Here is a 72,089-nt window from a genome sequence, read left to right on the forward strand (position 1 = left end):
GCACCACGACCACCACTACTCCAAGCACAACTACAACGTGCACAACAACTACCAGTATTCCAAGCACAACTACTCCAAATACAACAGCAACCACTACTCCAAGGACAACAACAACGACTACTCCAACGACAACAACGACTACTCCAAGCATAACCACCACAACAACTACAACGTGTACAACAAGGACTACTACCCTAACGACAACAACAACAACTACTCCAAGGACAACAACAACCACAAATACTCCAAGCACCACAACGACCACTACTCCAAGGACGACAACTACTCCAAGTACAACTACAACGTGCACAACAACTACCAGTACTCCAAGCACAACTACTCCAATTATAACAACAACCACTACACCAAGGACAACAACAACGACTACTCTAACGACAACAACCACTACTGTAAGCAAAACCACCACAACAACTACTCCGTGTACCACAACTACCACTACTCCAACGACAACAACAACCACAACTACTCCAACAACCACAACGAGCACAACAACTACCACTACTCCAACGACAACAACAACCACAACTACTCCAAGAACTACAACAACCACAACGTGCACAACAACTACTTCTGCTCCAACGACAACAACAACAACAACCACCACACCAAGGATAACAACAACTGCTACCCCAAGCACAACCACCACAACAACTACTACACCGTGCACAGAACAACAAACGACTCCTCCACCAACAACACCTTGTATAACAACTCCAGCAACAACACCATGCCCAAACTCATTGTCAGTTACTTCTAACAGTAAACCAATGTCTTCCCCACAGGGTATGGTATCGAACATGGATAACTATTTGGAGAACATTTGCTTAGATAAGAGGAACGGCTTTTTGTTGCCTTCGTTGAGAAATTGCAATGATTACTACGTCTGCCGCAATGGAGTTGCTGTCGAACTCAGCTGTGCTAAACTCCATTTCAATCCATTGAAGGGAGTCTGTGATCGACCTGAATATGCTGGTTGTCTCCTTGCTTAAAATTTTCAAGCAGAGTAATTATTGACAGGGAAATTTGCGATTAAAAACCCTCATTATACATACACACACATATACTTATTCCTCCAAATAAATGTAAAATGTGTTGCTAGAAATGCATAAATGATTTTGCTACTATGTATTATCATGTTAGATGGAATTTCAAATTGTGATAAGCGCAAAGTAAGGGTAGTTATAGTCTAATTTTGGTCACTCTGCGGGTAATGACCTATATTCCAAATTAGTAGTCCGTAAGATATATTTTTTTTACCTAAAGATGAGACATTGTTAATTTTTGACATCAGCTGCTTTAAAACTCTTAGGAACAATCTTGTCTGTCTTTTAATTGTTGTGATTAATTTATTTAATCAAACCTACACCCAATACTAAAATACACTTTTGTATCATATAACTTGTTGCTTAGTTATAGCCATTTATAGATTTTCGATTAATAACAATTAGAGCAATGCCAACCTTCGTGTGGTGCCATGAAAAAAGTGTTCCAAGTTTTATGAAGATGTCTTCAATTTTCCTCAGGTAATCGAGCCAATAGGAATTTGTTAAATGACCAAAACTATGACAGCATGCGAGAGTATAAAATAAATAGTTGCTTGGATTTGGTAGCCGTCCGATCGCCAGGAGTACATCCGGAATTGGTGTTTGGTGAAGCATTTGATTTTTCAACTTAAAGCAAGTAAAGAAGGGCTAAGCTCAGGTGTATCCGAATATTTTATACTCTTGCAACTTGCAAAGATCAAAAACCGAAAGACTCACAAAATGCTAACAGGGTTTCATTGTGGTACAGTCACCAATCATATGGGGCAAAGCCAGCTGGATGTTCGAAAACCATAATATTAGTTACATGGGGCAAGGTTAAGTTTTCACCCAATTGTATCTATTTTAGGCATAAAAGTATACTGTTGTGAGTAAAATATGGAACACTTTCTCATTTTTATTGAGATAATTCATATATTGACCGAGATATGCGGCATAAAGTCATCCTGAAGTTCGAAAATTTATATTAGCTATATGAGGACTCAGGGAAGTATTGACCCGTGTTAACCCATTTTTAACACACAGACATACTATTATCAGGAAAGGATTCTCTAAGAAATTCAATTATATACATATCTCTTACATTAAACGATATTTTCGGTCAAAAATCAACTAAAGGTACTGGGCTCCACTTATTTGGTACCTAGGGGCTTGAATAGCGTTGTTCCAATTTGGAAAATTTCTAGTCATAACATGACATACTTCATTTCTTGCAAGGTTTTATCTCGTTATATTAATTTCTTCTTGATTTGTGTAGTACTGTAACACCCTATACCAAATCACAGGTTTATATCTTCATTTGGCGCTTAGTTATGGCATATTATAAATTTTCGTTTAATGGCGTTTTGTAAGCGTGTTTACGCCTATCTACGAATTCGTCCTACACCTTTTCCGTAGGAACACGTGTATCAAGTTTCCGATATCTCGATTTTTTACTCAAGTTACAGCTTGCACAGGAGTGCGGATTGACATACATACGGATTTCAACTCATCTCGCCATCCTGATCATTAATAATAACATTATATCTATGTATCTCGATTTTAGTTTTGTAATGATACAAACAACCGTTAAGTGAACTAAACTATTATATTCTGTAGCAACATTTAGCAATAGTATAATAATCTTAAGCCCAACAATTTATTAATACTCTAATTTAAATCAAGTAATGATAGAAGGAGTTTTCCAAATTTTTATTCTTGACAAAATGGCGGATTCTCAAAGTTGGTTGTTGTGAAAAAATCTATATTTCACTTGGCTTACGTTAGGTAGGTCGTTGGGTTGATTCAAAATCAATGGATCTCACATGGACAAATATTTGTCCTTTGTGTTACACACAAACTGCTTAAACTGCAGCACTTAAGGATCGACAATGCTCACGATAAATTTATTAAGTCAATCAACATTAGTCCCAGCAAATTCGCGAGGTTCTCAAAAAATGTGTCTGATTTCAGTATCAGTTTAACAAAAGCCGGGCAATAGAGACGAAAGTGGCTTCCTTCAAACACGACGAAGAGCATCCGAAAAAATATATAAGCCGTACTGCGGATGTACCTATTGAAAACTGTCCAGTCAGAATCTCTACAATAGCTTGACTTTATTAAAAGCAAGTAGTTCGGAGGACCTCGCACCAGCTCTAGTTTTTAAACACTGCTTGTCAAGCTCGCATTGGACCATCGACTTGCTTCCAATCGGATGAAATTGAGGTATGGATGCCCTAGAAAGCTCACCGGCTTAGCAGTTTTCAGCGATTTCTCTGTGACCGAGCACCCCCACAAGTTTAATATGGAAAAACTTCAAGCTTTTCCTAATGAGGTCATGTACTCCTTAACAAGTTTTGAGCCGTTAATATTCATATTATAATTATACTGAAATATTGCTTCATTAAAGTTCAAAGGATAATCAACTGAATAAACGATACGCGGCAAACCCATTACAAAGCAAATTTTATCGACTGTCTCAAAAGGGAATGTTGGAACATTCGAAGAAGGAAATTTGGAAAATCGAACTCGTTGAAAAACAGCCATACGGCAATGCACCTTACAAAAAGTCAATGAAAACAGTGGCAAAATGTCATGAACCGAGTTTTTTCTGCATTCTCCATACAATTAAGACCCCCATCTAGGTCTCTTGTTCTCGCCTCAAGAGAATGGTCGCTGTAAAAAAATTTAACGGCAATAAAATGATATTCTAATTTAAATTTTCTAATAGCGGTCGTTCCACTGTCAGTAAACATTTAATCAAACTTGCTAGTGTGTTTCTGATTTGAAGATTTTTAACTTTGTAAATATTGCCCCTGAAAATTCATTCCCATCATACATACTTACCACTTGTAATTTATATTCATATAGTGTGAGTCGTCGTTTTCACTATATTAGGAACTCCCTAAAGGCAGTTACTAATAAATCTTTTAGGACATTAGAATAGCAAAACGGAGAACTTTGTGTTTTTTAATATTTCTGAAGTTTTTATTTTGATTATTTCAGATTAGACGTTATTTTTGATTTGTATAGCTTATTTGCTTTGTAGCTAGTAGCATCTGTTGAGTAGCATTGGCAAAATAGTTATTATATACAGAGATTGGATCTAAATCGTAAAATTTATGAAACGAGATAGGTGGATCAAGAGCCAACAATTCGGTTGGATAGTCCTGTGGACGGAGCTAAAAAATAGAAGGTAAAAGTTTTTAAAAATCGAATACAAATATATGCAGAAAATTACATATTTTGTTTGCTTTGGGCAACGAACCTGATGAAACTGCTGCGAGTGTATGATTGGCACTTCCAGATTGGTGAAGCACATGCCCAGCAACATATCATCGGCATCTTGTGGATGTGTACAGTGGCAATGAGCGAGTAATTTACGTACAGCGGGTAAACTCATAGCAACACCACCGCCGCTGGTTATGTAATTGAAGCCGTTGTTTATGTTGTGATGGAACCCGTAACGTTCGCCGAGATAAATATCGTTTGTGTAGTTGAAACATCCGAGCAAAGCGCATAGGTTTGGAATGCTAAATTTGTCCATAAAGTTAAAAATGGTTAATGTAGATACAAGTATATAGTATAATATTTGTACGAACCTTAGTAACGTATCATCATCGGCTAAAACCAGCCAATGTATACGAGTGTTTTCATCTTGCTCAGGTACCAAATTTTCCAATTTCCTATTGATGTCATCGATCTCTCGCAAAGCTAATTTCAATATTGTCAGTGTTTTATTGCAATGACCGATTTCAGTGTTGGGTATACCGGTAGACTTTGTAGGAATTTGTGGATCTAACGATAAGAAGAAGAAAAATATGAACATTTGCAATTTTTGTTTGTTACAAAATACGTATGTGTGTATGTATATATTGCTTTGGATTCACCTGCTACATCGCTGTAATAACGAATATGTGATGCTATGGGAGCCCAGGTTGCTTTAATAATCGGTATTCGATCAAAATGAAAGCGTTTACATGTTTTGACAGCAAAGAAAATGTTTTTCGGCCTCACAGTATTCTAGAAGTTGAAATTGAGTAAATGTAGTGAAAATTAAAAAATACATACTAAAGTAATAACTGCATCTCTTCCATTTAATTTAGACAGAATCGGTGATATACAAGGTGCGTTCCAAAGTAAACAGGATTTAAAAAAACAGAACAAATGGTTTTTTCGGCAAAATCAATTTATTTTTTTTCAAAATAGTCTCCTTTTGTTTCAATACAGTTTTTTTCACGGTTCAAAAGCATGTCGAACGAGTGTTTTAGCTCGTTGGCCGGTATGGCCACCAGTAGGCCGGTGCAAGTCTTTTGAATGGCCTCTACGTCTGCATAACACTTTCCTTTCACGGGAAAATGCATTTTTCGGAAAAGGAAGAAGTCGCACGGTGCCATATCAGGTGAATACGGGGAGCGGTTAATGGTTAAAATGTGATTTTTGGTCAAATAATCGTCCTTCGAATGTTGGATTCTGAGCAATTTTTGCTTTTTGGTCGTCAGTCAATTTTGCGGAACAAACCGTGCACACACCTTTCGTAAGCCCAAATGTGCGGTTAAAATGCGATAAATCGATGTTTTGGAGATGTTCAATTCCATTTCCATGAATTTCAATGATGATTTCGGCTGATTTTTGATAAATTCACGCACAGTTTCGATGGAATTTCCGGTGATCACGGATTTTGATTGGCCTCATGTTGATCGTCATTTATGTCCTCACGACCACTTTGAAAACGTTGCTACGGGATAGGCAATCATCGCCATAAACTTGTTTCATCAATTGAAACGTTTCGGTAAAAGTTTTACCATTTTAAAACAAAATTTAATGTTGGCTCTTTGTTCGAAGCACATTTTCGCACCGATAACACAAACATACTGACACTTAAAACGCAATAACTTCACTTCCAATTGATGAAATGTCATGAAATTCTCACTGGACAATCGCAAGATAGCAGATTCTAACGCACCAGTCGAAATATAGAAGGCGCCACTAGGGCGCTAGATTCAATAAGTCCTGCTCACTTTGGAACGCACCTCGTATTCAGTTTCGCTTATTGCGCGCATCAGTCTTTCGATTATGCATTATACGTATAAGGATTATAGATGATTTCAATAATGTTGACTTACAAAGAGAAATTGATGATTGTTATTGGAACTATTTGGTGATTAATACCGAATTGAATTATCTAGTTGTTATACAAATATTTTTAATTTTGAATACAAATGTTTTCTGGTATAACCACTGATTTAAAAGTAAATTACAATAGAAGTGCTCAAAACTTTCTGCATATTTGGAATATTCTTCATGTTTTTACGGAAGAAATTAATGAACTTTTTTCCAAAATATCTCTCATTACGAAACATATTTTCAGATTTTTTGTAAAATTTATGCATTTTCCGCTGTGGGATATTTGCCGGTATATTTGTAGTATATCAGAATAGGTATTTATTTTATGTAACTGTAACTTTTCTGCTGCTATACTTCTGATTAGGTGATCTCTCCGATTTATTTCAAAATTTCTACAAAGGTTTCGCATGTAAAGAAAAATAATTTCCCAAATGGCGAAGATTTCATTTAAAACAAGTAAGGAAGAGTTAAGTTCGTTTGTAATTGAACTTTTCATACTTTTGCAACTTGCAAAAGACGGAAAATTTATTAAAAAATGCTGTGAAAGATTTTAACACTCATTATACGACAAAATCGTGAATGAATTACAATCAACCACAGTATTTTCTTAAATTATTTTATAGGTTATAGACTCAATTAATTTTCAGCGTCAGCGTAATCTATATTAAAATCATCCTCAAATGAGATAACCGAAGAGGCTAAATTTAATATATCGAGTTGATGTGTAAAGCGTCAACCAGAAGACCGCAATTAATGATATTAGGAATATGAAGGTGTAGATAAACTTCATTCATGTTCAGCGCTAAACCATTATACTATGTAATAAGGTTTGTTAGAATAATATAATATATACATATGTATGTATTAAAATATAATTTCATATATCTTCGGCATTAAACTAAAGTGTATCCAACATGATACGCTCAGTTAATTTTGCTAAGATAACTTACATATTAGCCGATATAATCAGTATAAGGCAAACCGGAAGTTTGAAAATCTTTTATTCGTTATGTGGAAGATAGGTGTACTATTGACCCTATTGTATCTCCTTTTGGTATTATTACATATTATAAACAGAAGCAGATGCCCTCTGAGTTTCATTAAGGCTAACGATATGGGGCCAGGGCAAGTCTTCATCCGATTTTATCCACTTTAGGCACGGAGTCTCGTTAGGAGAAAATACTTCCACTAAATTTAATGAAGTAAATTCACATATCGGCAGATATATGCTATATGGGGGCTGAAGGTATCCGATTTAAGCTATTTTTGACATACAGACATACTATTACCAGGAAAGGATATAGGCTCTGGGTTCCACATTTCCGGTATCTAAGGCTATGACTTTTGACATTTTTTGGAGCAGATATTGCCTTCTATTAGTCACTAGTCGTGAATGTATAGCGGGATTTTCAATAGGGACGCTGCAAAAGTAGACCGTTAGGAACAGCAAACGACGTCATATTTTTCTTTCCAGTTAGGTTTGCCATTTCATCATGGTAAGATATTCGATCCAACAACGAGTCAAAATTATTAAAATTTACTATCGAAATTCGGAGTCAGTGGCCTCAATTTTAAAAGCGCTACGTCCAATTTATGAACGTCTTGTCAGATCAACAATTGAGCGTCTAGTGGGAAAACTTGAGTCCACAGGCACAGTATAAAATGTAGTGTCGAAAATATTGCAGCGCATCAATTGTGGAAATCAGTCTCTCACACGCCGTTCTCAAGCGTGACATCATTGTGGCGAATTTTGCGAAAAGATCTTGCCCTATATCCTTACAAGATCAAATTGGCGCATGAAGTGAAGCTGCTTGACCACCAGAATAGTCGTATGTTCGTGAATTGGGCTGAGCAACAACTTGAAAATGATACGGATTTTCATCGAAAAAACATCTTCAGTGATGAATTCTGGCGGAATGGTTTCGTCAATAAGCAAGATATGCGTTATTAGTGAGGCGGCAAAAAATTACGATTTGGTGCGGTTTATGGGCCGATGGCGTCATTGGGCCGTACTTCTTCTGTGATGATCAAGACCGCCACGTTACTGGGAATTGTAATCGCTACCGCTCAATGATTTGGTGAACGTTTTATCTCACGAAATGGCTCAGTCAATTGGCCAACTTGGTCCTGCGATTTGAGCGCTTTTATAGCGTTCTTATTGAAAACACCGTTATATTAAATGGTGCTTGACTGGAAAGTGGAAAAATTCCCTTGAATTTAAAGTTCAACTATATGAGTTATATCGCTCATTTTCGCACTGTAACTTAAAAATATAAAGTTAATATTACCTACCAAATTTGGTCGATATCGATTGAGTAGATCCTGAGATATGGGTTTCTACCTATGTGTGGGTGGTGCCACGCCCATCGTCTCTGACGTAATTAGTTATAGATTTATCGCATTTTTACTATTTTTAACAAAACCGTTATATGGTAAATGGGAGAAACGATGGGTTCTGTGTAAAGGTAAGTAATACAGCTTGAATGGTTTGGGATATATAGGTATATACAATAAACCTATTAGTGGGCGGGTCCACGCTCACATTTGGAAATTTTCATACTACAGGTGCCCCTTGTTATTACGATTCGTATACAGTTTGTATCTTAATTTGCGGCTTAGTTATGGCAATTTATAGGTTTTCCTTTAATGGCGTTTTTGGGCAAGGTAGTGGTCGGATTACGCCCATCTACGAACTCCTCCACACATTTTTGCCAATGAAGACGTGTATCAAGTTTCATTACGATATCTCAATTTTTATTTCTTTTTGATTGTTTGAATAATGAATATTCTTGTACACACAAAACAGTCGGAAAATTTCATCGACCCAAGGAATCTTCAGATTTTGAAGCGTCTTGCCGGCATTTAAAACATTCATAGTGATTAAGTAGTCATTAAATGTGAACATACCTAGGTTTGGATATTTAAATGAATATCTTTTTTGGCGCCGAGAACGTCGAAAATCCGGCAAAGATCCATTGTAAATTATTGTTGTTCCTTATTAAATAATATTGTGTCAGTTATGTTTATGTTATAATGTTGTTAATTGACAAAGGTGTTTTATTATTATTATTTAAGTGTTGTTAATTAATGGATTGTTACATTTTTGTTCAACATTCTTTAATTGAGGCTATTCTTAGCATTGTCGTTTTAACAGTTTAAACAAACTTTATGACAGTTTATTGTTTTAGTGTTAAGAAAAGAACGAATGAGAAATTAATGATATATATTTTATAGACTTTTTTTAAGGCATACGGGAGGGTGACCTAATCGAAAGTATAGTATTTTCTAGAAACTTTTTCGGTGGAATTTACTCACACAGTGGTTCCTTTCCATTGGCTTTGCATACATTGCACACTTGTTGTCAGCATTGCCCTGTACATACTCGTCCGATCGCGAACAAATGTAGTGCGCTTTGCGCATCAGCACCTTTTGCATAGCATTTGACTTCGTGGCACCGGTGAGCTCTTCTTCGCTGAGTTGAGTTTCAAGAGCAACTGATTTTACTTCGTTATAAATGAATAGCGCCAGTTCGTGTTCCATATCAATGATAAAAGGTGAACTATAAATATTTGCTGTTTCTAAAGCTTCTGCGGTCTTGCTAGTTTGGGTGGTTAGAAGAAAAGTAAAGATGCATAATGTATTTGAATTTGTATGTGTTTATAGTATATTCCTTATTGCTGTTTTCAGTGTTGTAATCAAAAATGCATTATGAATACAGCGGCAAGATTTAATAGATAAAAAGTTCTTTGAAATAAAACTTCTTTAATTGAATAAACATGTTTTTATTCAATCAAAGAAACTTTTCGCGAGCAACAATTTGGCAAACATTTTAAAACAACACAATTTTCAGTGTCATAAAGTACTATTTTAATAAAAAATTGTGTGGTCGATTGTACAATTTGAAACCTTTACACTAAAAAAAAACAAGTGTGATTTCCATACAGACAAATTATATTTTTATTTGGATTAGATTTATATTTTTTAGAAAGTGAAAATATAAACTTTATAGGCGAAAATTGTTTATTTTAAATATTATTGAAACAAGGTTGCCATTTAAACCATAATGGTATGCTTATGAAATTTCATTGAGATATGGTATATGAAGTATAAAGTCGATTTAAAGTATGATATCGATTATATTTTTTTAGCAACATACGATCCGTCAGGATCAGGATAAAAAGCTTACTTAATTGTATTAAAATATCTCACTTATTTACTGATGTATTCGGTATGAGGTCAGCCATAGGAGTATAGAGGAAATACTATTTCGATATAAATTCGGCTGAAAAAACCTTTTTATGATAAAGTGTTGCTAAAAAAAATCAGTAGTGAGTATTAAAATTGCACAACCGATGGACAAATTGAACATTCAAAAACGTTTGTTAAACCGAAAACCATAAAATTTTAAGGATCTGGCTCTAGGCGAGGCTCAAGCTTGCTAGAAATAAATCCTATTTATTTTTTTCAAAATTTATACAGAGGATTAGCATGTAATGAAAGAATTTTCTATTTGCTGCAAAATTTTGTTTAAAACAAGTAAGGAAGAGCTAAGTTCGGGTGTCACCGAACATTTTATACTCTCGCATGATAAAGTGATAATCGAGATTTCATTATCCGTCATTTACATATTTTTTTATTTTGCTGTAAAATTAATTAAATTAGTAGTGCCTGAGATATGGTTTTTGGTCCATAAGTGGGCGACGCCACGCCCATTTTCAATTTTTAAAAAAAGCCTGGGGGCAGCTTCCTTCTGCCATTTCTTCCGTAAAATTTAGTGTTTCTGACTTTTTTGTTAGTCGGTTAACGCTCTTTTAGTGATTTTCAAAATAACCTTGTATGGGCGGTGGGCGTGGTTATTATCCGATTTCTTCCATTTTTAAACTGTATATGGAAATACCTGAGGGAAACGACTCTATAGAGTTTGGTTGGCATAGCTATAGTAGTTTCCGAGATATGTAGTAGGGGGCTGGGCCACGCCCACTTTTCCAAAAAAATTACGTCCAAATATGCCCTGCTTAATGCGATCCTTTGTTCCAAATTTCACTTTAATATCTTTATTTATGGCTTAGTTATAACACTTTATAAGTTTTCGGTTTTCGCCATTTTGTGGGCGTGGCAGTGGGCCGATTTTGCCCATCTTCGAACTTAACTTTCTTATGGAGCCAAAAAATACGTGTACCAAGTTTCATCATGATATCTCAATTTTTACTCAAGTTACAGCTTGCACGGACGGACGGACGGACGGACAGACGGACGGACGGACAGACGGACGGACGGACAGACAGACATCCGGATTTCAACTCTACTCGTTACCCTGATCACTTTGGTATATATAACCCTATATCTGACTCTTTTAGTTTCTCTTTTAGGACTTACAAACAACCGTTATGTGAACAAAACTTTAATACTCTCCTTAGCAACTTTGTTGCGAGAGAATAAAAACATCTTCAAATGAGATTTGTTTGTTATGTGTGTGTGTGTGAGAGGGTCGATTTTAATATATTGAGTTAATGTGGAAAACGTCAACCAAAATATCGGAATTCATTATACATATTAAGGATATGAATCTTAGATCATGGTACCGTTATATGGAATGTGGGCGCGGTTATTTCACATTGTCGGTTGGAGTTCCAATAGTATTTACTTTGGGCGAATTTGGCTGTTACAGCTTTAGTGATTTAAAGGATATGCACATTGAACCATATTACATTTTTGAAAAATTTTTAGCCCATATGTATATATAACCCCTTAACTTTCTCGATTAGTGTTAGGTGATTCAAACAACCGTTAGGTGAACAAAACTATTATACTATGTAGCAAGATGTTGCAAGAGCATAAAAACAAAAGCATGCGCCTGGAATGTCCGATCCCTTAATTGGGAAGGTACCGCTGCCCAGTTGGTTGATGTACTTGTAAGAGTAAAAGGTAACATCACTGTCGTCCAATAAGTGCGATGGACGGCGCAAGGACTGAGGCAAGTACGTCCGCAAATTCGGTGTGGCGCAGATTCGTGGTGGGAGAGAGACTCCGTCGCTGAGTCCTGGTATTCATCCCGGTGGATGAATGTCTAGCCACAATCCGCATCTAAGCGAAGTTCTTCAACATATCGCTGATTGAAAAGAACGACGATGCGACCAAAGATGTTTTCTATGAACGCTTGGGGCGACTTTAACGCCAGGGTGGGCAAAGAAGGTATCTTCGGCACAACGGACGGTAAATTCAGCTTCCTTAATGAAACATCCCCAAATGGGTTGAGGCTGATCGACTTCGCCGGGGTTCGAAATTTGGTTATCTGGAGTACTAGATTTTAGCATAGGAAAATTCATTCATTCATATACATGGCTGTTTCCGGATGGACCACGTTATGACAGACACAATGCACAGCTGGTACGATGAGGAGTGTCGTGTCGTAATAGAGAGAAAAAAGACTGCCTAACCCGCAACGTTACAATCGATCACAACACGGGAAGAAGGGGGTAGATACTGAGAGTTGAAAAGTTAAGTAACACGCATTATAAATACGGGCGCGAAGAACTGATAAGGAGCATGCATCAGCTATTTGTAAAATATGGTCGGACGAAAGCATGTAAGACGATTGGAATTTAAGTGTGCTTTGCCCAATCCGCAAGGTAGGAGACACCACAATCTGCGTCAATTACCGTGTTATAAGTCTCCTCAACATCGCATATAAGGTTCTATCGAACGTATTTTGTGAAAGATTAAAGCCCACCGTCAATAAACCAATTGGACCTTATTAGCGTGGCTTCAGGCCTGGAAAATAAACAACTGAGCTGCTTTTGAGAGCACGAAAAGGATCCGCCTTAATGCCGCTATGTCTGAATGGATCTCCGCAAAACTAATACGGTTGTGTAAACTGACGTTAAACAATAGCAAAAGCACTGTCCGGATCGGGAAGGACCTCTCCGATCCGTTCGATCCCAAACGAGGTTTCTGATAAGGCGATTCTCTATCGTGCGACTTCTTTAATCTACTAGGTAAAATTTTTTTCCCCCAAACCGGAAGCCTTCTTAACCGATGGACATTGACATTGACAGTTCATACCGATTTAGATGGCCTATACAGCAAACAAATAGAAATTTCTCTCCTTATATTCGACCTTAGTGTCAGGTCATTAAAAGGCCAAAGAGTGGTACTGCATGGTAAACGGAAGAAGATGAATAAGAAACGGAAAAGAATTAAAATTCTACATCTGCGGAATGGCATGAATGAACAAATATTTTTTTGCATATTATTAAAGGTGAACATTTTCCGCGTAGTGTCACATAGTTTGCAATTGTTTTTAGTGTGAAGAAGGCACAACAATTTTTAATTGTTTAACAAAAATGTATGTAAAATATTATTACTTTAACAAATTGACCGCGAAAAAATATGTATAATATAGCACGAACATTTTTCTTTGAGTCATTAATCTGCAATGGTTTATGAAAAAATGATATTACAATTTTATTGTGCTCTAAACTTGTGCTGCCGTTTGTAGATCGAACAATAGCAGGTAAACCCATAAAGTTACTTATTAACACAAGAGCTTTAAAACATTACGTTTAACTATCAACTGAGCTAAAAAAGGCTACTGCAGTAAAAAATTCTTTCTTAGTTAAGTAACTTCATTTCATTCAACTTTTCAACACCACAAGTGCATTTTTACACTTCCAAATCTGCCAACATTTGAAGAAATAATGGAGTGCTTAATGAAGTAGCAATATTGGATTTCAAAAATAAAATTTTACAAACTGTATACGGTTCTGAACAATTTAGGTTTTAAAATGTGCTGACGTCAATTCAGTCAATCATAGAAGTTCACCATAAGCCAGAGTAAGAAAATGTTGTTCCTGACGGTTTACCAAGGCAAAATTTACATATGTTTGTACCTTGGAAGAAGATCCACCTCCCAATTTATTTAAATGAAAACAAATAGAGAGGCCTATGCACGAAGTAGCTACAATAGAAGTTGACTTGGGAACGGCGGTTCTCATAAAAGGGAGAGAAGTCCATAAGGAAAATTTAAGATAAGTTTTATTCCGATTGCTATTCTAAACAATGTTTTTTATTTCAGCTATCGACTGTGCTGATTTTTGATTATTCATACTCGGATTACATACCACTGAAGGATGGAAATGCAGTTATCTGGCAAAACCTTAAGTATCTCAGAACACTGATCCAATTTAACCATGTTTTCAAAAATAGCTGGTGAACCAAGATTACTTATGAACCACTTCCCCCAGTCTCGAATGAAAAATATTTTAGAATCGGACAATTATTGTAGAAACAGGGTCAAACCACGTCAAGTGGGCCATGAAAAATTCGAAAAATCTCCTATCTTGAAAGTTAGCAGTTCATTAGGAAGGGGACCAGATGCATACCCCGTGATATAAATATTTCGTCAAAATTAATTTTTTTGTTAAAGTTATTGAAGGTTGAAATTTAGAAAAATTGATAAAATGGTAAAATTGTAAAAATATTTTCTCATAAACTACTGAAGATAGTTGCGTTGCGCAGTGCGCTCGTAAGCTCCCGACATCTGTGCCGCAAGAAAAGCATTAGCGCATTGCGCAATTGACTACTTTTACGAAACATTGTACGAAAGGGAGAGAATCCTAATTTCAGAGCTTGAAACACTAATATTGCATTAGCAATGTTTCAAATAATTAACACTGTTATTCTCGATTTAAAAGATTTTGAAAAATTATTGAATGAACATTCTACAAGTATGACAATAACCGATTTAATGAAAGTAGCACATGTCAAAGAACTAATATATGTATAATAATTTTCTGCATTTCATAACTTATTATCTTGAACCTAACTTAGTTTGTAAAGAAACTCGTTTTTCTGTGCAACACAACGACGCGATAATTAATTTCGGTGAAGGCAATAAAATCGCAGACTACGTTGATAAGATCATACCAATTGGGAACTGTACTGACACTCACAGAGATTCCCTTCAAGAAATTACCCTTCACAACATGCGCACAACAACTATACTCCGGCGGCATGGCGATTTGAAGTAATAGACGATGGTATCATTATATTAAATTATATAACGACTACATGACACATACTTGTATTTATAATTTATAATATTTTATACAATAAAGCAATATTGTAAGCCAAAGACTTATAATTTACTCAAAATCTTGCAAATAATTGACAGGAGAAGCGCTTCCAAAATAGAACTGTGCAGCTATAAATGGAATCAATGAGTGCCTTAATTTCTCACAAATATTATGGAGCACGGTGAAAGTAATATGATTTGCTAAGGAAGTTAACGCACTTACTTAGATAACAGAACTGATAAGGTATGTGTTTCTTGTTTTTGAGAAACAGACAGATGAGATTCTTATGTTTTATAAGAACGTTCATATGTTTTGGAATACAAATATGCTCTAAGGTAAAAGTTCTAATTTCAAGGGCAGATGTTCAAGTGGGAATACATTATGCACACAATTAATTAAAATGAAATAATTAAATCCAAATAAAATTAGTTTCTTAAATATTTCTAGAAACTGAATTTTGATTATTACTTACATGATTAGAGCTCTTGAAAAAACAATGCCGGCTCGTTGCAATGGAAATGGAAACCACTCGGAATCTTTGTGAAAGGCAAAGTGATGCCTAATATTAGCCTGATCATCATATAGCGCATGACCCAAATAAAGGCACTGAAAGTAAAATAAAATTCATAAAGGGTTCACATAATTGCTTAAAGAAAATTTTGCTTAAAAGCCGATGTTGATGTAAAGCTACGAACAAATCTCAGATTGAAAGGTTGCGGTGTAACAAAAATTTGCTCAATACAACTTAGAACAGCAAATAATCACAGGCGTGTAACGAGGCGAATTGACATTTGGAATATCACAGTACAGTTCGAACTAGGAAACACATATCCAAGCGAAAAATCGTTGTCATTTACAAAACTTGTTTCAAGAATAGCTTTCAAAACCTTTCTGAGAAGAGTTGTGATAAAAGAACACTGTTTCCTTACAGGTGAGGACAATTTCAGAACGATACGAGTACCTCGTAAATTGAGGCACTACTTCGCAGACAGATGAACATGGCTAAATCGACTCAGCTCGGCTTGCTGATCACACTGGTAAACAAAAATCCACTTGTTTTTTGTGACGTGAACAGAACAAAATGCTTATTATGTAAAAGTTCGCACAAATGCAGAAATATATTTGTAGCTACATACATATTTCTTCTATCACCTATAGTTTTTTTGCTAAGAGGATGTTTGTTCAATAAAAAACAGCGATATACATATGTATATATGTATTTTTTACTAACCAAAGAGCACCTTAAAATGTTATTGTCGATGTTTTCCGGCGATATTTTGTTTTTGGAGTATCCATTAACAATGCCTAGCAGTAATCGGCAAGCAAACTGGCACTCCACTTGCCTTGGTAACGTTTCTCCATAGCAGAAGTGTCTTGGTGGAACCGTTCCCCATGTTCGTCACTTAGGGCCCCTAATTATTCGGGGAAAATCTAGATGGAAGTCCAGAAAGTGAATTTTAAGTGTCATGTTGCAACCCATTTTTTTATAGGCAGTAAGTAGTTCAGTCACAAGATCTTTGTAATTGTCAGCTTTCGTATTTCCAAGAAAGTTTTTAACAACGCTTTTAAGGGCACTCCAGGTTCGTATTTCAGTTTCATTGAGCATTATCTCAAATATTTTATCTTTCATTAGTTCTCTTATTTGCGGACCCTCCTTAATTTTTGCTTCACTGACTCTTGGAAATTTATGTTTCAGATACAAGAATCCTCTTCCATTTCTGTCCATTGCCTTAATAAAATTCTTCATTAAACAAACTTGTTACAAACTTCTTGGGAAACTTAATATGGTACACCCTGTTCAGAGCATAAATATTGAAATTGTTGGATTAGGATGGACAAAAATGCACCAAAACTAGTTGTTGGAGGAATGAAAATAGTTATCTTGTTGGATGAAAGTTTACTTTGATCATATTCCGGATTTCCGAGCAAATAAACAGATGTTTTAAGTTCACCGAAACACAAACTTGATATTGATGGGTTGTCAAAAAAGTCTTGCGGCATTTTTATTGAATTTTTTTTTTATTGAAATTGAAATGAATTTTTGATGACTCATGCCCAGCTCTTTTCCGATGCTGCGGCTGCTACTAAATATTCCGGTCTCTTTCGACCAATTCTGCGATTTTATAGCAATTTTCGACGACAAGCTCTACACCAGAACGAAAACGTTGAAACCATCGTTGTGCGGTGGAAATGGAAACTGTATCGGGTCCATAAACTGCACAAATTTTATTGGCGGCTTGAGATGCATTTTTGCCTTTATCGTAGTAGTACTGTAAAATATGCCGTATTTTCTCTTTATTTTGCTCCATGTTTGCGATGCTATAACTCACAAACGACTTAAAAGAAACGACAATCAATCAAACACGTGTTAGCGCGTGAAATGAGCTTTCCAAAAAGGTATAGCATGATCCGATGCGACGAAAACTAGAACTACGCGCTTTCAGCGCCAACTAGCGAAAATACCGCAAGACTTTTTTGACAACCTAATATTATACATATCGTCACCTGAAATGCAAAATAACGTATCATCAAAAAATTCTAAATTGAGTGTCCTATTGATTACGCTTCACTACTTCAAATTACATACATAATATTACATATGTTCAACATTTTCAGATTCTGCACTCAGATATAAACCAATATTAACCCACATTAAAATTTTTTTTCACTCATGTTCCATTTTATTTCGTGTTTCATTCATGCCATTGTAAATTACAGAAAATGTTGTTACGTTATTTTGCATTTCAGGTGACGATATACATATTATTACAAAAGATAGTATTTTAGCAGTGATATGTCCTAATTTGTTTGTATAACAAGTAAGGAAGAATAAGTTCGGGTGTACCCAAACTTTAAATACAATTACAACTTGCAAGGATTAAAGCTGGGGTAATACCTTTAGTTACATAAGGCTTGTTAGTTTTTATCCAATTTCATCCATTTTTACAATGTTGGTAGGAGTTCTGATACTATGTACAGGGTGGCACACGAATTGCGCTACAAAAGCAAATCGTAATAATTTTTTTTAATCAATGCATTCGATTTTTTTTTATTGTATTTTATATGATCAATTATTTTTAAAAATCATAAATCGTAAATGACCTACATGCCCAGCCACTCATTGTGGATTGGAGGGTTGAAGCCAGGATTGCCTCAATTATCGATTTAATGGACTGCTTCAATACAGTTAGATTTCTGAATTTTGTTTTGTACGCCTCTTGTCTGACAAAACCAAATAAAAAGATCTGATACAGTCAGATCAGGTGACCTTGTGCCAGCGGGAAGTAGAGTTTCTTAATATTAATTTGTTTAAAAATTTTCGTTGGAGCATTGCAATAACCGGTCTGGCTATGTGTGAAGCTGTTTCATCTTGCTGGAGCCAAACGCTATTGAAAAGGATACGTCTTCGGTGCAGTTCTAGGTAAAAAACCTCATTCAACGTCTTTAAATAACGGTGCCCATTGACAGTTGATTATTACACCGTTTTCTTCAAATTAATATGACCCGATAATACACCTTGATGAAATTGCGCACCACATAGTGACTCGTTCTTGATGAAGTTCCGTCTCGTGGATTATTTCTGAATTTGATTTGCGAATCGAAACTCTTGAATTTGTTTGAATAGACGGTGCAACAGTCGCGATTGTTTCTCGAATACGAACATACGATTCTCGATGGTACGGTATTCTTGCGATACTTCCAGATTTGGCGAATATGTTTACTCACACAGAAAAGGAGTTGTTCCACTATTGTTTGTTATGTCTCTGATACATTTATTTATAGATATATCGCACCATAAGTAGTTTTTAACAAAACCGTTATATTGTGAGTGGATTCATCCGATTTGGGCCACGTTCGAACGCGTTCCTCCTTTTTTGCCAAGGAACTCACCAAGTTTCATTACTAAAATTTTATCATTTATATATGTTTATATAATCCTATATCTATCTCGATTAGTTTTAGGTGATACAACCGTAAGGTGAACGAAACTCTTATACTTAGCAACATGTTGTAAGAGTTTAAAAAATGTCGCATATTTCAGTTATTTTCGTTTACTTAAGCTCCTCACTTACCCGAGTAGCATCCTCCAGCGCTAACTGCTCCAAAAGGGTTTGCAGTAAGACATGTGTACTCTCCTCCAACCAAACCACCCATTTGACATGCTCGCCAAGTAGCTTGGAACGCACCAAGGGTATTGCATTCTTTATCGCCCAATAGCTTGGAAAATTGAATATTTCATGTAACATATGAACTGTGATGATGTAGTCTGTATTGGGCAATTGGCTTTCGGCTTGGTTAATAATGTCATCGCGTAGACGTGCTGCTAATGGACGATGGTACGTGGTATCCTGACTGGAGATGAGGAACAATACCCCTGTGGGTTCTACACCGCAACGAATATACAAGTTGTATGAAATATTAGATATGTAAAATTTTCGCTTGAAAATGAGGTAATGTTTATAGCAAAATATAATATATTTTTACTCTCGCAACATATTGATACAGTATATTATAGTTTGGTTCACCTAACGGTTGTTTGTATCAGCTAAATGTAATCGAGATATATATGATATATGTACATAAAAATAATCAAGATGACTAGACGAATTGAGTTCCGAGTGCCTGTCTGCTGTTTGTCCGTCCATTTGTCCGCCTGTGTTAGCGATAACATCAGTAGAAATTGCGATATCTTGATGAAACTTGGAACACATAATCCTTGGCACCTAAGTAGGGTTGGCATTGCAGATGGACGGACTCAGATCGTTGCCATGCCCACAAAACGCCATTCATGAAAACCAATAAAGTGAAATAACTAAGATTCACAATAAGGTATAAAGGTGTTACTTAGTATAAAGAATTGCATTAGGGAGGGGTAGAACTTTTTTAAAAGTGGGCGTGACCTCGTTCCCTAATAAGTTCAATTTACACTCGGCGAAAAAAAACACGCACTTTGCAGAGTGGCGATATATAGTCCAAAACTAAGTTTCATTTAATCTCAAGTTAGACAGTTTTTTTAAGAGTCCACCACTTTCATTTCTTCTTCTTCCTAATTGGCGTACACAACACTTACGCGATTATAGCCGAGTTAACAACAGCGCGCCAGTCGTTTCTTCTTCTCGCTACGTGGCGCCAATTGGATATTCCAAGCGAAGCCAGGTCCTTCTCCACTTGGTCCTTCCAACGGAGTGGAGGTCTTCCTCTTCCTCTGCTTCCCCCGGCGGGTACTGCGTCGAATATTTTCAGAGCTGGAGTGTTTTCGTCCATTCGGACAACATGACCTAGCCAGCGTAGCCGCTGTCTTTTAATTCGCTGAACTATGTCGATGTCGTCGTATATCTCGTACAGCTCATCGTTCCATCGAATGCAGTATTCGCCGTGGCTAACGCGCAAAGGACCATAAATCTTTCGCAGAACTTTTCTCTCGAAAACTCGCAACGTCGACTCATCCGTTGTTGACATCGTCCAAGACTCTGCACCATACAGCAGGACGGGAATTATGAGTGACTTATAGAGTTTGGTTTTTGTTTGTCGAGAGAGGACTTTGCTTCTCAATTGCCTACTCAGTCCGAAGTAGCACCTGTTGGCAAGAGTTATCCTGCGTTGGATTTCTAGGCTGACATTGTTGGTGGTGTTTACGCTGGTTCCAAGATAGACGAAATTATCTACGACTTCAAAGTTATGACTGTCAACAGTGACGTGAGAGCCAAGTCGCGAATGCGACGACTGTTTGTTTGATGACAGGAGATATTTCGTCTTGCCCTCGTTCACTGTCAGACCCGTTTGCATTGCTTCCTTGCCCAGTCTGGAGAAAGCAGAACTAACGGCGCGGGTGTTGAGGCTGATGATATCAATATCATCGGCATACGCCAGCAGCTGTACACTCTTATAAAAGATTGTACCTGCTCAATTAAGTTCTGCAGCTCGAATTATTTTCTCCAGCAGCAGGTTGAAGAAGTCGCACGATAGGGACTCGCCTTGTCTGAAACCTCGTTTGGTATCGAACGGCTCGGAGAGGTCCTTCCCGATCCTGACGGAGATTTTCGTGTTGTTCAACGTCAGTTTACACAGCCGTATTAGTTTTGCGGGGATACCAAATTCAGACATCGCAGCATAGAGGCAGTTCCTTTTCGTGCTGTCGAAAGCAGCTTTGAAATCGGCAAAGAGGTGGTGTGTGTCGATTCCCCTTTCACGGGTCTTTTCCAAAATTTGGCGTATGGTGAATATCTGGTCGGTTGTTGATTTTCCAGGTCTAAAGCCACACTGATAAGGTGCAATCAGTTTGTTGACGGTGGGCTTTAATCTTTCACACAATACGCTCGATAGAACCTTATACGCGATGTTAAAGAGACTTATCCCACGGTAGTTGGAGCAGATTGTGGGGTCTTCCTTTTTGTGGATCGGGCAGAGCACACTTAAATTCCAATCGTTGGGCATGCTTTCGTCCGACCATATTTTACAAAGAAGCTGATGCATTTTCCTTATCAGTTCTTCGCCGCCGTGTTTGAATAGCTCGACCGGTAATCCATCGGCCTCCGCCGCTTTGTTGTTCTTCAGACGGGTAATTGCTATTTGACCACTTTTATTTACTTCATATTTAAAGCATTTCCATATAATAAACTTATAGTTTAACACTTGTTTTTGTGAAAAATGCAAGCACACACATAACAAACCCTACAATTAAAATTTCTTATGAACAATAATATATTTTTAAACATGTTATTTACATATTTATATTTTATATATCAATTATAGAAGACAATTAAATACATAACAAAGCAAAGTAAAATTATTTGTTGAAAAATTCTTAGTATTTTGTAGAACCGCTCTTCCTAGTAACCTCAACTGTTTGTTTATTCAAGCGTTGAAATTAATTATAATTATTTTTTTTATTCCACACATTTTCAATAATTTTTTCCATTTCATATTTCATTTAGACCTTTTGGATGCTTTTCTCTAATCCTTTTGACCATATAATGCCAAGAGTTCTCAATTGCATTGAGATCTAGGCTATTTTCTGGCCACGTTAGAGATTCAATTCCATAAAAATCTTTTTGTTTTGTAACCTGAAAGTGTTTGTAATGAATTATTGAAAAATCTATTTCAATAGTTTTATGCTTTAGTTACCGTTTTGGCTCTATAGCAAGGCAAACGTCGTCTTTCAAAATTCCAATGTATTTTTAAGCATTTAGAGATCCTTCAAGAATAACAAGATGCCAAACACTAAACTTGGTTATAATCCATTATAGGTAAAGCCCAGATTTCCAAAAAACGCTTTCCTCTTCCAAAAACCACACCTACTTAAGGAGAGAATCCTTTACTGATAATAATGTGCATATTTGTCAAAAATGGGTTGAATCCGATCAATAATTCCTTTAGCCGATATAAGGAAAGCTCACTGAACGTATAATATTGAATACTTAATGTCGAAATATAATATAATACATATTATACATATGTATATTATATTTACATGTATATTTATAAAATTTCTTAAAAATATGTTGTCGAGAATACCTGTGTAATGGAAAAAGTTCGTGCAACCCGCCTTTTCTGTTCCTAAAATACCCTTTATAGTTATAACGGGATTTTCAATAGGGAAGCTAAAAAAGTAGAACGATAGGGGCAGCAACCTACGCCATATTTTTCTCGCTCGTTTGATATTTCTCTTCACTAAGGTTTGCTATTTCATCATGGAAAGATATACAATCCCACAACGAGTTGAAATTATTAAAATTTACTACCGACATTCGGAATCAGTGGCATCAACTTTAAGAACGCTACGTTCAATTAAGGTCGTCAAGATCATCCTGTTAGATCAATTGAGCGTCTAGTGGAATAATTTTAATGCACAGGCCCAATAAAAAAGTTCCCGTGCCAGTGAGATAAAAAAGTGGCCATAGTGCAGGGAATATTGCTGGCGCTAGGGCATAAATTCCCAAGCTTTGGATATCTCTGTAACGTCGTTGTGGCAAACTGACGAAAGAACTGATGCCGCTTGACCACCAGTCGTATGTTCGTGAATTGGGCTGAGCAACAACTTGTAAATGATCCGGATTTGCATAGAATAGTCATCTTCAGCGATGAAGCTAATTTCTGGCTGAATGGCTTCGCCAATAAGCAAAATATGCGTTATTAGGCAGGCAGCAATCCACACGTACTCCATGAGCCACCATTGCATCCCGAAGGAATTACGGTTGGGCGTCGTTCTTCCGTGATGATCATGCACATTACTCTGAATGGGAATCGTTTCCGTTCAATTGGATGATATGGACTTGGACAATATGTGGATCCAACAGGACGGCGCCATAAATCACACAACAAATGTCACAATCGATTTATTGAAAACCAAGTTTGGTGAACGTGTTATCTGACGAAATGGCCCATTCAATTGGCCGTATCGGTAGTGCGATTTGACGCCGTTAGACTATTTCCTGTGCGGCTACCGTAAGTCTATGGTCTATGCCAATAAGTCAGCGACGATTGATGAATTTCGTACGAATATCGAATGTGAAATTGCAGCAGTATCGGCCGATTTATGCTTGAAAACCCTCGAAAATTGGGTTCAGCGTCTGAACTTCTGCTAGCGTGCCATTAGGGGCCATGCAAAAGAAATCGAGTACCATACATAATGGCATCGAATGCACTTTCACAGGAATAAAGAATTTCAATGATATCCGAAATCGGTTTTGTTTTATTTAAAAAAAATTGTGCAGCGCTCTTATTGAAAACCCCGTTACAACTAATTTAGTCTATGATATATTATGTAAGTTAAAAAGGTACAAATTTGATTTTTTTTCCCCGGATTTGATCCCGGCGAGTTGCAAGAATATGAAATATTTAGGTACACCTGAACTTAGCCTTTTTTACTTCTTTAATAAAATATTGGCGTCTTTTAAGGGTACTTAGCCTTTTAGAGATACAATTTGTTCATGAGTTGTTAAAAACTAATTACCGGATCCTTTTTTAAAACAATTTAATTACAAAAAAAGAAAAAGAAAAAAGAAAAAAATTAGAAAATCGAACGAGAATTTCTCAAATGTGGTTGGCTCCTTTATGTTTGTTCAAGTTATGCATGTATAATTGATGTATATAAGCAAGAAAAAAATCCAAATATTTTTAAATCTTTTCATTTCTGGTTTTTATTTCTTTTTAAATCGTTTAGTTAGTTTATAAATTTGAAGTAAAGTAAGAAGCAAAGGCTAAGTTTGAGCGCAATCGTATTTTATGTTTGGGGTTAAGGGACCAATATCTACAATTACCACCAAAAAATATATTGTTAATTGCAATATTTAGTGTGATCAATTTTATAGTTAATAATAGAATATATATTTCTGAAGCCTTCTTAAATATTTTTTTTTTTTAATTTACGACGAAAAAGCTTTCGGGATTACTTAAATTCCTTGAAACTTCTAAATACCAAGTAACCCAAAGTTTTACGGACACTTAAATGACTTTTAAATAATGTTTGCAGATTCATAAATTATTTTTGTTCAATAAGAAAATATTTTGTTTTTTACTAAATTATATGAAGGAAATTTCTACAAACATGTGCGGAGAACGGAAGTACCTATTATATTAAATTTATATGTATATTATAGCGGTAGTTATCAAAAATTCTAATACTGCAACCGAAAATTTATCAACGGCATTATTTGATAACGGCAATATCGATTTTCGAAATTTGAAAAAAAAATGCGGTTGAGTTGGAAAAAATAATTGATATAAAGAATCTTCAATAATACCCATTAGCGACTAAACTGGTTGCGATTGTATTTTCGTGTTTTGATGTTTTGATGTTATATATTTATATTATTCCTCAAATACACAACCTATCGAGAAGGACTATTTCTTTTAAGTATGTCCGTTCTGCATCGCCGAAGTTCTACGTGAAAAACTAATAATGTGGTATTTGTTTCTTGCAATTTGAGTATAATTCTTTTGGTTATGTTCCAAAATATTTAGATATGGTAACACTGATTATTTGTTAGTATACACTCTTTTGTTATTGTGTGAATAAATAGTATTAAACAAAAATTTAAATATTGAATTAAAGCTATTTTGCAGTGCATATTACTAAATGAATATGTAGAGACAGTTTAGAAATATGTGAAAAGTGCATAATATGTAGATACAAAAGTAAAACTTTATAAATCAAAAAATCGAATCATCTAAAATTGTTTAATTTATGAATTTTAAATATAAAATATCTCAAAACCCTTAATTCAGCGGCATTGATCCATATGTGACCTGGTCAATTACGTCTTATTAACTGTAATTTCTAGAAGTTTTTAGGTTAAGCTGTACAATCATGTAATCAAGATAATCAAATGAATTAAGATAATTTGTTCATCGACCAAGAGTAGAGGTCCATTGCTTGTTAGAAGAATATCGAAAATGAGTATCCAGACGTACCCACTATTGCGAAAAATTGGTTATAAATTTTTGCCACCTCAGCAGATTGTTAACATTTATGAAAATTAAACTTGCAGCCCATTAATGCCTGACAACTTAATTTTGCTTCTTTTTTTAAGATCTGTACGAAAAGTATATGTTTTTTTTTTAAATTGAGCTTATTGCTTTTTTGATTACTTTTTAAAATTTATTTTAAGAAAACTTCAATTACTTTTATTTCAATTGAAATATAATATGTTTATTTATAAATAAAAAGATTTTTTCAAGTTATTTATTTATTTATTAAATTTTTGAATAACGATTCTAAATTTATAGAATTAAAAGCTGATCCTTCCGGTGGCTTAATCAATTCTTAAAGTCAAAATATTTTAAAAATATAATTCCATCGGTTTCTTTTTAATCCTTCTAACCCTACTCTTTCCACTTACTCCGATTCTAAATAAATAACCCTTGATATTCGCCTTGCATTATTTTTTTGGCTGGTTGAAGTCAATTAAAAGTATTTACTTTTACAAACCTCATTGCAAATATTTGTATTGTGTGTTATTGCATTATCAGCAAAGGAAATCAGCGCGCACGTAAAACTACATAAGTTAGATGCAATGAATTTATCATATTTGCTTAAGAAGCTACCAAAATTTGTTTAGGTAGACAAATAATTTGTTCCGTTTGAGGAATGCAATAGTGCATATATAAATACATACATACATACATATATAAATGTATTGCAACAAGTAAAGGAAGTGAAGCTTAGCGTAAAAATTGCGCATAGTTTGACAAATAATGAAATTACAACAAAAAAAAAGTCTATGTTATATGAACTTTAAGTGTTGAGTTTTAGAGAAAAAATGTCTGTAAAGTGACACCTGTGGGGAAAAGTAAGTGTTAGAGAGAAGTTCTGAAGCTAGTGTTGCCCAGCAGATTAGACCATGTTTGGACCATGATCTGGTAGTAGATCGGAAGGTATTGCTTAGCGTGAGTATGATTTCTTTAAGTTAATATAAATGAAATTAACGAAACTATTATATTATAAGAAAATCGTAAGTCAACTAAGACTGTTTTATAGACGTGGTATTGATACGACCGTGGCATGAACAGGCGGACGAATCAGTCTACTGTAAATATCTTCAGTAATTTTCATATAGAAAGCGATCCATTTGCATTACTAATAAAGGTAATAAAGGAAATAAGGAAGGACTAAGTTCGGGTGTTACTAAACATTTACACTATATTTAATACATATGTATGTATGTATATGAGGAAACATTAACCACATGTTCGGAAATCGAAAATCAGTATACTAAGGCTTTAAAGAGAGAGAAGAAGAGAGTCAAAATGGATAAAAATCACAGTGAATCGCATATTTTGGGGCTAAGGGAAGGTCTGAAGTGCTTGAATTAATAGCGTTTGGTATTACTTATGTACGTATGTATACTCGAGAACATGTTTTCACGCAATTTTTGTGAACCTAATTCAGATACTGACCGGCATATTAGGCATAAAGTCTGCACACCAGTTTTACCCATTTTCTGCATGGAACTATTATACCCAATATTGTATGTATGTTCACATAATTTGCTAAGTTATATTAGAAATTTATTGCTTTATACGGTATAAAGGCAACCATAAGTTTGAAATCTTTATATTGTTGCATGCGGTATACTATGAACAGATTTTGACAACATTTGAACATGACATGGCACACCTTAAAGCACGATTTGTACAAAGTTTTATACCGACATATTCACTTATGCTTCATTTCTAATATAATAATATCAGGATAATGCTACCCACCAAACCGTTATATTAGATATGTATGAGAGAATTTGATTTCATTCAATTTTACACTCTCGGAGAGACTACCGAAAAGATTTGTCTTGAGCAAATTCAGTTGATTTAGCTTAATAAATATATACAGAGTTTGTCCGGAAAGTAAAAGGACTGAGTTGATTTAAAACAATTAATTGAATCAAGCGTTACAATTCTTTAAAAACTTTCAAAATAGGCTTCTTCTGCGTAGATGCAGCGTTAACAGCGCGATTTCCAAGCATTGAACACGTCACAAAAAGCATTCTCCGAATTAGGCTTGAGGGTCGATTTGCTTGGATCCACTCTGTCGTCTCAAAATGCTTGCCTTTCATCGGCCTTTTCAGGCAAGGAAACAAAAAAAACTTGTTAAGTTTATCTATGACACTTTATATGTTTTCGAATAACAGCATTATGTGGGCGTGGCAGTGGTCCCATTCTCCCCATTTGTAACACCAACATTTTTTTGGTGCGAAGCACACTGACAGTCACCCGGATTACAACTTGTCTCGTTATCTTAACAATTTAAGTATATACTATAGCCCTTTGTCTATCACGTTTAGGCTTAGGTGATACAAACAATTGTTATGTAAATAAAACTCTGTAGCAATTTGTCGCGAGAACATTAAAGTTCAGATTTCAATATTAACCTCTAATCGATTATTTTGTTTTACTCGAATTCGAACTTACTAAGGTAGCTATTATTATTATTTTTACTTACCTGTTGAAATATTCGATGTTCCCAGCAATAATACGGCAACGAAGGTATGCAAAATCCGATACATGGTTTATTAATATATAGTATATAATCGAACTGGAATCAAAAGACCATCCTCAGTCTATTTTCTTGATTTAGGAGAATGTGTTTATGATGAATGAAAGAAATAGGGATTAAGACAGTTTCATCCCGTTACAATACATATATGATGGGATGACTTTGTTTATAATTACTAAGTTTGATAGTTCAAGTAAGGAAGAGCTAGGTTCGGGTATAACCGAACATTTCATACTCTTGCGACTTGCAAGGATTAAAACCTGGATAAAACCATGGTACACAAGGCTTTTTATTTATGGGATCTATGGCAATTTTTCACTCGATTTAATCTTAATTCCATTTACTGTAGGCAAATTTGTTTTTTTGGCTTAGGGGTTTAGGAGATATGTACATGAAACATAGTAACGGGTGCTGCCGTCCACTTTTCCCAAAGTTTTAGCACACAGGTACCCCTTGCTACTGAGATCCACCACCCCCAACTACAGTTCTATATCACAAGCGTGACAGTGGTCCGATTACGCCCATCTACGAATTAGTACTCACTTTTTTGCCTGAGAACACATCTTTGCGATATCTAAATTTTTACTCAAGTTATCGCTTGTAAGGATGGACGGATGGACGAACGAAGTGACAGACAATCACTCGGATTATAACTCGTCTCATCAAATTGGTCATTTTTATATACACTAGGCGTCAAATGAAATTATAAATGTTATATATACTGGCAACCTCAGATCATTCATTTACTTCCTACATTTTCGCTTAAGAATTAATTCATAACGCATCGAAAGTTTTGGTTTTTATGTTTCCATTAGTACAATGCAAAGGAAACTACAAACATCTGGTTTTAATAAATATGCCAACCACATTTTGAGATAAAGTAATTTGGTCTGATGAATTCATATTCGAGCTAAGGAGTTAAAAAACACGTAAGCGAGTGTGGTGTAAACCTTCTGATCGCTTGAAACCACAGTGCATACAATTATCAGTGAAGTATGGAGGATGTGATTTTATGGTTTGGGGCTATTGGACGAATGACGGGTGCTTCACATGTTTACATTTTTAGCAAAAATTTAAAATAAATGTGGAAAAAGTGAACTTGGGGTCGTATATCTTCCAATAAGATAATGAGCTCAACGCACCACTCGCCTGGCTACTCGCTTTTTTGAAGAAGGCTTAATCGAAAGACTGGCTTGTCCAGCTCAGTCACTGGATTTAAATCCACTTCAGCATTTGTAGTTAATTTTTGATTCCAAACTACCAAAAAGCAGCCGCACAAACTTGGAATAGTTTTTCTTAGAGACGAAGCGTCAATTTGACATTATTCCAATGAAAATATTAGAAAATTTGGTTCGAGGTACATATGCCAAAACGTCTTCGTACAGTAATTCAGAATAAAGAAGGCAATATTAATTACAAAATTTACTTTTAAACCAAACGTTTCGTATTTTTTTCAAAATCTATACTTTCATTTGACCACTTTTATTTAAGAGTCCCTTTTTTAAAGTGGAACACAATTTTTTCTTTCTATTCCGGGAAAAAGATATATTAATTTATAATTTCTTACTTAAATACCTGTGTAAATGTAATTTTAATGTATGAATTATTAATTGTATATTTTTATAAAACTGCATTGAAATAAGGTCTGTGAAATTTATACTTTCATTTGATACCTAGCTTATGTAACACTATATCTAATTCGATTATTTTAAGGTGATACAATCTAATGTTAGAACATTATACAAATTTTGATATCTCAAAAGTTGAGCAAGTAGTTGAAACGTGTACAGATGAACGAAACTAAATCGACTCAGTTCGACGTTGATCATTTGTGAGCTGTATAGTTTGTACATATTTTATATGGTATCCGACGTTTATTTTTGAGTGTTACTAACTTCGTTACAAACTAAATATACCTTGTTCAAGGTATAATAACTTAAGTAATTGTATTTAGATAAAATTGCTGGAATTATTTAATAATATTTTCAAAAATGCAATTATTTAGATGTACAAGGTGCGTTCCAAAATAAACAGGACTTTAAAAAAAAAACAGAACAAATGGGTTTTTCGGCAAAATGAATTTATTTTATTCAAAATAGTCTTCTTCTGCTTCAATACCGTTTTTTGCACGGTCCAAAAGCATGTCGAACGCGTGTTTTAGCTCGATGGCCAGTATGGCCGCCAGTATGCCGGTGCAAGCCTTTTGAATGGACTCTACGTCTGCACAACACTTTCCATTCATGCGCAAATGCATTTTTCCGAAAAGGAAAAAGTCGCACGGTGCCATATCAGGTGAATACGGGGAGTGGTTAATGGTTAAAATGTGCTTTTTGGTCAAATAATCGTCCTTCGAATGTTGGAATCTGAGCAATTTTTGCTTTTTGGTCGTCAGTCAATTTGTGCGGAAGAAACCGTGCACAAACCTTTCGGAATCCCAAATGTGCGGTTAAAATGCGATAAATCGATGTTCTGGAGATGTTCAATTCCATTTCCATGAATTTCAATGATGATTTCGGCTGATTTTTGATGAATTCATGCACAGTTTCGATGAAATTTCGGGTGATCACGGATTTTGATTGGCCCACATGTGGATCGGCATTTATGTTCTCCCGACCACTTTGAAAACGTTGAAACCACAGTGCCCTCTGCTACGAGATAGGCAATCATCGCCATAAACTTGTTTCATCAATTGACACGTTTCGGTAAAATTTAATGTTGGCTCTTTGTTCGAAGCTCATTTTCGCACCGAGAACACAAACATACTGACACTTAAAACGCAATAACTTCACTTCCAATCAATGAAATGTCATGAAATTCTTACTGGACGATCGATAAAGATAGCAGACATATAGATGACGCCACCAGGGAGCGCTAGATTCCTGTTTACTTTAGAACGCACCTTGTATTATGTTTACATGAGTGCTCACTTAGTTATTAGTAAGACGGTAAATTTAACTAAAATAAGATATATTGTTAAAGGACAATGGTATTATCAAATTTACGCCGTTTATTATTCTTTTTTTAAACTAATGCAATATGAATATACTTTATATTAATTTTTATTTATATGACAGTGACACAAAAAACCTTTCACTTATAAAATTTCAGTTGGATATCCATTGAAGCACAGCGTGTGCTCATTAAAATGACAGCAAGAATTTCAAAAATGCATATAATCACAAAAACGATAGTTCAAGTTCACCATTACAATGTGCATATTTGCATATTTGCATATGAAAGGTAAAGTAATAATGCGCTCAATGGGCCGCTATGATGCATATTATCCTCTCACAATTTTTATAAATTCACATTTAATTGGATTGAATTGAAAGATGGTGTATGTAAAATACTTTGACACACTACAATGCTACATTTAGAACTTTTGTTGTTATATCTTCAAATATTTTCTACAATCTCTTCAATTTTGTACGCAACTAAACAATTAATACCGTTATCGACTGCGCGTCGCTCGAGTCACATGTCAGAGCAGCCCGTTAGACAGCCAAACGAGATCTGACTTACAAAGTGCACGCCAGATTGTCAACTAACTGTAATATGCGCCAAAATGCAAAATATCCAGCGATTCGCTACGTCCACAGCATATCTCTCAATTTTCCACTCAAATAGAGTTGAATGCAGTGCGTCGGCGTGAAAATGCACATTTTATGAATGAAACTGCATGCGCTACGACCGAACAACTCAACCATTGAGTGAAATTTTAATGAGTGAGTTTCCTTTTAACTGGCGAGGGGATGCTGGGGACGTGCCTGTGTTTGATTATGTTTATGTTTACAACATTTTGATGCTGCCTTGGTGACATTTTTTGTATCGTAACTTTTTTCGTAAGCGGTTTTTAAGTGTTCTTGTTAGCATTCGATTTTAGCTGGAGGCGATCGCCTATAATTGGCGTAGCAAAAAATACGCCCAAATAAATTTTAAATTACACTCACGTACGGGAAAGTGCAAAACCGCAAATTTGTTCGGTGCGGATACTTGCGTGGAAATTATAAATTTTTGAATTTAACCTTCGTAAATATACATACAGATGTACATAGTGTGTACGAAGGTTGTAAATAAATGTACAGGATGCACAATCTTTTGTAACTGTATGTGACATATTTTATGAGAGATATTTTCACAAGAGCTTTGAAATCGCTTTTCAAAATTCTGATTGTTTTTAGGAATATCTTCTTATGTAAATAACCAAATTGTAGCTTACAATTTACTTGCGACCGATTTCCATTAACAATTTTTTATGGTTCAATTTCTATAGCCAAAACCGGAAATGGCTAGGTTTTAGTATTTTTCATATATATAGGGGACTCACATATTGTCATAACGCATAGTAAAATCATAAAATCATAAATTTTTACACTTGTTTAAAAAATTGTTGTTGGATTACGTAAAAAAAAATGGGTTTACGCAATTACAGTTTTCAACGCTATGTTTTTGGTTCGTTATAACTTATAACTTTATGAGACTTCAAATAGTCTCCCCTAATAATAAAATAATCGTAAAAACCAAGGTTGAAATGGATCAAATCTGGAGAAATATAAGTTACGACAATCACTCGTATTCCACAGAGATTGGAATGTACTGTCCATCGGTGTAAAAAGTTGTTAACTATTCATCGATTCTTCTTAGTCATATAGTAGTGAAAGAACAATTGCGTGGAAACTTCATTCTCCAAATACTATAATTGTACTCCTTAATGGCGCCAAATAATACAATGATTCTTGTCGATTATCAAAGTTCACTTTTTAGTTCAATTGCTAACAAGCCGATCACTTTTTTAACGTATCCGGGCAGTAATAGGACTGATTTTCTTCGCGACTGTACGTGCACTGACTGGATTCGGTAGAGGGTGTTCCTAGCTAACGAACTAGTGGCTGGTCAGTTGTCTCCGAGCATCTGGAGAGTCAGGACAAACATTTTTGCGCGTTGCGATTAAATTCTGTGTGAAACTCGGTAAATCTGTGACAGAGACGTTCGATATGATCAAGCAGGCTTACCCAAATGTTGCTTTAGCAAAAAGTGGTGTGTTTCGGTGACACCAGGTCTTTTAGGAGGGTCGCCTTTCTTGTGAACAGCTACCTAACCAAGGCCGGCATCCCAACGCTTACGCAGCCGCCCTACAGCCCAGGTGTGGCCCCCGGACTTTTTTGTTTCCTTGCCTGAAAAAAACGATGAAGGGCAAGCATTTTGAGACGACAGAGGAGATACAAGCAGCATGCACCTCGGCTCTCAAGGCTATTTGGGAGAATGCCTTCCGTGACGCCTTCAATGCTTGGCAATCGCGCTGGCAGCGCTGCATCGACGCAGAAGGTGCCTATTTTGAAAGTTTTTAAAGAATTGAAACGATTGGTTCAATACATTTTTTTTATATCGACTCATCGACTTACTTTCCGGACAAGCCCTGTATGTGGGCTCGTTGTTCGAAATATTCTTCAACCAGTGACAATACGAGTATATACATATATTTTAAATATCGACAATATTCTTTCATGCATATCTATATTAAATCGTTGTGAACTTTATTTTGAGGCATGTATACAGGCGATATCTGTACTTTAATTCGTCTGCTTTTATAACTTTTGATGCACAGCGACAATAATTTAGGGTGATGTCAGTATCAAGTTTTAATTTCTTTGAATTGACCTTTGAAAAACACATCTTCTCTAAGCAGGTCAAATATTTAAACTTGAGATACCAATATTAAATAAAAATATGCCACACCCTGTATGCTAACATTTGTAATGTAAAAATTGTAATGGCAGTAGGCAATCTTAGCTTCAATAAAAATATGCAAAGTGGAACGCTAATGACGGTTTGGATTTGTTTTGGTTTGTAGTACAAACATTTGAACATTTTTGGTGAAACTATATTAAAAGTTACATAATACATCATTATTGCTTAATGTCGGCCCACTTAGATTGAGGCCTTTCTTTTTACAACTCATTAAGTTTGACATTTTGCAGTTATGTACTTTTTGAGCTATTTTCTTGCCAATGGAAATCCATCTAACTTTTTCGAACTTCGAATTTTGTTTTTAATGAGTGTGCAATATCGCCTCTACATTTTCTTCTTAAAAAAAAACGTGTCAAGTGCCATCCTTTTCTTATTGGTCTCTCCACCAATACAAGTTAATCAGTTACAAAAAAGAGTACAACACTTAGGGTTTTGCTCGCCAAACGGTTGTTCGTAATATCTAAAACTAATCGAGATATGTGCATAAATAGTTAGATTTATATAAATGATCAGGATGGCAAGAGGTGTTGAATTACGTTCGTTTGACTGTCCTTTGATGAAACTGGGCACATTTTTTCCTTGACACACAAGGGATGTTGTTATTGCAGTTGAACTGCTGTTATGGAAAAACCTATAAATTTCCTCAACTAAGCCGTAAACTAAGATAATAAAATGTAATTTGGGACAGCGAATCACTGTAAAGAGGAGCATCTGTGATTAACAATTTTTAAAATGTGACTGAATGTGACTTTAAAATGAACTTGTTGAGAAAAAATCTTTGAAGTATCTCTTCGTAAACCATCATAACCGCGCCCACCTGATATAACGGTTTTGCTGAAAATTGCAATAGCTCAATTAATTAATCCATCAGAGAGATTAAATTTTATGGTATGAAAGGCAGCCGGTATCAAATGGGAGTGGCACTGTCCATTTTTACGTGAAATCCTATAATATCAACTGTTAGACCAATTCCAATCAAATACATAACATAACACAGATATGTTACATTGTGAAAATGGCCGAAATCGGCCTACAACCACGCAGACTTCCCTAGTATCATAATCTTAAACTCCATTCTATGGAAATAACAGCTCCTTTAAGGTATGTAATCTAGCGTCTAAAAATTGCAGAAATCAGATCATAAATATTCAATTCACAGAGTATATTACCCGATTAAAATTTGTCTTTCCGTCAAATCTGGTTAAAGTCGGGCCAATTCTTCTCTCGTTTTTTGGGACTTCCGGGCGACTATAAATTGTATATATCGGTCATTATGTTAGTTATCTTAATGGCTATTCTCATGTATTCACTTCGAAAAATCGATTTTTTTTATATTTTGACCTATTGAAAATATGCTGTGAAAAATTCAGACCAAAATTCTTAGTATTTGGTAAGTTACAGCTCATAAGCGCCGACGTGTCGTAAGCGACTGTCTACCAGGCGCCATGACAAGTCTGTAGCTGCTACGTTTTTAAACGCATTTTTCTAGAATCATCATTTTCTGAAACCGTCATGGTCCTAAAAAAAAAAGTATTCAACCGATTGCTTTAAAATTTACTTATGTTCTTCTACTCATTTATAGTTATCGTCCCTATTAGAATTGTTTATTTTCGAAAGTATTTTAATTTTCTTTAACGATTTTTAACGAAAAAAAAACAAAATTTTCGTGACTTTTTTTTGAAGTTCGACATTTTTTTTTAATGATATTGATTATATTTGGTAGGGACGATAGTCGCAGAAGCACTGAATAATAATCCATTCGATTTTTTTATTTCAGACAACATGAACAGCCGCTATCACCAACCAACCAGTGAACTCCTTTTTTTTGTCGGGGACTATTTTGATTAAAAAAAAAAAATATATTAAAAATGTAAAAAACGAAAAACATTTTTTTTGTACATTTCAAAATACAAATAAAAAAATATTAAAAATTAAAATGATTGAATTTTGTTGTCGCATAAAAAAAATTTTCCAAAAAAGTGGTAAAATGTATGCGTTCACATGAGAGTACCCCCTTAAATAAATCAAGATAGCGCTAAAAAGAGTGCCTTATTAGGTATATTTTGGATAATATCTACATAATATCTTATATATCGGTCAATAAACCAGATGTCTTAGCAAAATTAAATAAACAGTTTGTTTCTGAAACTTTGAAACAACTTCCATATATTACTTATATATACGTTGGTTGCCTTTTATATTTCGGGATTGGAGAACAAAAACCAATTTTATTAATCGACAATCGCTTTATTCTTTTCAAAATATTCTTCATAAAGAGCTATTCACTTTTGCATGCGTTTAAGCCAATTGTCGAAGGACTTTTTCCACTGCCTTTTGAACGCATTACCCGCCTCTTCAGGTGTCGAAATAAGAAGTCATTCGGTGCCAGGTCAGGACTATACGGAGGATGACTTATCAAATTGATGTTTTGTGTGCTCAAAAATGCAGTTGTTTCAGTGGATATGTGATTTCTTAAAAGACAACTGGCAAATAATTTGCTATTTTACGTTGTTCCAGTTGTTTGGTTGCGAAGTGCTTCGTGCGCGAACTTTCGGATTCGTCTCATCTTGAAACACCCATAGTCAACACCCATTCAACCGCTGTCAAGACGTGTTTCGAAACACCACTGTAGTTTTTTGTTGACATATCTTTCGACTAATGGATGAAATTTGGGATTTTCCCTAAATCCAATATAAAAACTTTGTGAATTTTCACTCATGCCCTAACGAAAGTTCTTCTTTGTATTTTGTCCGCGGAAGTTGAAGTTTGGATTTGACACCAAACCGCAAATGATACATCTCCACTCTTAAATTCGTTTGCTTAAGCTCGTACTTCAAGTATAACAGTGTTTCATTTGCTTTTCACTTCACCAACCGTATTTATTTCACACTTCTGTATTTATTTCACACTTCTGTCTATCAAATCAATTCAATTTTCACATTTTTTATTTGCATACGACAAGCTGCATCAAAAATCTCTTTTTCCGTTTGCTTTACTCGTTGGTGTCAAAAGGAAAACCGTCTTCTTACATTTTTGCGGTTTAAGGATAATGCCTTCCTTTCCAGTATTTTCTCATTAAATGTAAATGAATCTCTACTTGAAATCTATTTCATCGAGATTCTGCATATTTGTCGCTAACAATGACTTTTAGTTTATAAATATATTTAACTTTATTTATGTATGTAAGCATATATTCGTATTCGAAAAGTGGTCGGTGAAAAGAGTGGAAGATAAATTAATTGAAAAGAGTCAAAAGTTTGTTTTCAAACACAAGAAACTCTTATTAACTTCTTGCTTAATTTCGTGAACCCCAAAATTTAAGCGACTTCAACTACAAGTATTTTTCAAGCTCCATGGAAAGCTTGTAAGGGATGTCACACTCGTTCTCTCTGGGTCCCGTTTGAATTCGAGGTAAAACCTGTTGGCTCGATGCAAGATTTCAATAGGTCCGTTGAACTATTGCTCTGACCAAGTTTCATCTCAACCAATATGTTTACTTGTGCTTAGGCTGAAAGACTAAAGCTACAATTTTACTAGCTGACAGATTTGTGATGGCCTTAAGACAGTTTGTCGATTAATGATAATTTTGATTCAACTTTAAATGACTCCCCGTCGCTGGTTTCATTTCCAGTCCTACGACAAAGTCTCTATCCTATTTTATAAGACATTTACAGTTACTTAAACATTAATTGTTTTAGATTCGCCAAGCATTGGACAGTAGCGAATGCCAGTTGTTCAATCAAACGGGCAGCACCTACCATCCGACTTTGAGGTCACAAGCCTTCAATTCTGCTACGATTCTTTCTCGGCGTAGAATATATTTTAACTGCTTTCAAGAAGTTTAGTAACCCCTTTGGTTTTTCTTTTCTTTAAACTATTATAATTGAATTTAAGTGTAAAGTTTTAAAATAAAAAAAATCCTGTTCTCACGTTTCATTCGAACCATTCACAAATGTAAAACTTATCTAAAATATGCAAAACAAAGCTTAGAAGCTTTGAAGATAGCGGTTATACTTAAATACCTCACACCATAATATTTTGTGCAAATTTCACACCATAACTTTTTTGTTTGCATTGACAAGTCAGGTGAATATTGAGTTGGGTGCTGGACATTAGAGCTTTAAAACAGCTTCGAACGCTGGCCAACTAAACGTACCTCCTTATCACCATACAAATTGAAGACTGTAAATTAATTGACTTCTTTACTTCATACTTCTTCAATTAAAGCTTAACTGAATAATATCTTAATATGGCGGAGTTGCGGTGTTATGGTATAGCATATATGTATATATAACATATATGTATGTATATATACATAGGTATATTGTTTGTCATTAAATCTCAATAAGCTCTTTATTTTCATGTGGCATGAAGGTAAGATTTGTTGTGGCGCGAGGATGGAAAATGAATTGGTCGCCGAATACATGAAACACTATTAACGCCTTCTAACGTTAACTGTAATAAAGGGCAATTGCGTCGTTTGATCATTTTCGCGATAAGAGCCGTACATTGACAGCACTTCGACAGTCGAAACAGGAAACAGGCGTTCACGGAGCTACACAAAGTCCAGTTCGAATAAGTTGTTTGCGATTTAAGTGGCGCAAACAATGGTTCGATTAACAAAGCTTACCAACGAAGTTTGGTAGAGGTACGGGTAAATGCCGGTACATGTGTATGCTCAATCGATTCCGCTCGCAATTTGTAAGAGGTAGCTAAAGGTTAAAAAAGTTTTCTCATTAATTACGTTCAACAAATTGAGCTATTCGACGAACGCTACTCGCTGATTATATCCAATTCCAATGAGGATACAATAAAACGCTCTGCGTATTTAAGTATTATTTGTTTGTAATGGCTGAGTACGGCTTTTGTAGATTTTTAACTTAAGTTAAAGTGACTCCGAAACCATTTACATTAACTATGTCCATGTGATCGGTGTGACATAGCAATAAATTGTCGAAGTAAATTTTTTTATTTTCATTAACTATTTAATTAAATTCTTTCCATACAAATATCATGTAATCTGCTAGTTATAAATCAGGGCACAGTAATTCAAAGCTCATACTTGTATATATAGGAAATCTTGTTAATTTTTACAATCGTCTGTACAATATTGTCCTCCAGAGTAATTAAGCAAATATCCTGAAGGGATATAATTGTTTTCTAGAGAAAAATAGAGAATAGACTGAAACCATTGAAACATTACAAATATTAAGGTCATCAGGTCTACATACGTATGTATATGTATGTTAACATTTAATTTTGATTGTATTAGTGCGTATGTAAACCAAAATTCCATAACTTAATCAATTTTAACGTAGTTATTTTAAAATTATTCGGACTGCCGTAAAATTAAACACCAAAGATATTAAAGGAAAATGTTGAAGATATCGGTCATGAATAATGCCACTCAAAAGCTCTGTGGAAAGTGAATATCGTGTGAGTTTACTATTGAGTACAAGTGAAAGCAATGAAAACGATGTAAAATCTTTTGGAATGACGAATGACGCTTCGACGAAAGAGAAGCACGATGCGACCAAAAATGCTTTCTACGAGCGCACCTATGAGAGCTGCCCTCGCTTCGATGTCAAAATCGATGATCGACTTCGCCGGCGCCCGAAATATGGTTATCTGTAGTACCAGATTCCAAAATAAGAAAATTCGGCAAGCTACCTGGCTGTTTCCGGATCGAAAACTCACCAACCAGATTGATTATGTTGTTATAGACGGAAGACACGTTTCCGGTGTTCTAGACGTGCATACGCTCCGATGTCCTAACATCGACTGGAACACGAGGAAGGTTCGACGTCGAGAAGCTGCAATTACAATAGACAGCCGAACAATTTTCTATTCGACTTGCACTCCTGCTCTCTGAGAGCACTCGTCAACAACTCGGCATCTCAAGCTCCTTACGTACAGCTGCAACCGAAACCATTGGTTTTCGGGAAATGCAAAACAACAGCTGGTACGACAAGGAGTGTCGTGTTGCAGCGGAGAGAAAACATACCGCCTACTTCGCAACATTACAATCGACTACAACACGTGCGGGATGGCATAGACACCGAGAGTTGAAAACGGAAGCGAGACGCATTTGCAGACAAAAAATGAGAGAGGCCGAAATTCATGAGTAAAAAGAGCTTGACAAGCTGGCTTACAGAGGTGATGCTCGAAAATTCTACGAAAAGATGCGGCGACTAACAGAAGGTTTCAAGACCGGAGCATACTCTTATAGAACCATCAGAGGTGATCTAGTGACTGAGACCCAGAGTTTACGAAAATTATGCAGAGAACACTTCTCCAGCCTATTGAATGGCAGTGAACGTATAACGCCAGGAGAAAGCGAACCCGATTCTCCAATCGGTGACGATGAAGCAGACGTTCCATTGCCCGACAATGAAGAAGTTCGAATAGCAATTACCCATCTGATGAACAACTAAGCGGCGGGGGCCAAGCTCTGGGGGAAGCAGAGGAAGACCTCTACTCCGGTGGAAAGACCAGGTAGAGAAGGACCTGACTTCGCTTGGAATCGCCAATTGGCTCCACGTTGCGAAAAGAAGAAACGACTGGCGAGGTGTTGTTAACTCGGCTATAATCGCGTAAGTGTTGTGTACGCCAGTAAAGAAGAAGAGTCGAGAAAGTCTTTTTCGTATTTTGTCCATAGATGTTGTTGCAGTCGTATATCTCCAGTGAATATCGATTATATTTCGTCGCTGAGTTGGCAGTTACTCACAATATGTTTCCCTTCAAACCTGTATTCTTCAACGCGCAAAGACTCAATAAACGAAACTCAGCTAAAATCCGCAAATTTATGAGCTATGCATGTGTATAAGGAGGATGGCTTGGCACAACAATCGAGCATCGCAGCAGATCAATAACGTTAAAAAGTCATTCATACTGAATTACAACTGATGGTGGGAAAGGTCGTCCTCTACACATTCATCCGAGATGATTTTATTGGCGACAACCAAAATACTTGGGCAATCAGATCTCTTTTAATACCACAATACTTAATAAATTCAACTCAATTGCAATTGTCAATGCGGTGTGGTGTAATTTCTGTTGCAACATTGGTGCATGCAACGAAATGCAAAGTTACTGCTGCAAAGGTGTTGTGGTTGCACTGTGTACGTAGCTCGTAGAACCGCATTTGCAAAGTTTAGGGAAGTCACTGCGTCTGAAGTGCGACCGCACAGACAAGCAAGTCTCTTGACGCGTCGGCATATGCAAACAATTTGGACGAAGTTGCTGAAGAAATTAAGCAAAGAGCTAAGGTGTGTCTGTTGACGGCAGTGTAACGGTATGTATTAACTGAATTTCTTAGATAAAGGCGTTGAATAGGCGTCTTATATGGGAATATATGTACAAACTTGGCAACAGCAACCTTTGTTTGTGAAAGTTCGGCGATGTGCGCCTGTCTGTCGCATTCTCAGGAGGGCTCTTGTCAGAGAATTGTTTAAAGCAAAATTTTTCGGCAATACATGCTGTGTCAGCGGTAAAGTGATGAGTTATAATTGCTTTTTAATAAGGATATGTATGGAAATTGTTATACAAATCTATGTTAAAGCAAAAGTAGGTAGCTGGACTGATTTGACGAAGAAGTAAGTGCATGGTGTTACAAAACAAATAAACATAATTTCAAAATTTTATGAATTCGGATTCCAATTCAACATATTTGTCGGATATGGCTTCAAGGAAATGTTTTTGTCTAAACCTCAAAGTATGATCACTGGAGAGCTTTCCAACCAAAATCTATACATACATATGTACATACATAAGACTACAGAAAGGGTATTGAAAAGCTGAAAGTTCGCCATAATATGTATGTGTGACGCTATATATCGAAAGAAACTATATACTACATATGTTGAATAATACAATCTAGTCTTGCTTAAAAAGTTAAAAAGGAAAATAATAAAGACAACATATTTAGGTTAACCAAATACCCTGGATTTGATCACTTAATGAAAGTCATTGAATATCTAGTGCGCACTTTGAAAACTTAATCCAAGGCTCATTTGTGAAATATAAAGATAAATGACTGAAATAAAATTTTGAACGAATTGTTAATCACTTATTCTAGAAATTTCGAGCCAAATATTATTTTTCTAAATTTTTTTTTTCTAAATATATAAAACAAATACGGTTGTGTAAACAGACGTTTAGCAATACCAAAAGTTCCGTCAGGATCGGGAAGGGCCTCTCCGACACGTTCGATATCAAACGAGGTTTCAGACAAGGCGACTCCCTATCGTGCGACTTCTTCAATCTACTGCTGCAGAAAATAATTTGAGTAGCACAGCTGAATAGAGAAGATACAATCTTCTATCAGAGTCTTCAACTTCTGGAGTACGCCGATGACACCGATACAATTGGCCATAACAACTGCGCCGTTAGTTCTGCTTTCTCCAGGTTGGACAATGAAGCAAAGCTAATGGGTCTGCTAGTGAACGAGGGCAAGACGAAATATCTCTTGTCATCCTATTTTTTTTTCAAAGATTTTTCTATGTTTTTGTAAGATAATAGGCTGTCAAAAAAGTCTTGCGGTATTTTCGCTAGTTGACGCTGAAAGCACGTAGTTCTAGTTTTATTCGTCACATCGGCATATTTTGCAGTACTGCATTTTACAGTACGGCATATTTTACAGTACTACTACGATAAAGGCAAAAATGCATCTCAACCCGCCAATAAAATTTGTGCAGTTTATGGACCCGATACAGTTTCCATTTCCTCCGCACAACGATGGTTTCAACGTTTTCGTTCTGGTGTAGAAGTGGTCGAAGATGCGCCACGCTCCGGAAGGCCTGTCGTCGAAAATTGCGATGAAATCGCAGAATTGGTCGAAAGAGACCGGCATATTTAGTAGCAGCCGTAGCATCGGTCAAGAGCTGGGCATGAGTCATCAAAAATTCATTTCAAATTCAATAAAAAAAAAAAATGCAATAAAAATACCGCAAGACTTTTTGACAACCCATTATTTAGTGTGAAAATATTAAAATATAGTGGTATTGTAACTTAGACTCCTGTTTCCACTTGTGATTGGTAAGTACATATTTATAACAGTTAAGAAAGGGCTAAATTCGGGTGCAACTTAATGTTTAATACTCTTGCAACTTGCATGAATAAAAGCCAGGGAAATATTTTAAGGTGTATAACGTCAACCAGAGAATCGAAATCCGAGCAATTTTATGTATACATATCTATATATAACTCATACACTGATCGACATATTCGCCATATGAGAGTTTTTCCCAATACCACATACTAAAAAACCAATCATATAGAGTAAATTCAGCCGGATGTTCGAAAATCGTGATACTTTTTTATATAAGGGCTGGGTCAAGTTTTTGCTCAAATAAATCTAGTTTAGGCACAAAGATACACTGTTATGATAAAATCAGGCTCTCTTATTTACATTGAGATAACTCACATATTGGCCGATATACATATGTGGTACAAAGGCACCCGGAAGGTCGAAAATCTTTATATTAGATTTATGGGGGCTAAGGGAAGTATCGGTCCGATCCAAACTATTTTTAAAATACAAACATACCATTATCAGGAAAGGGTTATTCCTTTATTTCAATTATGTATTTCACACATTGACCGATATATTCGATAAAAAGTCAACTACAGGAACTGGGGTCTAAATATTCTGTGTCTAGAGGCTTGAAGTTTTTGTTGGATTTAAACAATTTTTGGTCATAAAGTGGCATAGACTATAGGCATTATTCGAGCAAAGATTTATCCCGTTGTATTAATAGCTTAATGATTTGTGTACTGGAAACTGAACGAACTAAGTGGAATTTAAAATTGTGCTGTATGAGAAGTAGGCGTGCTTGTTGTTCGATTGCGCTTATTTTCACAACGTGATATAGGAATATGAATAAAATGTCATGTACCAAATTTTGTCGAAATCGGTTAGTCGGGTCCCGAGATATGGGATTTCACCAAAAAGTGGGCGAGGCCATGTGCCGTCAAATTTTCACGCGGGCTCCAATAAAACCTTATCATTCCATCTCGGAGATAAAATTTAATATTTCTATAAAAGGTAGTTATTGATTTACTGCGTGTTTACTAGTTTATAACAGTACCGTTATATGGGGAGTGAGCGGGGTTATCCTCTGATTTAATCCATTTTCACACTGTCGGTAGAGGTTCTTATAAGATTTGTACTCAGCAAATTTGGTTGTTGTTGTAGCTTGAGTGGTTTCTTAGAGAGCGGGGCCAAGCCCACTTTTTCAAAAACTTTTGCCCACAAGTGCCCTTTCCTATTACGATTCTTTATACTAAATTACAGCTTTATATCTTAATTTAGTGCTTAATTATGGCACTTTATATGCTTTTGGTTAATGGCGATTTGTGAGCGTGGCAGTTGTCCGATTACGCCCATCTATGAACTCGAAATTTTCTTCGTACCAAGGATCCCACATTCCATCGAGATATCTCAATTTTTACTCAAGATACAGCTTGGACGGACGGACTTACGAACGGACGGACAGACAGCCAGACACCCGGATTTCATCTTTTCTCATCATACTGTGCCCAAAAAATAAGCTGACATTATATTTATTTTGAAAATTCTTTATTTATTCTTCCAAATCAATTTCATCCCGTTCAAAGTAGTCCCCTCCCGATGCAATGCACTTATGCCAACGGATTTTCCAATCTTCGAAACACTGATTGTAGTCACTTTCCGGGATGGCTTTCAGTTCCGTCTTCGCTGCAGCTTGAATCTCCTCTATCGTATAAAAACGGTGTCCCCGGAGCGGTCTTTTGAGCTTGGTGAACAGCCAGAAGTCGCACGGCGCCAGATCAGGTGAATACGGTGGTTGCGGAACGATATGGGTTGAGTTTTTGGCGAAATGATCACGAATTACGAGGGCAGTATGGGATGGTGCATTATCGTGGTGTAAAAACCAAGAATTTTCTTTCCACAATTCCGGACTTTTTAGGCGGATAGCGTTACGCAAACGATGCATAACGTTCAAATAATATTCCTTGTTGACTGTTTGACGGGTTGGAAGGAATTCATAATGCACAACACCACGATAATCGAAGAAAACAGTCAACATGACCTTGATTTTTGAGCGATTTTGGCGCGATTTTTTTGGTCTCGGCTCTTTTTTGGCACGACATTCGCCCGATTGATCGGTTGTTTCGGGGTCGTAAGCATAGATCCAAGTCTCATCGCCAGTTATAATGCGTTTTATAATACCCTGGTAGTCGGAAAGCATCGTTTCACACACTTCAACGCGACGCTTTTTTCCAAAAAATGCAATGTTTTCGGTACCAGTCGAGATTTGACGCGCTTGAAGCCCAAAACATCCTTCAAAATGGTATTGGCTGAGCCTTTCGATATGCCAACTTCATCAGCAAGGTCTCTAATTGTTAATCGACGGTTTTTCAACACCAAATCTTTGATTTGTTGAACGTGAGTTTCGTCGGTTGAGCTTGATGGTCCCCCTGGACGCTCTTCGTCTTCGACACGTTCACGGCCGGCTTGGAACTCACTATTCCACTTGTAAACATTTTTTTTAGACATAGCCTCATGACCAAAGGCTTTCTGCACCATCCTCAACGTATCCGCAGCAGAAAATTGATTCCGTAAACAAAATTTAATGCAAATTCTTTGCTCAACAAATTTCGACATCGCAAAAAACGAAAAACTCACTTTTAGCAGCTCACAAAACGACACGTATCTCAAACACTAATGAATTTTGACATGAAATTTGACGTAAATGTGACTGACAGTACTACCAATCAAAAAAAAATTAATTCTCCAAATCCTTCGACGCGCGCAGTCTAAATTCAATTTTTTGGGCACAGTAGTACATCCGTTAATTGTACAAAACTATTATACTCTGTAGGAACAGGTTGCAAGGGTATAAAAATACATTGATCTGGGTCTTATTTTAGTGTATGGTATCTATATGTAACATTTGGCCGGTATGGTTTTACAAATATGTGCCAAAATTCCGATAAAAAGTAAATAATGTGATTTCTCTTATGTAAAAAAAATTGCTTTGGTAGAAAATGAATCCTGACGATATCAACGACTTCGCCGGGCCCGAAATATGGTTGCCTATAGTATCAGATTCCACCCTAGGAAAATTCATCAAGCTATATATAGTATGATCATTTTGCGATAGACGGAAGAGATGTCTCCAGTGTTTTACGTGCGTACGTTCCGAGGCCCTAACATCGACTCTGGCCACTGTCTTGTTGCAGCCAAGATACGCGCCCGCCTCTGTGCAGCAAAAAACGCACGAAGCTGCAATCAAAACAGAGTGCTGAACGATTTTTGATAGCATCAAAAGAAGCTGCGTTTATGCAGCGATGTCTAAATTTGGTATCCCCGCAAAACTAGTATGGCTGTGTAAACTGACGTTGAGCAACACGAAAAACTCAGTCAGGATCGGGAAGGACCTCTCCGAGCTGTTCGATACCAAACGAGGTTTCAGACAAGGCGACTCCCTATCGTGCGACTTCTTCAACCTGCTGCTGGAGAAAATAATGCGAGCTGCAAAAATTAATCGATCAGGTACAATCTTCTATAAGAGTGTACAGCGACTGGCGTACACCGACGATATTGATATCATCGGCCTCAAAAACAGCGTCTTGGCTCTCACGTCACTGTTGGCAGTCATAACTTTGGAGACGTAGATAATTTGGTCTATTTTGGAACCAGTATCAACACCAACAGCAATGTCTGCCCTGAGATCCAACGGAGTATACCTCTTGCCAACAGGTGCTACCTCGGACTGAGTAGGCAATGGAGAAGTAAAGACCTCTTTCGACGAACGAAAACCAAACTCTATAAGTCACACATTATTTCAGTCCTGCTAGATGAAACAAGAGGCATGGACGATGACAACATGTGATGAGTCGACGTTATTTATGGTCCTTTGCGCGTTAGCCACCGCGTATATCGCATTCGATGGAACGACGAGCTGTATGAGATATATGACGACATTAACATAGTTCAGCGAATTAGAAGACAGCGGCTACGCTGGTTAGGTCATGTCGTCCGTATGGACGAAAACAATCCAGCTCTGAAAGCTTTCGACGCAGTACTCGCCGGTAGAAGCAGAGGAAGAGGAAGACCTCCACCCTGTTGGAAAGGTGAGGAAGGACCTGACTACGCTTGGAATCTCCAATTGGCGCTACCTTACAAAAAGAAGAAACGACTGGTGCATTGTTGTTAACACGGCTATAACCTCGTAAGCGATGTCTACGCCAATAAAGAAAAATAATCAAAAAGAAAAAAAAGGTTAACTGAAAAATTCCTTATAAAAAATATATTTTTTGGTTAGTCAAATATTTATGTATATTAAATTTACTAAAAAAATTTAAATACTTTACCAATATTATATAATTCTAAAGAATGTCTATTTTAATAAGAGTACAAAACCAAAATTTTTCTAAAGGAAATCATACTTTATTATTCACTATGTTAATCATTTGGTTGAAAATACACACACAGAGCGTTTAAAAAATTCATGAGACAAATCAAACACGACGTGGATTACAAAAGGAAACAACTAAAAAATATGCGTAAAATAAAACTGTCGCATTTATGCTAATAAGCCGAACATTATAAAAATATTTCGTTTATCAGTTTTAATCATCGCCAGCAACAAATTGGTCACATTACAGTGTTATACCAATACATAATAATCGTGTATATGGTAGGAAAAAGGGGAACACTGACCGCAATCAGTAGGTAGGTCTTCAAATAATCTATGTATGCATGTATGTATAGAAGTCTGAAATGCAAAACGGCGCAACACTCCGGACACGCATGTCCGAGTAATAAACCAGCACGCGACCGTCAGCAGTCAGCGGCTAACGAATACAGAGGACGGACTCCCAACGGTTTCGACATGGGCGCTGGCGCGTGTAACCATCTCAGCTGTAGTTGCAGCTCATGTAAATGCATGGACCGCAGTACTAGGGAGAGTGAAGTTACTTATGACTTATACATATTGTATAGTATATCGGTATCACTGTGGCACTCTCTAAAGTGTCTTTGGCGTTCACGAGGCTTCGGCAAAGTCGCATCTGTTTGCTCTGTCTCTAAGTTGTGCGATGTCGGCATGCTGTGCGGTCATACATGCCACTTACTATACATATACCAACGAGAATGTAGAGAAAATCTGTATATACATATATGTATTTGTGTTAGGTTTCTTTCCTTTACTCCGTCCTATGGTGGGTGTGTGTCAGCAGCTCTAAAAGTAACCTGAGAATTAAATAGTATGGGCACTGATTGCCAACTTTCAATGCTTAAGTTGTTCGTGGCCTACTGTGAGGTGCCAACCAAAGCCGTCCTACTAAAAATACATACATACATACACATGTAAAGGGATACACACTGCTACGTCCTTTACACTATGCTAGACAAGTTTGTGTTTCACAATTATATTTAGAGTTGGAATAAAAATGAAGAATTTGAAGTGGATGAATTAATTTTCCACAAACTTCGTTAAAATTGTGCAGAGAATTTGTCAAAGAAGATAATTTAATCTTGTTCAATACGTAATATCTAGGACTATGTATCTGATGAATTGTTAAAGATTTTCTTCTTAAGTTTAGGTACAAACATAATATCGATGGTTGAAATTATAACGTTAGTTCTGCGTTGGATTAATTGGATCGATGACAGGAATGTGTTTCAAACTTGTGACAAAACCTTATTCAGCGATATCTGAGTTTTTCATCATATAAAGTTAAAGTATATATTGACTGCCGGTAATCACACCACTTAATGCTCAGACGTTCTCAACTTCAGACCATAAGCCTCTTGGGTCTTTTGATTCTTCAATATTATTTCATTTAATCCTAAGGGCCTCAGAAAATGTAGCATGCCTGAAGGATCGAATGGTAAGGGCCTATTGGGAAGAAGCGCTCTGGTCCCGTGGGCGAGACGGTGGAGGCTTCTTTTGCTAGTTTGCCCGCTATTTCGGTTCCTTCAAAACAAGTAAAATCGGAATCCAAAATAGCCGAATTTCATACCGACCGTCTAGAATTTTGTTACCTGACACATTACCACACCATGTCTGATTGGATTGTAAGTGCTGATATCGTCACCAGTTTGGCTGTCGTTCTGAAATTTGTAGCATAGTGTAATATATATGAATATATTATTGGTTCGTACACATATTCATAATTTCGGATTTTGTATCGAATAAACATTTTAAATTGATTAAAATGCGATAAATCATAATCGTCGCCTGTCGACCAACCGTTGTTATTGAGCGCGTTTGACTACAAGAAGAACAAAAACAAAACACGAATCAAACCATAACTCGCAGCTTAAAGCGATTTTATACTCCCGGCTTGTGTGAAAGTATGGTTTCACTCGTCTTTGCTTGTTTTCGATCACATTAATGCCAGTTTTGTTTTCGCTTCGGACACGACTTCCCTATTTCCCCTCAGTTTTCTCTCAACCGCTTGCTTTTGTGCGTGTGTATGTTTATATGTGTGCTGTGAGCTTTATAAATTTATGAGCCACCAGCATAATAAAGTGTTAACGGAACGCGTTATTAATGTAAGTGATGCACCTATGTTGGACATATGGATCGTAAAATGTGCGCTCGGCTGCTATGGTAACTGACAAGTATTATTTTGTTTTTGGGCAGGGTCTTCAAAGTATTTATTTTATTTGAAGATCATCCCAGTTGAAATTTTTAGTGGGTCTTGGGTTCAGAATCTTCTCGTGGAAGGAATAAACGATCCAATGTGATCCAATGTGTACATAGCCTTATCGTCCGATAGTGAAACTATCTTAATATAATTATTTTCGTAGATGACTACTGTGAACAGCTTTAATCCACTCTTGTTTTGACCATGGTTGAAAGCGGAAAGTGGATTTACAACCATTAATGATTTGATTCAGGTTTACGGTGATTATTCTCAATAGGCAGAAGTTGAGATGGAAGACATATCAAAAGACTGCGTGGATATATCCTGCATGGAATAAGAAAGCTATCGTCGAGTTAGATACTGTCCAAGTCCAACCATGAAACATATTTACAGGACTTTTTTACGCCGTTTAAGCGCAATCCATCACAACAGTCAAACGAATTTTCTTGTATTCACAAGGCGTAATCGACCTAAAGTCTTAGTGCTGAATTGTGTCGAATTATTATGCCGATGCGTCGAACTGCCGCAAAAACGACTTCATTTGGTGAAAAAAATGAAGAAATTTCATTTGAATAGAAAGGTTATCACCAACACGTAAATCTTCCTTGCTAGGGTCAAGTGTGTCGAGCTAAACGAAGACTGAGTTAAGGAACAGGCAATTTTCAAAAATTTTTGTTTTTCTAATTGAACCGTCATCGCATAGCGGTCTTTGTTTTTATACTTAACTTGTGTAAAAATTAAGATATCTTGATGACTTGGTACTCATGTTCCTAGGCACCAATAATTGAAAAATTATAAATTGCCGTCATTAAGCAGCAAATTGAAATACACAACTGTAATTAGATACCACGAATCACATCAAGGGCACTTGTGTTCTCGAGTGTACCTGAGCAATGTCAAAAGTTAGTGAAACCTTTAAGGTGGGAAAAAATGTGAAAAAAATATTTTAGGAAATAAAAGTACAGAAACTTTCTTAAAAAATATTTGGTTCAGCGCTGGTTATGAATGGACTTGGTTAATTTTTTTGTGAAACCCTTATATAATTATTTCTGATCTGATGGTTGACGTTTTGCACATTAACTCGATATAAGGGGAGATCCAAGTAGAGGTAATTTTTCCAATAGCCTTTTTTTGACAGATCACGCGTTTTGTTCAGTATTATTGGACGTTTCATCATGGAAAGACTTATGCCTGAACAACGTTTACAAATCGTACAACTTTATTACGAAAATTCATGTGTTGTAAAGAATGTGTTTCGCGCGTTTCGCTCAACTTAGAGTGAAAAATCGGAATACTGAGCGCACTATTCGCAATAATATTCGACCGAATAAGCCGCGTCCGGCCTGCAGTGAAGAAAATATAGCCGTCACTGACAGTGTACACCACGACCGTGGAGAGTCAATTCGTCACCATTCGCAGCAGCACGACCTTGCCATTGCTTGGGCTCTTGAAAATTTCGAAGAAGACCCGACGTTTTTGAGTCAATATTTTTTAATTACGACCGTTATCGCGCCATGGTTATCGATTTTGATGCCTGAAATTGAAGCTCGTGATCTCCGCGGCATTTGGTTTGAAAAGACGGCGCCACTTCCCACACATCACATCAATCAACGTATTTATTGAGAGAACACTTCAGAGAGCAGATAATTTCACATTTTGGATCGGTCGATTGGCCACCAGGATCGTGTGATATCACACCGCTAAACATTTTCGTGCGGGATTTTAGATTCCGACCCTCTTGTTGCTGTTTTACACCTTAAGGTATTTCCCTGGCTTTTATTCCTGCAAGTTGCAGTAGTATAAAATCTTCGGTTGCAGCCCTTCATAACTTGTTTTCTTTTCAATTTATATAGCACCATGAATGCAAAACTTATAGTTTCGTAGGAAATTTATTAATCCACAAAATGGTCTCGTATAATTTCAAGATTAAGTTATGCGTTTACAAGAAATTCATCGTCCAAAATCATATCAATTGAAAAGAAAAACATAAAGAAAGTTATTTTTTCAAGTAGTGGCAATCATAATCTGATAACAAGAAAAAATAGAAAACTTTAAAGATTGGAAATACTCTCTTAAAGGTGTCTGAAGATCTGTTTTTCTGAGTACTAAGCGAAAAGAAAATTTTGTTTTTATTTTTTGAGCCATTCTAATATATGTATATAAATAATATACGCGGTGACAAATAGAGCAACCATAATAGGTAGAAAATCATATACGAGTAGATATGTGAGATATATTTCCTATATTGATAACCTCTTTTGACAGATACAACAACTTCTTGCTAATTTATCCTCATTAAGCTTATTACTACTTAAATCATATTAATAATCTACTAATATTTGAATATATGTACATACATATACTATATGTTTATGGACTAACATAATACAACATATCAAGCGGATACATGATCAGTTATCGCACTATGGCATGCAAGCTGCGCACTGTGATATCAACAGTAAATGCCAGTGATTTGCGGCTGTTGCCTGTGGTTGGTGCTGTGTTTCGTGTAGTTTTCGAGTTGAAAACTAACTCTCGCAGCTCATAACAAAGCGCTCACGTGCGCCTATTTACTTTTGACCAAGCCATATATACTCGAATTCCTTATATACACATACATATGTACATATGTATGTATAAGTAGGGATTATGAGTGTGCGTGGGGCAATTTGAGCGGCGCGGCCACACGTATGTCTCCCATGCCACTCAGCAGGCAGCCAAGCGTTATGGACAATCAATAAATTTTAACACGTGATCAGACCAATAAACGATCTGTAATGACGGCGGCAAGGCGACGCGACGGCTAAAGCCGATGGTGATCTGGCGTGCGAAGGTAACGGAGAGACGGACGAGACGATGATTGTGATGACGACAACATCAACAGCGACAATAGCAACAACAGCAACGACGGCTTGAAAGCACTCGTAGTCACTTTTGGCTTGTACGCCGACAGCTTGAAGATTTAAGGCTATCGGAAGATGATTGGCGCTGAATGTAAGCGTGGTGGTTTCCTCTAGTTATTCGATTAATAAGTACAGCAGCAATAGTTAAGAATTAGTAACAATGAGAAGCTGCTTGAGACTAATGCGGAGCGAGATACTAGCAGGAAATTGTATTTGCATGGCGAGGTGGTGAGTATGTAACGACGTTATGACAAGTTTCGAGAAAACACGCGAACACCGAGAACATTTAGAGCGATACAATCTGGAACATTGCGAGATTTTGTACTAAACAACTTGGTACATTGAATATCTTTTTATTTACAAATAAGGAAGGGCTATGTTCGGGTGGATTTCTCAAAAGCGTTTGATCAAGCTTCTCACAATATTCTTATTAAAAAGTTATTCTCTTTAGGTTTGCACTCTGTCTTCTTGCAGTCAGAGATCAAGTCATATTTGCACAATAGACGCTGTGTTGTGACACAAGGAAATGTTTAATGCGATCATTTTCTTTGTTTTTTCAACGACATAAACTTCAATTTGATGTTGATAGTTTTTATGATTGGCGCCTGAATCAAAGCTTTCTCTAAATTTTGTTTTTGTTTGCAAATCTCTTATGCGAGGGGACGTAACATCTTACCTTCCAGTTACAATATTTCATATTGTGTCCTAAAATGTATAACCGAAATCAAAGTCTTGAGGTAATCTTTGACAATATATTTTTTGTTTCAATAACCTCAATTATATCACTTCGAAATCGTTGTCTGTGATTGTCTTTGTCGTCGAAAGGCTTCCAGATTTTTCGACCCCTATCTTGGAGTATGCTGTGTTCGTTTGTTTATCCTCAATTAATAAGATTGAACGTGTTCAAAAGATTTTCATTAAATTTGCCCTCCGCTCCTTACAGTTTGTTGACCCTATATCGTCTTATGAATTTAGTGTATTGCTATTAAACTTCAAATAACTTGAAAATCGACGGTGCGTTCTCTGCCTTTAATTTGTTTTCAATGTTATTGATGGAGTTATTGACTGTCCGTCTATATATTCGGAAAAATTAATTTCAATATTCCTCAGCGTTGTTTCAGATCTATGTCCCCATTTTACTGTAAAGAACGTTTAACTCAATTTCTGAGAAAGTTCTAACTGATTTTTTGTGTTTTAGCTAAGTTATATATTTATTATGCTTTAATTCTAGTTTAAATCATAATTCTCCAATAGTTTATAAGAATTAATGTTCACAAATAGGCCCAGAAATGATTGTTAATTTTCATTGGTATGATTTTTTTACGTGGCGGGTCCCAAACACAGCGCACAACCCTGCGGACCGGAAGTCGTGAGCTGCTTGAGTCATATGTAAAAGAATCGTTTCTGGCCACTCCCAAGTGAATGGCGATCAGAGAACTTTCCTCACTTGTGTAAACTTCTACACATAACTCTATCCTCCAAACTCCTTACGTACAGCTGCAACCGAAACCATTGGTTTTCGGTAAATGCAAAAGAACAGCTGGTATGACGAGGAGTGCCGTGTCGCAGTGGAGAGAGAACAGACTGCCTACCTCGCAACGTTACGATCGACCACAACACGTGCGGGATGGGATAGATACCGAGAGTTGAAGAGGGAAGCGAGACGCATTTGCAGACAGAAGAAGAAAGAGGCCGAAATGCGTGAGTATGAAAAGCTTGATAAGCTGGCCGACAGGGGTAATGTTCGAAAATTCTACGAAAAAATGCGGCGGCTTACAGAAGGTTTCAAGACCGGAGCATACTCTTATAGAACCCCCAAATATGATCTAGTCACTGATGACCGGACCATACTTAAATTATGGAGGGAACACTTCTCCAGCCTGCTGAATGGCAGTGAACGTACAACACCAGGACAAGGCGAACCCGGTTCCCCAGTTGATGACGATGGAGTAGAAGTTCCATTGCCCGAGCATGAAGAAGTTCGAATAGAATTACCCTCCTGAAGAACAACAAAGTGGCGGGGGCCGATGGATTGCCGGCCTATGCAAACACGGCGGATAAGGAGCATGCATCGGCTTCATTGTAAAATATGGTCGGACGAAAGCATGCCCAACGATTGGAATTTAAGTGTGCTATACCTAATCCATAAAGAGGGAGACCCCACAATCTGCGCCAACTACCGTGGGATAAGTCCCCTCAACATCGCGTATAAGGTTCTATCGAGCGTGTTGTGTGCTATTGATATCATCGGCCTCAACACCCGCGCCGTTAGTTCTGTTTTTCCAGACTGGACAAGGAAGCAATGCAAATGGGTCTGGCAGTGAACGAGAGCAAGACGAAATATCTCCTGCCATCAACCAAACACGTTACTGTTGACAGTCATAATTTTGAAGTTGTAGATAATTTCGTCTATCTTGGAACCAGCGTAAACATCATCAACAATGTCAGCCTAGAAATCCAACACAGGATAACTCTTGCCAACAGGTGGTACTTCGGACTGAGTAGGCAATTGAGAAGCAAAGTCTTGTCTCAACGAACAAAAACCAAATTCTATAAGTCACTCATAGTTCCCGTCCTGCTATATGGTGCAGAGGCATGGACGATGACATTAACTGATGAGTCGACGTTGCGAGTTTTCGAGAGAAAAGTTATGCGAAAGATTTATGGTCCTTTGCGCAGTGGCCACGGCGAATATCGATGAGCTGTATGAGATATATGACGACATTGACATAGTTCAGCGAATTATAAGACAGAGGTTACGCTGGCTAGGTCATGTTGACCGAATGGACGAAACACTCCAGCTCTGAAAGTATGCGACGCAGTACCCGCCGGGGGAAGCAGAGGAAGAGGAAGACCTCCACTCCGTTGGAAGGACCAAGTGGAGAAGGACCTGGCTTCGCTTGAAATGGCGCCACGTAGCGAAAAGAAGAAACGACTGGCGCGCCGTTGTTAACTCGGCTATAATCGCGTAAGCCGTGTCTACACCAATAAAGAAGAAGAGGCCCAGGAATAGTATTTTCAGACTTATGGGAACTATAGCGGGGCTCTGGCCTTTTGGAGGGCATGCGCTAAATATGGGTGCATACCCCATATTTGACGCAGCTGCAAGCTAGAAGGAAATAAGGAAGCATTACGCCACTTTTTCTGTGAATGCCTAGCTCTATCTCAAAACCGACACATCTTACTTGGAATCCATCAGTTAGAAATCTTGAATATCTGTCTACGGTTATAAGTTTCATTGAGAGCATCAAATGTTTTGAGCGTAAAGATAAATGTCTTACGAAATTACATCAAAATGGCTCATCTAGCGCTTGAACATATATATTTAGATTTATTCATATAAAACTTGTTCAATTGATTGCATAATACAATATTCAGAACTATGTTTATTCGACATTCATTTGCATTGCAAAATCTATAATAGTTTATATAGTATGTACACATGTGGACAGCATTCCTTCACCGACTCTCCTATTAAGATATTCTTTATATTAGGGTCGTTCGGCTCAGCACACTTCCATTCATGAACGAGTGCATTTGAGTTTGACGTCTATGGTCCGGGCCATATCGAAGGGGTAATTCTCGACGCAAACAAGATAATATTTGTTCAAATTTGAAATTCGCAGATTTCCAGTGACAAGTGCATGGTGGCATATGGTCTCCACAAGATTTCTTATGACAAACATAATTAACATCGGGAGCACGTGTGGACTTAAGTAATGTGAATACTGTGGGTGGTTGGAAATGTGTATCCTTGTGATGGCAAAAGCATGGCGGCATACAAGTGCATATGATTGCTCCTTTCCTTGGTGGGAAATGTTTTGTTGTCCGTTTGGCCGTCTTGCATTCATAGAGTCGGTAGTGTGGTGTACCGCCAATGATCTCGGCACCTTCGGGTTCATGAGTATGCGCTAGCCAATGTTCCAGTGTTTCCCAATGTGAGAGATATGGTTTACTCTCACGTATCAATTGCATGCGACGCCATAATTCGGTGCGTTTGGTTATATCGTAAGTGCGGCCGGTCTTTTTGCGAAAGAGTTTGTACAACTCGTAGTAGTATTGTGACGGTAATGCGATACTGCGCATAAATTTCGTCATCTCATAGTGGAACAGTTGTCGAATGCCGTAAGCTATATGCTTGATATCGTTGAAGTTTTTTATATTCATCGATGCGAGAGCCTTCGCATCAATCAGCAATAGTTTGCGTCCCGAAATAAGGTTGACACGAAAGGTGTTCTGTAATAGATGTAAAAGTATTTTATTCCTTTATCATCTTATTGGGTATCTCCGAGTCTTGTTTCTGAAGTGATTTCGAGAAATGGAGCCGAGTTGGCAGTCCTTGGCCGGATAATAATCCGGGTCCTCGTCGGTTACTCAGAGCCGTCTATCGTGGGAAACTTTCCTGAGGTTGGTCTAAAGATTTTGGACAACACGATATGTGATAACATGTCATTGATTAACATTTGAGCTACACATATCGTGTTATCCAAAATCTTTAGACCAGCCTCAGGAAAGATTACCACGACAGACCAGTTCGTGGTGGTGTATAGTTTTTTATAAGCATATTGAAAAATGTAATCAAATATAAAAGAGACTGTGGTTGTAGTCTAGGCAATAGGAGTAAGCTTGTTGTCCTCTCTGTTTCAAAAGACGAGTCTGTTGTACATATTTTTGATTAAAATAATATAAGATTATTGCTTGCGCTCATCCATTTCAATACTTGTATGTTGGAGAAATATTATGATGAAATTTTTAATACTTTCAATACTTGTATGTTGGAGAAATATTATGATGAAATCTTAAATACTGCCTAATGCTTAAAAAATAAATTGATAACACTATTATGGGAGCTTAACGGTCAAAAATTAACAATACGTATCAGTATGCATATATAGATATTTAAGAGCATCAGGTTTCAAGCGTATCCATAAATAGTTGATTAAATAGAGGGAAAAAGAGATCAGGAGTAATAATACACAACAGCACGCTTAAATAATATTACAGACCTGGTAATGTCGATAGCCATATTTCCTTATCCACCTACAGACATCCTCAACTGTCCACTCATACACCGACGGTAATGGCAATTTATCTACCAAATTCGATGTTAGATTGAGCAAAGTATCGGGCGAAACTCGAAAAACGATGGGTAATGAGTTTTTGTTGAAAGTTTCGCCTTCCATTCTGAGAAATGAAACATCACCATATTCATATTTGTCTACTTTAGAATGTATAGGTATTCCGTCGAATAGATTCTCCTTCAATTGCACGAACTTTTCATCGGAAGCTCCATATAATACCCGCATTTTTTTCAATAAACCTTTTATTTGCAGCACCTATGTAAAAATATACAAAATAAAAACTTATGCAGATGTATTTATGTTGCTATAATATGACAATATGTACTGAATGAAGGAAAAATCCCAAAGTAAAAAACAACAAACCTAAATTTCAAATTTCACCAAGTTACAAGGGACTTACGAATGCATGTACAAGGTTAAAAAACTTGTATTTTGAGGTTATTATACAGTTATGAGATTTTAAAAAATTCACACCAACTTTCAAATTTAAGTTCTTAAGTTTCACTTTATGAACACTCACATCTGTACAACTCAAGATGTGTATATTAGTTTGTCAAATATCACCTTTCCGCGTTATTGCTCTTTATTCAATGCTTTATAAAAAGTGTTATAGTAATCGGATTTAGTTCAAATATGCGCCGTTGTGTGCTCTGGCGTTGTCCTGGTGGACCACTACACCCTTCCGGTTGGCCAATTCTGGACGCTTCTGGTCAACCGCCTGCTTCAAGCGGACCAGTTGTTCGCAGTAGATGGTAGAATTAAGCGTCTGGCCATATGGGAACAGCTCATAGTGGATAATTCCCTTCAAATCCCACCAAACACACAGCAAAACCTTCCTGGCCGTTAATCCTGACTTGGCAACTGTTTGGGACGATTCGCCGGCTTTCGACCACGACTGTTTTCGCTTGACATTGTCGTATGTGATCCATTTTTCGTCGCAGTCACCACTTCAAAAATGGGTCGGGGTCGATCCGTTTCAGCAGCATGTCGCAGGTGTTCATTCGGTCCAGAATGTTTTTTTGCGTCAAATCATGCGGCACCCAAACATCTAGCTTTTTTATGTATCCTGCCTCCTACAGATGGTTTAAAATGGTTTGGTGACTAACTCCCATGCCGGTCTAACTCGATGTTTTCCATGATTTGATCGGTATTCGTCGTCACAGGTCGTCCGCCGGCTTGCTTATCCATGGCGTCGCTTTCGCCCGCTCTGAATCGTCGAAACCATGTTTACACGTCTATACAAGTATGTAACTGTTGAACGGAATATCCAAACTAATCATGCATAGTTTCATTTTGTAGGTTATGTCAAGACCTTTCAAAGATGTATAATATTGCTAGATACGAGCTCTGTAGCGCTTTATACATAGCCGCGCAATTCAAAAGACAAAAGTAAGGAAGGGCTAAGTTCGGGTGTCACCGAACATTTTATACTCTCGCATGATAAAGTGATAATCGAGATTTCGTTATACGTCATTTGTATATTTTTCAAATACCGTATTTTTGTAAAGTTTTATTCCGCTATCATCATTGGTTCCTAATGTATACATACATACATATATTATACAGAGAAGGCATCAGATGGAATTCAAAATAGCGTTATATTGGAAGAAGGCGTGGTTGTGAACCGATTTCACCCATATTTTGTGCATGTCATCAGGGTGTTAAGAAAATAATATATACCGAATTTCATTGAAATCGGTCAAGTAGTTCCTATAGTAGTTTCCGAGATATGTACAAAAAACTTAGTAGGGGGCGGGGCCACGCCCACTTCTCCAAAAAAACTGCGTCCAAATATGCCCCTCCCTAATGCGATCCTTTGTGCCAAATTTCACTTTAATATATTTATTTATGGCTTAGTTATGACACTTTGTACCAAGTTGAACAAAACTATAATACTCTCGTTAGCAACATTGTTGCGAGAGTATAAAAAGGCGGAAGGGATATATTTGACAACCTAGTATCTCTTGTTAATTATTGGTGATTGGCACCAGGTTGTTTACTTGATATCGATTGTTCTAAACGATGTTAAATGTTTACTTGTTTTTAACCGGTATGGTACATAATTATTTACATTATGATTGATCGTCAATTTTATAGAGCAGCTGTATGTCATAATGTTCCGATATCATAATTTCTTTCGACAATAATATATTATAAATTCCGGGAAGATATATTTTTAAATAAAAAAGTTTTAAATTAAATTAACGGCCACAAAACTCCATTAATCAAAAACATATAAAAGGCCATAACTACACACTAAATCAACATATAAAACTGTAACATGGCATTGGGGATCACAGTAGCAAAGAGCACTTTTGGGTTAAAAACTATAAAAAATGGTTGTTACCCCGCAATATGGGAGCCGGTGTAAAAATTGGACGATGGGCGTAGCACCGCCCCTTTTTAAGTGAACTCACATACCTCGGAACCCGACCAACCGATTTCGACTAAATTCTGTACGTGGCATTATTCTCACGTTCCTATGTCACAGTGCGAAAACGGACAAAATCGGACTACAACCACGCCACTTCACATATAAATTGGGCGAAAACCTTATCTATGCCCCATATGACTAATATCAGGATACTTCATATGGTTGCTGATGGTATGTGGGCACCTTAATGAAACCCAGGGAACATTTCTTTAGTTGGTGGCATGTTGATATTATGTTGTGTTGGCAAAAATAGAAAATTTAAATACATATTTTCGTTTCGTTTTTTTTAACAAACCTTATGCCGAGTCTGTCGATCTTTGTATGAGTAACAAAGTTGCTAAGGAGAATATTATAGTTTTATTCACATAACGGTTGTTTGTAAGTCCTAAAACTAAAGAGTCAGATATAGGGTTATATATACCAAAGTGATCAGGGCGACGAGTAGAGTCGAAATCCGGATGTCTGTCTGTCCGTCCGTCCGTCTGTCCGTCCGTCTGTCCGTCCGTCTGTCCGTCCGTCCGTGCAAGCTGCAACTTGAGTAAAAATTGAGATATCATGATGAAACTTGGTACACGTGTTCCTTGGCTCCATAAGAAGGTTAAGTTCGAAAATGGGCAAAATCGGCCTACTGCCACGCCCACAAAATGGCGGAAACCGAAAACCTATAAAGTGTCATAACTAAGCCATAAATAAGGATATTAAAGTGAAATTTGGCACAAAGGATCGCATTAGGAAGGAGCATATTTGGAAGTAATTTTTTTGGAAAAGTGGGCGTGGCCCCGCCCCCTACTAAGTTTTTTGTACATATCTCGGAAACTATTATAGCTATGTCAACCAAAGTCTACAGAGTCGTTTTCTTCAGGTATTTCCATATACAGTTCAAAAATGGAAGAAATCGGATAATAACCACGCCCACCTCCCATACAAAAGGTTATGTTCAAAATCACTAAAAGTGCGTTAACCGACTAACAAAAAACGTCAGAAACACTAAATTTTACGGAAGAAGTGGCAGAAGAAAGCTGCACCCGAGGCTTTTCTAAAATTGAAAATGGGCGTGGCCTCGCCCACTTATGGAAAAATCATATCTCGGGAACTACTACACCGATTTCAATGAAATTCGGTATGTGACATTTTCTTAACACCTTGATGACATGTACAAAATATGGGTGAAATCGGTTCAAGAATCACGCCTTTTTCAATATAACGCTATTTTGAATTCCATCTGATGCCTTCTTCTGTATATACGAGTATATACATTAGGAACCAATGATGATAGCGGAATAAAACTTTACACAAATACGGTATTTGAAAAATATGTAAATGACGGATAATGAAATCTCGATTATCACTTTATCGTGCGAGTATAAAATGTTCGGTGACACCCGAACTTAGCCCTTCTACTTACTTGTTTCAATATCCTTTTTTTGACAGATCACACGATAGTTGTATCAAGCTGCACTTTATTTTTTGGCATTTCATCATGGAGGGACTTTCGCTTGAACAACGTTTACAAATCGTTCAACTTTATTAAATTCACGTTCTGTAAAGAATGTGTTTCGCGCGCTTCGCTTAACTTATGGTCAAAATAATCGGCCTACTGAGCATACTATTCGCAACAACGTTACCCATCTTGAGACCCAGCATTCATTATTGGATAATATTCGACCGAATAGACTACGTCCAGCACGCTGTGAAAAAAATATAGCAGCCGTAGTTGAGAGTATAACCAAATACCATAAAGAGTCGATTCGGCGCCGTTTGCGCAACTTAGATTGACGTATGGAACGACTTGGCGGATTTTACGTACTTAGTTCTTAAATTAAAAGCGTACAAAATACAGCATATGCATGAGCTGAAGCCGCTCGAACTTTTCAAGCGAGATCGTTTCGCTCTATTGGCTCTTGAAATGCTGAAAGAAGATTCGACGTTTTTGAACCAAACTTTGTTCAGCGATGAGGCCCATTTCCGGCTCAATCGGTATGCGAACGAGCAAAATTTCCGCATTTAGGAGCAATAACAACCTGAAGAAATTCAAGAGCTGCGGTGTGGTTTGTGGACCGGTGGAATCATTGGACCATATTTCTTTAAAAATTGCCCGTGAGAACGTAACCGTCAATGGCGACCGTTATCGCGACATGTTAACTAACTATTTGATGCCAGAAAGTAAAGTTCGTGATCTCGGTGACATTTAGTTTCAAGAAGACGGCGCCACTTCTCATATATCGCATCAATCAATGGATTTATTGAGAGGATACTTCGGTGAGCAGATAATTTGACGTTTTGGAACGGTCGATTGACCACCAAGATCGTGTGATATCACACCGTTAAACGTCTTTTCCTGTGATACATGAAAAGTCTAAAGTCTATGCGGACAATCCTGCTTCGAATCAGGCCTTGGAGCAAAACATCATCCATGTCATTCGCCAGTCACCAGGTTAAAATCGCTATCATTAATACTTCTCGAGATATTCGGGGTTTTGGGTAAGGCTTTATAGAATTTTTATAGATGGTATGTATTCAAAAATCTATGAAAATTCCATACAGCCTTACTTAAAAAGCCGAATATCTCGAGAAGTATTAATGATAGCGATTTTGAGCTCGGTCTTTTTCTATAACTCTTGTCATTTACGAGATATATACAAAAACATGCGAAATTCGTAGAAAATCAGGTTTAGAACCCCGTACTACCTCTCCGGTGTGATTTTCGTCTTTGTCGCAATGGGCACTTTTGTAGAGTGTTCAATTTTGAGGAATATGAGTTAATGATATGTTTTCCTCTTTTGTTGTTTTGTTTTAATTCCCAGCGGGATATGGTAGACATTGGTAAGCGAGCGAGGTAAACGATGCAGCATGATTGTACCGCTTACTCTGATCGATGAAAATTAACACGGTGATGTCCTAGGAAAAGTAATAGATCACCCCTTTCGCTTACCATAGGGACGAAGAATTCTTCGATGCCAAAGTTAACGAAGACTTCTTCGATGTCAAAGTTAACGAAGACTTCTTCTATGCCAAGGTCAATAGTAGAATAGAAAAATTGCATATTAATTTGCTTTATTTATGAAAGTGCATGGCTGTATTTCGTTATGAAAATAAGTATTTTTGTATAAAAAGAAACGATTTTATTTTAATTTTGCGGCTGAGTCTCTTTTCGTTTTTTTCCAAGCAACGCGACTTAAAGAAACGGCCTTTAGCGAGTCTGATGAATTTAAAATATGGCGAGCATACTCCCATTTGATGAAACCTTCCACTTTTACACATTCTAAAAAAAAGTTGAAACCGTATGTATGTAGTTATAAATTTCCTTCAATGATAAAAACACGAAAAACTTACCAAATAGTAACGCATTAAAGTGCTTCACTGTCTTTATTTTTAATTAGTCTTCTCATATGCCTTTTCGAGAATACTCTTTTATTTTTTTATTAAAAGTTTAAGCACAAAAATAAACAAAATTTTTAATAAACATAGCAGCTCACGTAAACACAACTAACTTTCTGCAAATTTTCTTCAAATGCTTGACGATTTGACGAAATAATGAAAATATTTACTTATAAATTTTATTTCATCAACTTGTATTTGTTGTTTACATATTTTATTGTAACGTTTTTCATGTACTTAGCCGAAATCGTGTTAAGTGTCGGTCTGAACATGGTATTACTTTTATGCATTACCTGGCATCGAAGAATTCTACATAGAATTTTCTTCGAATCATTCTTCAAACAAAAATGTAAGCCGTGAACCATTATCCCGCTGGGTTACGTTTGTTTGCGATTGTTTTGAGAACATCATCAGTAACATCTCGATTGAGTGAGCAGCAGTAATCAGTATCAGATTCGCATTCTATTGGCCTTGGTACTTTGTTTTCATTGTTTTTATGGAGTCACTGTTCTCCATCAAAATTTCCATCGGTCATCAAAGGTCTAAATAATCAGAAATACGGACTGCAACAGAAGCATATTCAAGATAAATGTGAATAAGAAATAGAAACTCTTTCAATCTACTTTTCGAAGAATCGATAAAAAGTCTCCACGCTCCAGCAACATATTGTGCTCTTAATTTTAAAAGAATATCAGAAATATTCTCACTATGAACTGATAACTCTGACTGACCAAAGAAAGGTATCATCTTCATCTTTTCTATATCAAGAAAAATGTGTAGCAAGAGCTTACAGGTGTTCCGCGTAAAGTATAAACCCCAGAAGTTGAGCACATTCTTTAGAAAGATCTAAATCTCTAACTAAAATTTCTTTGGCTCTTTCAAAAACTTTAGTAACCGTTTTGATTTCATTTAGTTTAAATCTTGTTTTTAATGGTAACCAGTACTAAACACTCAATTCAGGTGACGTGGACTCTAATGCTATTATTTATCGTCAACACCTCTTCCAAAGTTACATATACATACATGCAGACATACACGCAAGTATTGCAATCTGGTGAACATGCCTTGTGCTCCATTGTTTGAACTTCTTAATTGAGTTTATTCTCCAATGAATACTAAATTCAACAAATTCGTATAGCTACATATTTATTAATGTACATTTACATAGTATATCAACAGGGCACATAATTGGCGCTTACATTTTGCTAAATGCTTAGCCGAGCTGTTTATATACTATGGGGAATAGCATGTTCCTATTTAGTAAAAGCCAGACACGCCAGTATGTAGGTTAGCGTACTTAATCTTACACTCACTTTTTATATTTATTTGTGAAATCGGGTAGTTTCCGTTCGTTATATACCTAAATTGTTACCAATTAAGGGTCAATTCTCTAGTATTCCCTATTATTATTCAAAATTGGCACTTATGCGCTTTTAAATACCGACATCGAGCTTTAACTTTTGAATAACCTATCTTGAAAACTTTAACCAAACTGTTTTTGTGTTCTCGTAGTATTTACGAAGCTAACATCTAAGCATCTTTATTAGATTAGGAATCGGAACTTTTCTTCCCAGTTATTTAGGTGTACGTTTTAGTACATATTTCACAAGTGCAGACTATGTAATTTTAATGCCTATTACGAGAGGTTGGAGAGATTTATAAAAAACCAATACAAAGGAAAAATACCTTTAAAAGTTTATTTGGGTATGTCCGCTCTAACATTCGAATATTACAGGCAGAAATTTGTATTCAGACTTAGGTTTAGTCTAGTCTAGTCTTTAGGGCTGATATTATTACGGTAAACACAATTGTATTGTTGTGCATTTAGCCACTAAATGGACAATTAAGGCACGTCAAGCGGCCCTGCAGGAAAATGTACAGATCTAATAAAAATTGTTACCTTAAGGGGTCAGTAGGGCAATCTGGCTTGTTTTTTGACATTTTTTTATAGAAACTTTTTTTCTACAATAGAACTTTTTTCATATATCATGAGGTATATCGTGTTTGGATCATCTGAATCATGAAAAGTTTTGATAAAAAAGTAATTAACGTTTTTTTTTTAATTTTTCCTCGTGTTTTTTTACATAAATTTTGTCATTACATTGTCAATAAATTATAAAAAATATGAATCTAGTAGGGATGATAGCCAGGCGTTTTGTGAACATTCAAAAAAATTAAGCAAATCGATTGAGTAGTTCGACCGGTATTATATCCGCCAGTTTAAAAAAGTGTGTTTTCAGAAAAACGCGTTGAAAGTTTGAGTTGTGCACCCCGAGCGTTCCGAACGTCGAGCGGTATTATTATTTTTGGGCCTTTTCCGAAACCTTCAAATGGTAAAGTGGGTTTCTATATTAATCCTAAGGGTATAAGGGAACAGAAATTGCAAAAAAAAATTATTTGAAACAAGATTACCCTACTGACCCCTTAACAAGAAATGTAAAAATGCTTATACAAAATAAAATAGCTTGGGTAGAATAAAGAAAAAAAATAAACCTAGCCTTAATAAGATATCTAACTTCTTACCCGATTCCATCGGACTTAAGACGTCAGTGTATTCATCGCATTGAGTTGGAAATAATAAGGAACGATATTATATATTTTTTGATACTTTCATGTTAATATAACATCAATAAATGATCACTAAGACATTTCATATATTGTCTGATATTGATATAAACATATATGGATAGAGAGAAATCGTTTTATTCGGTATATAGAACTTTCTATTTATTCGTGGCCACGCAAACCTTACCACTATACTTTCTTAAATTTTTTTTTTTTTTACTTTTTCATTCGTTCGGGATTTTCTTCAATTTTGTTTTTTTTTATGTTTTTAGTAGCAGAAGTAAACTAAATTATATTATCTAATCGTAATTATAGTTTTTAATTTATTACGTTTAATGAGTAAAACACAAATTAGCTTTTCTGTGCTTATACAAAAGCGCCCGATTTTATTGTTTTCAAAGTGATACACCGACTAAACTTAACTAAAACTTTGTGTTTTAATTAAAAAAAAATAAAAAAAATAAAATATTAGTTTCAAATATAGTGTAAATGAAATTAAATTAAAAACATCAAAAATATAATTTTTTCATCGCATGTCAGTTTCTTACATTTCGAGCTCATTTTGTAAAGCTCACTATCTTTCAATTGATTTATCTATAACTGTATGTGTTTTGTTTTTAATTTTTAATATTTTTGTTTAATAACATGTCATTAACTTATTTCTAAATAAAAAATTTATATACCGCAATAAGTATCGCTATAAAATGCATTCAAATATGCACAATACTTGAAAATTTTGAGTGGTAAGGTTGGCGTGGCCACGAGTGTAAGTGAAGAAATCGGCCTATTTCACTTATTTTTGCAACCAGATATTAACGCTAATATTTGTGTATTGTAAATATTGGTTTTGATTATAAGATTAGTTGATTAAATATAAATATAATTTATATGGAAAATAGACTTTATGAGGTTACATTTACTGTGCCCCAAATTTATAACAAATCGTAGTAGTAGTTTTTGAGATATAAAATTTTCGCATTTGTTGCAGGGTCTTTTGCGTACTTATCTGTGTACAATTGTGTGAACAGAACAATGCCGCTGCTTCTGTGGTATTATCCATAACAAATAGGGACTATTGTTACAATGGATGCACAATTTGGTTCATTTAGCAACGAGCACACAAACATATTGATCAGGTAGTCACTGAAAGGTGCGAACAAGATGCCGTTGTTGCCTTGGAATATTTTAGCACAATTAATACGTCGACGTATATACATAAGTACTACATGATGAATAAGTATGTAGATTTATAGTAGATGCATTTATTAAATAAATACCCTTGGACGTATCTGATTAAATAAACTTAACTTTTACTTACACGATTTTGAAAATGAAGAACGTCTTCTCCGCTATCATGACCGTATAAAAAAAAAAATGTATGGTTTGGTGTGACATCTCATATTATGGAATTTGTCAATTGCAATTTGTTTCGTCTAAAATGAATGTAGCGAACTACAAAGGCTTACTTGAGAATGTGTTTCCTGAAATCAGCAACCTTTACCGTGGATTTTTCTGGATTTATTGCTCTAACCAATACAGCTAAAGTCGTAAATCGCTGGATTACGCAGCAAAATGATACGTCAATGATCCCCTTATTTTCAGAATATTAGTCAGTATTAGTGTTGAGGCGGATGACTAAAAAGGTATATCAATCTGGGAGGATATTTCAATACTTACAATTAATAACAAATGGCATAAACACCTCCAGGATCTAAATATCCATAAAATATTTAATGGATTGAAGGATTGGTTGCATTTATTTCGAGGAAGGGGGGTGGCAATCATTAGTAAATAACTAATAATTATGTAGGATAGGTTAGAACCTTCGGGTATAGCTTGGTGATCCCATTTTTCAACTGGAACAGAAGGTTCAAAGTGAACTTAGAACAATATTGCTGACGTAAAGATATGTTAGCTGTGCACAACACTCTAAACATCTATACGAATGGCTCAAAAATGGTCTGTGGAAATATGGTGTGGGAATATACTGTCCAGTTAAACATTAGGCAGCCTTTTAAATTGCCGGACTACTGCAGTATATTTCAAGATGAGGTCTTTGCTATTGCGAAAGCTGGCCTCTAATGCACCTGCAGGCAATTCCAGAGTCAACATCTACGTAGACAGCCAAGCAGCAATCAAAGCAGAACCTTGTATTGCATGTCGGCCAGAAGTATCTTAGGAAGCAAGGCAGCAGTCAAAAGTGTTGCCAAAAGCAAGAAAACTTCACTTTTAATTGGTGCCAGGCAACAAAAGCGGCGAGGGCAATGAAATAGTGGACGAGATTGGCAAGAACGGATTACGGCTAACATCCGAAAACGTGATCAACATTGTGAAATCCATGCATTGTCTATACGACGATCTCGACAGAAGCATGGTAAAGAAAATCGAAACCCGATGGTACGAGCTACCTGGGTGAAAAATTGCAAAAGTCATGTGCAAAACAAGTACTAATTTTCCTATTGGTACTCGATAGAAGAGACCGTAGGAACATGATGCGAGTAAGGAAATGTCTGGAGCAGTGCACTAGGGAAACAATGGCGCATCTCCTGTGAACTCATCCTGCATTGGCAAGATTACGCTGTAAGCATCTGGGGTCCCCACGGTATGATACACTGGAGGAGGTATCGATAGTGAGGCCGCAGAGTCTGTTAAAATTCGGGTCAAGGGCAGACATCATAAATTATGACTACTCCTCTTGAATCTAGCAACTTAACTTGTTTAACCTTACTAAAATTCGTTAGTGTTAGACCTAGAAGTGACGTTGTTGTAAAGCAACCAGATCACAGATCGCAGATCCCAGAGTATACCTTTACGGGTTTTCCATCATCAGATGGAGAATGTGTCTAAGGATGCACATATTACATTCTTACTTATGGTAGATACATTCAAATACAATATTAGTGCTCATTTAAAAGAACGAGGATAACGCTTCCATCAAGCTCTTATGGAATTTGAGAGACTCTACCAAGGCCAGTATACTGTATTGGGGACTATATTTAAGAAAAAGTTCATAAAAAGACATTTGGAGTATATTTTAAAGTCGAAAGACCGGTAGCTTTTAATAACTTATTTATATCTAAAATGTTTGTGTATTTTTATTGAGTTGAATTTCTCCATTTTTTTTTACATAAAAGCAAATTCAGAACTTGTTTTTATTCGTATTATTATTTTGAGGTATAAAAGCAACAAAAATAAGTATGCATAACCCGTGCGCAAAAATCCTGTAAACCGGTGTAATAATAATAAACTTTTATTTCAATTTATACCTAGTCCATTAAAATTAATTATAAAATTAATTAAAAAACATTTTTTTGGATAACTTTTATTTTTTCATCAAAATAATAAAATTTTTGTATGTATATATCTTTATGTATATATCCATTTCACTTTTACTTAAATTAAATCAATTCAGGGCACCAAACAATTCTCTATCTCTCGTCTCCCGTAACAGCCAGTGTTCGATTATATCCCAGTGGCACGGATATTTTGATTTTTCTCGCAACAATTTCAATTGGCACCAGAGATCGGAGCGTTTTAAATGCGCATAACCACTCCTCGTCTGAAAGAGTTTGTAGAGCTCGTAATGCTGTTGTGGCGGCAATGATATACGACGCATAAATTTAATCATTTCGAAATAGAATAGTTGACGTATGCCCTTTGCTAATCGTTTGATATCGCTGAAATTTTTTATGTTCATTGCACATAATGCATTGGCATCGATTAGCAGAAGCTTCCGTCCTGTGATTAAGTTAGTACGAAAAGTGTGCTAAAAGTAATATATTTTACATTATTATTAGAGTATTTATTTGTATATATGTATCTATTAAATAGATGATGTGAATATGTACAATATGCCGAAACTTTGAATTAAGTGTCGAAAAATCAGCGTCAGGCATGGTTTGCTTAATATGTATTGTATAATAGAAAGAGGAATGCTATTTTAATTACTCGTCTCGTTACTTTCATGTATGTATAGATATAATAACTGTTATGATAAACATAGGCAACTATGTCTAGCACGTGGGCGAAGGGCATGGTTATGGTCCGGTTTCGCCAATTTAGTACAGATGTTATCTTAAAATATTAAAGACTTAATGTTGGGAAGCGATAAAATTGCAGATACTATTTATTTCCCTGAATAATTAGCGAATAATAAATATTTGGCATACAACCAAATCTTCTTCTTCCTCTTTATTGGCATAGGCACCGCTCATAGCCGCGTTTACAACAACGCGCCAATCGTTCTTCCTTCCCACTGTTTGGCGACAATTGGAGATTTCAAGTGTAGCCAGGTCCTTCTCCACTTGGTCTTTCCAGAGGAGTGTAGGTATTCCTCTTACTCTGCTTCCCCCGGTGGGTAAGACATCGAATACCTCCAGAGCTGGAGCGTTTTCATTCATTCGGAAGTCATGACGAGATATTTCGTCTTACCCTCGTTCACTACCAGACTCATTTGCTTCGCTTCCTTATCCAGTCTGGAGAAAGCAGAACTAACGACGCGGCCAATGATATCAATATTATCGGCGTATGCTAGCAGCTGTACACTTTATAAAAGATGGTCCCTGCTCGAATTATTTTCTTCAGCAGTAGATTGAAAAAGTTGCACGATAGTGATTCGCCTTGTCTGAAACCTCGTTTGATATCGAACGGCTCGGAGAGGTCTTTCCCGATCCTGACGGAATTTTTGGTATTACTCAACGTCAGTTTACACAGCCATATTAGTTTAGTGGGGATACCAAATTCATTAAAATCGACGAAGAGGTGGTGTGTGTCGATTCTCTTTTCACGGGTCTTTTCCAAGATTTGGCGCATGGTGAATACCTGGCCGGTTGTTGTTTTTCCAGGTCTAAAGCCACACTGATAAGGTCCAATCAGTTTTTTGACGGTGGGCTTTAATCTTTCACATAATAAGTTGGATAGAACCATATATGCAATGTTGAGGAGGCTTATCGCAAGGTATTTGGCGCACATTGTGGATTGGGCAGAGCACACTTAAATTCCAATAGTCTGACATGCTTTTGTCCGACCATATTCTACAAAGAAGCTGATGTATGCTCCTTATCAGTTCTTCGCCGCCGTGTTTGAATAGCTTCACCGACAATTCAAATCAGGACCACATAATTCCATGAAGTTTTCCCACCATACAAGGTTGACCATAAGAACGGAAGAGACGGTTGAGAATGAATTCCTATATTTTGGATTTTTCAATCCGTTATTGATGTCACTTTTACCGGTTTTATGTAAATTTTATCAGTTTTGCCACGTATCATATGAATTATTAACCTTCCGAAATTATAATTAAACTTTTAAATACTAAATTTTTTGTTTTAACTATTTCTTCAAATATTGGTTATATCTAGACATTTCGTAGAGGAATATTGAAAGTAATTAAATTTTGAAACACAATTATAAATTGATATTTCCCAAACATGTTTGCGTGTGTGAACATGTCCAATTAAATTTTGCTCACCTCGTAATGTGGATAACCAAGGCACTTTAACCAATTACAAACGTCCCCATTAGTCCATCGATAGACGTCTGGTAATGGCAAGGCATCTACAACTCTGGCGGCTAAGTGTAATAAACTTTCCGGCGAGACTTTGAATTCGATAGGTAAATCCGTTTTATTGTATGTTTTCTCGCTGCGCACAGTCAAATGAGTTTCAAATTGAAATGGTTTACTTTCAGCATTCGATATTGACGAAAACTTGAGCAAATGTTTATTTCCGCGAATAAACTTCGGATTCCAGTGGGAGTAACGCATGTCGGCACTGTTAAACAGGTACTAACGCTTGTTTTGCGAATCAAACCAATAGGCGGCAATAAATACAGCCAAATAAAAACGTTCGTAGATGATGCAAGCAATATATTTTGTTTGTCGATGATAATAAAAACAATAAAAACGCTATGGTTTCAAGCTATAATGCCCTTCACAAACACAAAAATGTTTCCAAACTTGAATTTGATTTTGATCGGTCAGTCATATAGTATAATGGGTCGGTCTGAGGATTTCGGATTTTGTGCCGCTGCCTTGGAAAATAATACATGGCATAAATTCGTGAAGATATATTCTTATTATATATTCCGGTTCCGGAGCAGCTTC

The 72,089-nt window shown here is 36.4% G+C and overlaps 4 protein-coding genes across 7 annotated transcripts in view; 1 reads left to right on the forward strand and 3 right to left on the reverse strand.

The window, feature by feature from the left end:
• LOC120769658 (mucin-2) overlaps positions 1–1,077 on the forward strand; it is a 2,483-nt gene extending 1,406 nt beyond the window's left edge. Inside the window, exons 2-3 of the mRNA XM_040096766.1 lie at positions 1–478; positions 569–1,077. The exon at positions 1–478 is cut by the window's left edge and continues 1,218 nt beyond it. Coding sequence (XP_039952700.1) covers positions 1–478; positions 569–1,010 — 920 coding nt within the window. The 3' untranslated portion in view covers positions 1,011–1,077. The remainder of the gene's footprint in view (positions 479–568) is intronic.
• Positions 1,078–4,011: 2,934 nt separating this feature from the next.
• Positions 4,012–31,772, reverse strand: LOC120769273 (beta-1,3-glucosyltransferase). Of its 4 annotated transcripts, XM_040096188.1 has the most exons (9): positions 31,685–31,771; positions 28,182–28,274; positions 19,315–19,625; positions 15,714–15,847; positions 9,483–9,765; positions 4,931–5,063; positions 4,643–4,838; positions 4,309–4,573; positions 4,012–4,222 (listed from the first exon to the last, which is right to left on the reverse strand). In XM_040096188.1, the coding sequence occupies exons 2-9, from the start codon at positions 28,243–28,245 to the stop codon at positions 4,055–4,057; spliced, it is 1,554 nt and encodes a 517-aa protein (XP_039952122.1). In that variant the 5' UTR covers positions 28,246–28,274; positions 31,685–31,771; the 3' UTR covers positions 4,012–4,054. The 4 variants fall into 4 exon arrangements, with proteins under 4 accessions (XP_039952122.1, XP_039952120.1, XP_039952119.1 ...); XM_040096186.1 differs by having other exon boundaries at positions 4,309–4,838; positions 28,182–28,306; positions 31,685–31,772; XM_040096185.1 differs by having other exon boundaries at positions 4,309–4,838.
• Positions 31,773–55,916: 24,144 nt separating this feature from the next.
• Positions 55,917–57,870, reverse strand: LOC120769151. Its single transcript, XM_040096030.1, has 2 exons — positions 57,535–57,870; positions 55,917–56,764 (listed from the first exon to the last, which is right to left on the reverse strand). Exons 1-2 carry the CDS (start codon positions 57,832–57,834, stop codon positions 56,015–56,017), a joined length of 1,050 nt encoding a protein of 349 aa, XP_039951964.1. The 5' UTR covers positions 57,835–57,870; the 3' UTR covers positions 55,917–56,014.
• An 11,490-nt stretch (positions 57,871–69,360) lies between these two features.
• On the reverse strand, positions 69,361–71,751 carry LOC120768913. Its single transcript, XM_040095680.1, has 2 exons — positions 71,457–71,751; positions 69,361–69,752 (listed from the first exon to the last, which is right to left on the reverse strand). Exons 1-2 carry the CDS (start codon positions 71,748–71,750, stop codon positions 69,390–69,392), a joined length of 657 nt encoding a protein of 218 aa, XP_039951614.1. The 5' UTR covers position 71,751; the 3' UTR covers positions 69,361–69,389.
• Between the last annotated feature and the right edge of the window lie 338 nt (positions 71,752–72,089).

The sequence above is a fragment of the Bactrocera tryoni genome, chromosome 2, assembly GCF_016617805.1.
Source record: "Bactrocera tryoni isolate S06 chromosome 2, CSIRO_BtryS06_freeze2, whole genome shotgun sequence".
NCBI classification, from domain to species: domain Eukaryota; kingdom Metazoa; phylum Arthropoda; class Insecta; order Diptera; family Tephritidae; genus Bactrocera; species Bactrocera tryoni.

What these genes read in the sequence shown, in the direction of transcription:
- LOC120769273 (XM_040096186.1), bottom strand. Translation starts at nt 28,245, where the DNA reads ATGTATCGGATTTTGCATACCTTCGTTGCCGTATTATTGCTGGGAACA. An exon ending in AACATCGAATATTTCAACAG is followed by an intron (nt 19,626 to 28,181) that starts GTAAGTAAAAAT and finishes GTTGCGGTGTAG; the next exon opens with AACCCACAGGGGTATTGTTC. An exon ending in TTATTACAGCGATGTAGCAG is followed by an intron (nt 4,839 to 4,930) that starts GTGAATCCAAAG and finishes TCTTATCGTTAG; the next exon opens with ATCCACAAATTCCTACAAAG.
- LOC120769151 (XM_040096030.1), bottom strand. Translation starts at nt 57,834, where the DNA reads ATGCGGGTATTATATGGAGCTTCCGATGAAAAGTTCGTGCAATTGAAG. An exon ending in ATGGCTATCGACATTACCAG is followed by an intron (nt 56,765 to 57,534) that starts GTCTGTAATATT and finishes CATCTATTACAG; the next exon opens with AACACCTTTCGTGTCAACCT.
- LOC120768913 (XM_040095680.1), bottom strand. Translation starts at nt 71,750, where the DNA reads ATGCGTTACTCCCACTGGAATCCGAAGTTTATTCGCGGAAATAAACAT. An exon ending in TTGGTTATCCACATTACGAG is followed by an intron (nt 69,753 to 71,456) that starts GTGAGCAAAATT and finishes TATTACTTTTAG; the next exon opens with CACACTTTTCGTACTAACTT.